The sequence below is a fragment of the Lithobates pipiens genome, unplaced genomic scaffold (assembly GCF_037356315.1).
Source record: "Lithobates pipiens isolate NorthernLeopardFrog02 unplaced genomic scaffold, aLitPip1_a1.2 Scaffold_19, whole genome shotgun sequence".
Taxonomy (NCBI): domain Eukaryota; kingdom Metazoa; phylum Chordata; class Amphibia; order Anura; family Ranidae; genus Lithobates; species Lithobates pipiens.
Window position 1 is genome coordinate 310926107 of NW_027507764.1, and position 72089 is coordinate 310998195.

A 72089-nucleotide genomic window follows, 5' to 3' on the forward strand; every position below is an offset into this window, starting at 1 on the left:
CGCGGCCTGGTACGGCTCAGGAGGGAGGGGCACTTGCTCGCCCCTCCTTTCCTGGCCGGCCGGGTAGCGTGCTCGGACAAGGGTCTGTCGTGGACTTTGGTGGGACCCCCATGCCGATTTTTTTCGGCGTTGAGGTTCCCCTTTAAGTCCATACCAGGCAGCGGGGCCAGCGACGTCTCCTTCGCGGGCCCCGCCTACCTGGAGACCCGCTCGAAATGAGCGGACTTTTCTCCGGGCGGGAAAAGTCCATTCATTTCAAAAGTACAGCGGACTGGCATACACACGGCCGGATTGTCTGCCGAAATGCGAGTCCGGCGGGAAGATTGGAGTGTAAAACTACATTCTAAGTCCGCCGTACTTTCGGGTCAAAAAAGTATGCCGGAGGCTACACACGGGGGGATTGTTTGGCGGACTTGAGTTTGCCGGACTTTTCCACCCGCTTGTTTGATCGTGTGTACGCGGCATTATAGGTATTCCACAATGTAAATCTGTTGATTTCAGGAGTGTCATTATACCCAAAAAAGTCATGATGTTCTTGCATGATCTTTTGGTACAATTCCTTGTCCTCCAAAAGTGAGGTGTTTAGCCTCCATAGTGGAGGGGGAAAATCACAAAATTTGTCATTAAACTCTAGTGTGATTCAAGCATGATCTGACCAAGGGATTGTACCAATGTTCATACGCAAAACATTTTGTAGAGACCCTTTATCTGTAAAGAAAAAATAAATGTGGGATTAGGAAGAGTGAGCTGCAGACAAAAAAGTGAAATCCTTCTTGGATCCATGGAAGCAGCCCCAGATATCATATAGCTCATATTTATGTAGCAAAGGGGGCAATTGAGTGATCAGGTCTTCTAGCAGGGGTGGTGGAATCCATGGTGGGGTTCAGGATTGTATTAAAGTCTCCGCCAATAATAAGGATGGCTTGCATCACTTCCATAACCTTGCTAAACAATGGAGTGAGGAATTGCCTCTGTAACATTTGGAGCATAGAGGTTAACTAGGGTAAAGACTGCTTGATTGAGCTCGCAATGAAGATGATGTACCAACCTTGGGGATCTTGAATAGTGCGTATATATGATGAAATACCATATAGTCCTCAATAGAAATAAAAACTCCACAGGCCTTCTTGGGGCTGTTGGCCATGTATAAGTGCGGAAAATGTTGAAAGTTCACTCAAGGGCATTTGTTGGCAGCGAGATGGGATTCCTGGGTGAAGATTATGTTATCCTTGAGTGAGTGTGCTTCTTTCAGCAGTGCTGCATGTTTAAAGAGGCTGTTGACTTGAGACCCTTAGGCCGCGTACACACGGGCGGACTGTTCGCCCAACTAAGTTCGTCAGACAATCCGACAAACAGTCCGCTCAAAATTTGCATGAACGGACTTGACCACACACGATGAACGAACAGTCCGCTGAAAGCGTGCGCGATGACGTGAACGGCACGTACGACGGGACGAGAAATTCGACGTCCAATACACTGCAATGCAACCTTCGCCGTGTAAATCCTTTCTGAGCATGCGCGAAACTTAGTCTGTCGAACAAGCCTACACACGAGCGGACTGTCCGCTGAAACCAAGTTTGGACGGACTGTCTTACGGAAAGACTTTGTTCGTCAGACTGTCCGCTGAAACTGTCCGCTGAAGCCCACACACGAGCGGATTGTCCGCTGAAACACTGTTCAGCGGACTAAGTTGGGCGAACAGTCCGCCCGTGTGTACGCGGCCTTAGAGTTCGGTGACATAAATTTTAGAGGCATAGTGAAGAATGGGTATTTACTATGGTACCGTTGCAGAGACAAACATTGTAGTGAGGAAATCCAGGAAAAAGTACCTGTCATGTGGAGATTTCGGCAACCGAGGATTAGTAGTTTGTACAGATTCAGCTGTTTTGATTTCAGATTCTGGATGTAAGAAGCAGCAGGTGGAACGTGTGACAATCAAGGTCCATTTCTGGTAGACATAGTGGGTTATTTGCTAAAGGAAAATCCACTTTGCACTGCAAGTGCACTTGAAAGAGCACTGAAAGTGCGCTTGGAAGTAAAGTCACAGTAGATCCGAGTGGGACATACAAGGAAAATAAAAAACAGAATTTTAGCTTGCACTTGATGCTTGCCCTTGAAAGTGCACTTGCAGTCCAAAGTAGTCTTTCGTAAATAGCCCCCATAGTGTCATAGGTGGTGACTGGGTGGATGGTAGAAACGAAAGAAAAAATGGTCAAAGGAGAAACAAAGACAACATGCGTAAGAAACACTTGTCAAAACGCAGGCACAATGGGCAGCCAAAGTTGCTGTGGTGTCATGATGGGGCTATGCACTGAGCCAATGAACCACAAAAAACAAGAGTAAGCCTAGTGGTTGAGCTTCCAGCCTCACGTTGGTACAGAGGTTATGTTGGTGGGGGGAGGTCTAGTTGCAAATAGGAGATCTATGTCTGGACCAGTCCATTTGCAGGCATTCCAGGGAGGACAGAGCAGGAGGCTGCACATCTTCAGGGAGTAGTTGCCATTGTTTAAAGTGTTGGATGCCTTTCTCCGCACTGTATATGGGATAGGTTTTGTTATTCCAGGTGACAAGCAGCTTTGTAGGGAAGTCCCATCGGTAAATTATGCTATTGTTGCAAAGGACTTTTGTGAGCAGGGCGAGTTTCTTTCTGTTCATTGCTGTCTGTTGTGATATGTCTGTATATAAGAAGATTTCATTAAATTCTTCTGGTACCAGAGGGCTCTGTTTGGTTGCCACCATGACATGTTCTTTAACATAGTAGTAGTGAATACGTGCCAGAGTGTCTCTGGGTGCAGTGTCAAGTAGAAATTTAGGTTTGGGTATGTGGTGGGTGACCCTATCTGTGCATAGCTCTATACCGCTCAGAGATGGTATGAGGGCCTTCATGAGGCATTTCAGATAATTTGGTAATTTTCTTGGAGATATGGATTCAGGTATTCCTCTAAATTTGATATTGTTGCACTTCGAGTGATCTTCTAGGTCCGCCATTTTATATTGGAGGTGTTTCATCTCAAATTCTTGACCAGCATAGGCATCAACAAGGTCATTATGAGCAGAGTACAGATCCGCCATCTTAGTATCTAAGTGTCAGATTTGATCAGCATATGTTAGGACAGTCTCATTTAAGGGTGCAACCATGTCTGCCAAATCATTAAACAGAGTGCTTCTGAGGGAGATAAGTATGTTTTTCATGGTATTCTCAGAAATGGGTTGTTCTGTGGCTGGGAACACATCAATTGATAATCCTGGCTGCATGAGCTGCAGAGAGGCCTGAGGGGGAATGTGCTGAATTCCAAGAGAGAACTCAACCTCCTCCCTGCGCTGCTTAGATTACACTGGGCTGCGAGTAGTGAGAGTAGATAGGGGAGAGAGTTCTTCCAGATCCTCGTGCTGGGTGGTGGTGAGTCTCCCTGCAGCTTGATGGTTGGGCTGGGATCATGCAGCTGTCACCAGCGCCATTTTGCCTATCTCTCTGAGGTGCCACTGGATAGAAGTCTGTGAGGCGTCGCGGCTGCTTTTTCAATTTTCGCCGCTTGGTCATCTCTTCCACAGGTGTTAGATACTATGGTGAGTGAGTATAGAGCTTGAGGAGACCTTTCCCCACTGTTGCTTTGTGCTGCTCAGAGCGTGAGTGTGCCCGAGCTCTGAGTTATGTGGCCATCTTCTCTGCTGGCTGAACACGCCACCCTTACTTTTTTTTATCACGCTCCTTCTTTCCGTTTCCATCACAACATTTGTTCAGTAGTATATGATGGGTTGTGCATTTTCCCCATACACTCTATGAGCTGGTAGCATATATTCTATATTCACTATCATCCTGTCCATCAGCAATGGTTATCTTAAAATATTTTGTTCAGCAGGTGTCCTTTATGTTGACCATACTTTACAAATGCCCAAATTTTTCCAATTCACAGTCACAGTGTCATTCTTTAGGTGTTCAGATTAAAGATATTGCTTTACACCCTATGTACAAAGCCTTCCATGCCAACTATTACATGTACAGCTTGCTACTGGATGCTGCAAAGGTCCTCACTATGCTTTGGAGCACTGTCTTTGAACAATGGGGGTTATTTACTAAAGGCAATTTCACTTTTCACTACAAATGCACTGCAAGTGCACCTAAAAATGCACGTGTAAGTACAGTCACTGTAGATCGCTGTAGATCTGAGGGGAAGCTCTGAAATGAGGGGAAGCTCTACTGATTTTATCATTCAATCATGTACAAGCAAAAATGCTGTTTTTTATTTTCCTTGCATGTCCCCCTCAGATCTACAGGGACTGCACTTCCAAGTGCACTTGTAATGCAAAGTGGAATTGCCTTTAGTAAATAACCCCCACTGTGTTGAACTTTTCTCTGATTATCTTGTTAATAATAATATTGAACAAGTAAAAGTGCACAATTTTTTACATTTGTAAGACCATCTAAATGAATTGGTGTTTAAGAAAATCCACTTATGTTTCATTAACACTAAAGTTACCGTCCTGCTTTTAGCAGCTAGACATGTGATTTATAATTTTAATAATATGTACACGTGGAATACACAGCAGACCAAGGCTTGCAATGTTATAACATGGGGAAAAAGCAATTGAAACAAGCTCTGTGTCAGGGCTGGCTCAGCCCTTCCTTCTCTGAGCTTGCGGCTCAGCTGTCAGCTAATTGCCAGCTCTCATCTCTCTCCACAGTTACCCAGCTGTTGTGGATCTGCTTGTCAGTCCCGCCTACTAAAAGATCTCCAGCTCACTTCCTTCCTGCCTTCGCCTTGGTCACATCACAAGAAACCATCTCCTGCGTTCCTGTTTAAAGACTGGCTTTGCTGACATCCCTTCTGGCTCTTTATCCTGCTTGCTGTTCCTCTACCCGGACCCCTGACTTCTGGCCTAGCTGATTACCCAATCTGGTTACTGAACTCTGGCTTGGCTGATTACCCAATCTGGCTACTGAACTCTGGCTTGGCTGACTACCCAAGCCAGTTACTGGACGCTGGCTATGCTTTGACTATGCTTACGCTATTTACCTTTTTATTTTATTAACAAACACGTGTGATTTTACTGTACTTATGCATCGGTCTTATTCATGGTTTCTGACACTCTGTATGAAATTTGTATTGCTTTACAATGATTACAATGGTATACCTTTTCTGGAGTTCTAGATGATGCCTTAACCCGTTCCCAGTGATGTCACACATATATTCAATATTGCAGAAGAGGGCCTTCTTCCAAGGAGCTGTGGAGGGATGCTCTATAGTGTTCCCACTGTATCAAGACTGAACTGTCACTGTCAACTTCAGGTCTCATAATAACAATCAGGATCTGGGAGAACAGACTCTCAATTATGTGATCACTATAATAGTCATTTCTATGATAGCAAAACACAGGCTAAGTAAAATCTGCCAATGTACTCTTTCTCCTTCAGAAGAGAAGAACAAAAACAAAAAACAAAAAACAAATGTAAAAATAAAGGAATGAATGAAAAAAAAAAAAAAAATGAAATAGCTAGATCAGAGCTTTATTTAGATTAGTGTCAGGATCATAAGTCAGAGTCAACTATTTTTATTTGGCCCTATTATGGGTACAAACAAAGAATATAGACATATATACATGATATTTCCACCAAGATCAGAGTAGGATCATTTATTTTTAATAATTTTTGGTGGTGGGTGCATATATTTCAGACTGTAAGGCAATATTTATTTCCATGTACCCTGAAATATTATAATTTACTTGGATACACAAAATATTTGTGATTATATGTACAATTTTACTAACACATGTCAATGCTGTTTTACCTTCAGGCAATGGGGTTAATTAATCCAGTTTTGAGATTGGCTACTTTAAAAGTTAACCATAAGATAATACTATGTGTTGGATGTACTGGACCTTCAAGCTGCCCTAATTTTTAAAAGGACACATAGATCATCCAGTACAGTTGCACAACTGTAGAAGTTTGAAGACTAACTTTTCAAATTGTATTACATTTTTTTAAGTAAATCTTACTTAATTTGCTATCAAATATAAACAAATATTTAAAATCAAGCATGCCTTAACACATCTGAAACAATATGGGCACCTTAATTAGCAATGGATTGGTCCAGTTACATATGCTACCTAATGTGATGTGTAAATGTAGAGCTGAGGAAAGGAGAAGGGTTCCAAACATCTGTATATATGTGTTGTAGCTTCTAGCAAGTATATTGATAAATATCAGATTTACTAAAGAAGTTGTGAACCTTCACTGTTTGCGAACATTTACTTTTGCAATCAGCAAATTCCCGATCACTGAAAGTAAATGCACAATCATATGTAGGTGTTCATTGAAATTAATATTTACACTTTCTTTTGGTGAAAATGTCTTCTTTGTAAATTGGCAAATAAGTTGCTCACTTTGCAATGTACTCTCCAATTTTAGTAAATCGACTCCCGTGTGCACTACAAAGTCCTAAAGCTATTCCAACTGTAAGGATAGGAAGATTCACCCTTTAAGTTTATACACTTCTTATTACATTTAGAATCTGCTTGCAAAAACAGATATATACTGAAGGTTGGTGAAACTGCTTCACACACCATGCTTTGCAAGTTTCTTCTAAAGACTGCAAGAAGCAGGATGCACATATGGTCACAGCTGACATTTAGGTTTTGCATACATAGAACATATAGGCGTGTTAGGAACATTGTGCTGTGGTCAATGTTCAAGATAAAGGCTTAAAGGTTAAAAATATATATTTAGACATGTTCCACAGAAATTATTTCTGGGCAGAAATCACCTAAAAATGTTGCTTATTGTATGACTAACATAGATGTGGATGCATATGATTGGTTGCCCAAGGGGGCCTACCTCCTTGTGTTTTGTGTAATTTTATTGGTCGGCCAAAGGGACTACCCCCTTGTGCCTTGTGTAATGTTGAAGTGCATAAATTCTGTATACAGGAAATAAAAAGTTGTATTCTTGATAATCCATTCATTGTGCATGGTTGTCTTGACTATCCAACTGGTTGAAAGGGCTTTCCAGTGACCACTAAAGTCCAGCTCGAGCAGAACCAGAGGGGCGCACCTTACACCAACCAATGTCAGTAATCTATAAAATTCTTCATGTAGCTAACTCACTTTCTGAAACTAGGTTTTCCTATTTGCATAAGTGGGCCCATATCTTTCAATGCTCCTTCCTCTTCCCAATGGGAAAAACAATATGGGACTATCTCTAAAGCTTTGAGATGCATGGTGCAAAGAGAGACTGCTTATTAATTTGTTATTTTTTCTCTAAAACTCTGTAGTTTCTTACAATCACAAACTCATCAGTCTCACAGCTGTTTTGGAGATGCCATTGTGATATAGGCACTCATTACCATATACTTTTGGACTACACAGTATCTGGCCCTCCTGGGCTTCTGTCCAGTCCTTTCTTCAAATTATTCTTGGGATAGTTTTACCCTTAGATCCTGTTCATTACTTACTGGTTCTCCCTTCCCCTGGCATCTCCAAGCACGCTAAGAAACCGGCTGCATTTGTTTTATAAGCTGCCAAGTGAGTTATACCTTTAGGCAGGCTATCATCTGCCCCTCGAATACACTCACAATTGCTACATGTTATATCTGATATACATAGAACGGAGCATCTTACTACTGTAGTGCATGATCCCTTTCCTCAATTTACTAAACATTAGGATTTGTAGGACAGTTTAGAGTTTCGACTTGAGTCGTTATCCCAGACTCCTAGCTAACTATCTCTCTTGCCCTTTTATATACGTTGTCCTTTCATTTTTGGCCCTTGGTCTGTCCCTTTTTCTTCCCCTTTTCCTTTGTAGGTTTTACTGACACAGTATTGAGATTTGTGCATATGTTCATATTTATGTGCTGTATTATCTTTTATATGGAATATGTAAGGTTTGTACAATGTCTTTCTGTTCTATATGTTCTCAGATTTACCTGATGTTATTTTCATAATTTTCTGTCAGTACACACTGATGTTTTTTTTTTTTTTTTAATAAATAAAGATAAATATACAAACATGAAAAAAGCTATTCCAATCATTATCAAAGATCTGCTTTTTTTTAATATAATTAGCTGTAAAATAATGTTGCAGTGTGTAGACAAAATGTGCCCAAATGTATACATTATTAGTAAATCAATGTTAACTTCCAAATGTGAACTACATATATATTAAATGGCCCTTTGGTTGCTCTATTGAAGGGAAGAAGCCACAAAAAGATTCATGGTGACAAAGGGTAGCATGGAAAAAAAAAGTTTTATATAGAAAGAATGTAGCAACAATATGTTTTTTATCTTTAGTTTGTTCCCAGGCAAATTGCTCAACCTATAAAATCTGGTTTGTAAGCTTTCTTCTTTTAACAACATATTGCTTTTTTATTCTACATGTGCTTATCTTTTATTAATTAGCTATGTATTTCCAACATTTTGAACATTGTATTGCATCTGTGGGAGGAAACAACCCTCACAAAGTACTACACCATACGTATAAATTATAGTTTCCAGATGTGAACAAGTGAAAATGGTATGCCTCGAATTGTGTTTCTAATGAATGCTTAATTGCCTAGAATAACTGCTCTTCATCACCAATTGTGGCTGAATGGAGGGTTACAGGGTTAATGCCTAATATAGAATTCAACATTTCTGTTCTTTTGTTATTTTGGTACTGTACAAAAAGGAACTTATACATGCAAACTCCCCAGGCTATATAACAGCATAAAATGTTACATTTTGCTTTTTTCTAATTATTCCAATTTTATGTGTGTCCATTATAATTTTCTCCATGGTAAGAAATATAGCCAAGAAGAATATGTTAATCAACATTTTTAATTAAGCTTAAAATTCTTACTAAAATGGCAATGTAGAACTGGCGTGAAATTATAAACCTCTTTGCAATAATTATAACACTGTATTTGTTTTCAAAAATAAAATGCAAAACATGTTAATGTGTTTCTTTGTTATTCTGGATGGGTGAAATAAATATTTATCTTTCAGTTGAATCAAAACAATAACTTTTTTTTGTTCTGAAACAATGAATACACATATTAAATGAATTAATGACATCCAAATATCTAGCTTCAGGTTTTGCAGGAAGTAGAAGTAACTAAAAATACAAACAAAAGCACACAAGAGCTAAAATCCACAAGAATATATACAGACACACACACTATATTACCAAAAGTATTGGGGCACCTGTCTTTACACAAATGAACTTTAATGGCATCCCAGTCTTAGTCCATAGGGTTCAATATTGTGTTGGCCCACCCATTGCAGCTATAACAGCTCAACTCTTCTGGGAAGACTGTTCACAAAGTTTAAGTGTGTCTATTGGAATGTTTAACCATTCTTCCAGAAGCACATTTGTGAGGTCAGGCACTGATATGGACAAGAAGGCCTTGCTTGCAGTCTCCACTCTAATTCATCCCAAAAGTGTTCTTTAACAAAGTTTGTATTATAAATTTACAAATTTATGTTCCAATACAATAGGCTTACATTCAGATTTCAATACAGGTGTTTCACAGTATAGTACTAATTCGAGCATGCTGTTGCCTAGCAATGTGCACAGTTCCTGGATCCAGGCGGACCTGGGTTTTCACATAACTGCAACACAAGTGTGTCGTTCAACATACAGAAAGCCCATAGTAATAATTTTCAGAAAATTGGTTAGACAAAAAGAGGAGAAGGGAAGAAGGAGATGTACGAAGGGTCAAGAATAGATCAGAAGAGTTTTTAGAATGGAAAGCAGGGGAGGAGTAGTGAGGGTCAAGAGAGAAGAAAGGGAAGTCAGAGAAGGGAGGGGGGGAGGGAGAAGGGAATAGGTTCATGGGGTGTGCCCAGTCGAGCTCCTACACTGATAGTAAAGTGAAATCGAATCTAGGAGAATAATGATATACAATCCAGGGTTGCCAGACCCTAAAAAATTTGGTATGAGTGTCAGAAAGAACAGAAGACATTTTTTCATTGACCATAACATCGTTCAGTCGGTTCTTGACTGCCTCAAAACTCAGGGCTGGGGTTCTCCATGCTCTCGCTATTGTCAACTTAGTCGCAGTGAAGAGATGTTGTGCTAATTGCCATTCTGGGCGTAGTAATTCATTGATTGGTTTGCCAAGGATTGCCTCAAACAGATCACATTTAAGATTTACTCGAAGTAGACTACGGAGTAACGTGTAAACCCTGACCCATAGTCTACACACCCGCGGACACGTCCACCAAATATGGGCCATGGTGCCCTCCTGGGTGCATCCCCTGAAGCAGAGAGGGGAACAGGTTGGGATAAAGTGGGCCAGGCATATCGGGGTGTAATACCACCGGTACAGGACTTTATAGGCATTTTCCAAAATTATTACGTTGTGCGAGCATTTGGATAAGGCTAGGGTCATTGTCTGCCAGTCCTCCGGGTCCAACCTCTTCCCCAACTCCCTCTCCCACTGCAGATGATAGGACCGCACTGGAGATCTCTTCATGGAGATCAGAGCTGAGTATATCAGAGATATCAGACCAGGAGAGTGGGGCCTAGATCTACAGATGCTCTCAAACGGTGTCAACCTGTATGGGGCATCTTGAGATTTAATGTGACTTTGGAGGAAATGACGGATTTGTAAATACCTGAAGTGCTCTCGTAAAGGTATGTCGTTCGTCGAGCGCAAAGCTTCAAATGATAAGAACCTAGTGGTAGTAGTAAGCAATGAATGTACGTCAACATATCCATTCATAGTCCACCATTTGAATTGTGCAGAGTTATCAAGGCCCGGGGGGAAGAGTGGGCAATGAAGGAGCCGCATTAGCGGGAGATGGGGAGAAACCAGCCCTGCAGGGTACTTCACTGAGTCCCAAACTCGCAACGTGTGAATCATACAAGGCCCCGTAATCGTAGGGCGGTGTGCAGGTGGGAGCCAGGGTAAAGAAGAAATTGGGATGGGGTCAACTTCAAGCAGGTCGATAGTAGCCCATAGTGGGAGCTGGTACGTCTCATGAAGGTGGGAGAGCGGAGCTATGGTGGCTGCTACATAGTAGTAGTTTGGGACCGAGAGGCCCCCATTAATTCTTTTGGCGAACATGATTTGTCTATTAATGCGGGGGCGAGATGATCCCCAGATAAATTGTAAGATCTTACGCTGATGGGTACTGAGGATATGTGAAGGAACCGGGATAGGAAGAACCCGAAAATAATATAGTAGCTTCGGGAAATACGCCATTCTGATGGCTGATATTCTCCCGAACCACGAAAGAGGTAAAGAGGACCACGATGACAACATATCTGTTAATTTTTTGAGCAGTGGTGAATAATTCGCCTGATATGGAGCCTGTTACGTGGAAGTGTGACGGATTCCCAAATAGGGCAATGAGGAAACCCATTGATAAGGAAAGGCCGACTGCAAGTCCCGCAGTAACTCCAGAGAGAGGTTAGTCGACAGTGCCTTTGACTTTGATGGGTTAATCTGGAGTCCTGAGAGAGATGCAAAGGTCTGTAACAGTGTGTGTAGGTTTGGTAAGGAAGTTCTAGGAGAGGTGACAGAAAGAAGAATGTCATTGGCAAATAAGGAAATCATATGGGGGCAACTTGCTATTTCAATGCCCCTAATATCTGGATGAGTTCTGATTGCTTCCGCCAGGGGTTCCAATGCCAATACAAAAAGAAGGGGCGACAGTGGACACCCCTGGTGGGTCGCCTTTCGGATTTCATAGATGGGGGATTCAAATCCGTAATATTTAATTTTTACCCGGGGGGAATCGTATAGGGCTGACATCCAAGCCATGAATGAGGTCCCGAAGCCATAATGCCGCAGAACAGACATGAGGTAAGGCCAAGATACGGAGTCAAAGGCCTTATTTATATCGAGGGATAGAAGCATGGATTCAAGAGAGCGAGAGTGGGCTATATGCTGGAGTTGCATCGCCAGCCTGGGGCACAAAGCCAACCTGGTCTTTTTTTATCAAGCGAGGGAGAAAACAATTCAGGTGTTTCGCCAACATTTTTGTCAGGAGTTTCATATCGACATTAATGAGCGAGATAGGCCTGAAATTGGCCCAAGATGAGTGGTCACGGTCCGGCTTAGGAATCATCACTATGTTTACTGTTAGAAGATCGGGGGTGAAGGGATAACCGTTTTTTACCAAATTGTACATAGCTACCAGGTGGGGCACTACCACTGGTGCCAACTTCCTATAATAAAGTGAGGTGTACCCGTCAGGTCCGGGTCGCTTTCCCACCTTAAGTTCCTTTATTGCTTGGAAAACTTCTGAAAGTTCCATGTCCCTATCCATGAGAGTAACGTGAGCCCCCGTCAAGGATGGGAGTGAAAGGCTCCCAAGGAAGTCTGCCGTACTCTGAGCAGCAGTCCCCTTCGGCGTCATGTACAGCTTCGCAAGGCGAAACCTAAACTCCTCTAGGACATGTTTTGGATTCCCTGATAGGATGTTGTTTCGATCTCGCAGGGTGATTGGGCTTAATTTAGGAGCAAAGATTCGGAGACTGTTGGCCAACATTCGAGTCGGCATATTTGCTCTCATGTACCATCTCTGACGGGACCAGCGCAAAACACGCTCAGCCCCCTCAGTGAGGCACAGATCGAGCTCCGAACTGACTTGTTCCAATAATTTACGGTTACCCGGGGTGGGAAATTGCTTAAACAGCTCAGATAGCGATGCCAATCGGGACTCAAGCTCTTTCTGTTTTGTCTCCCTAGCTCTCTTACGGACCGACGCCAGGCCAATTATCTGACTGCATAGCACCGCTTTATAAGCCTCCCAGAGGACCACCGGTGATGCCACCGAGCCCAGATTGTCGCGAAAGTAGTCCTCCGAAGCCTTAATGATTTCCTCTGTCACCCCTGCATGAGAAAGGAGCGAATCATTCATCACCATGGGAGAAAACTGGGGTCTATCCAGGATGGAGTGGCAGACAACCAGCACCGGATCGTGATCCGACCACGGGACAGCCAAGATTGAGGCCGAAACCACTAACGGAAGGTGGCGTCTAAGCATAAACATGTGGTCTATCCTTGAATTAACCTGATGGGGGTGAGAATAATGGGTATAGTCCTTGCCCTGTGGATGACACTCCCTCCACAAGTCAACTAGGTAATGTGTTTGCAAGGAGCGAATAAACTTTTTAGTGCTTGCCAACGGGCCGTTTCTCTACGACGGGTGCTTGTCTAGTTTAGGGTTTGTTGGAATTGAACAAGATACATCTAAAGTTTCTACATGTCTGTTGGTACAACCAAGTCACCAAACACAATCTGCATAGCAGAATGAGTTCTATTCAGTCCACCTGGTGTGCACGAAGCTTCAAAGAGATTTAGGGCAATGACGGCGCCGGTCTGTCTGTAAGGACAAAAGGGAGTTAATGAGCGGGAAGGGCGTCCGAGATCGAATCACAAGATGTGAACCCAGTCGGAGCAGTTGCAATTCATGGGCAAACACTGCCCCCCAGAGGCCAGTTATGGCAGGACTGTCAGAGATATTTAGCCTGGGGGAGGAGACGCCCCAGAGACGCTGATTGGTCCACAGGCAAAGGAGGGTGGGCAATGGGGTGTGGTGTGGCTGAGGTGTGTTTATCAAAAAGGGTTTCATAAAAGAGAGTTGCCTCTCATTCCATCAGGAGGTCCAGTCACGAGGGTCTGATAAGTATACTGCTTATATTGTATTCTGATTGATTGCTATGTATTCTTGTAACTTCTATTGATACCTTATGCAAGCTTTCTTATTTCCTTGGGAAATAAATGAGATTTGATTGATCCTAGACTGTGTATTTGGTTTCATAGATAATTGTTATAGTATTGTGATATTAACAATAGCATGCGCTCAGAGTATAGATAGACTAACTAATCTATAGGGACTAGCCAAAGTAATACATAACTGATGATAATAGATTGTATTGATCAGTTACTTCAGGGTTTAAAATTAGATTAGAGTCACCCACAAGAAGGAGGGTGCCTTTGCAGTGGGATGTCAGCAGGGTGCAGACATGGGTCAAGAAGGGCCCCGGGTTCACATTAGGGGCATAGTACGTCATTATGGTAACCTCCGTATCATAAATGGTGCCTTGGAGCAGTAAATACCTGCCATCAGGATCTGCAATCTGTTTAGCGCAACTAAATGGAACAGATTTGCGAAATGCCACGAGAACCCCCTTTTGCATAGTTGGAGCATTTGCCAAAAAGACCTGAGGAAACTGAGCATCACAATACTTGGGATGGGAGACCTCAGAAAAATGCGTCTCCTGTAAACAAGCAATGTCAATTTGTTGTTTGCGCAGATACTTAAAAACCTTCACTCTCTTATGGGGGGAGTTCATACCCTGCACATTCAGGGATGACCAATTAGTTGTCATTGGGATATCAACAGATGGCCACTTACCTGGAACCAGAGTGCACACCCCGCGAACCCAGAGGAGATAGGAGAGGACAGAAGTAGCAAAGAGGGGAATAGAAAAGAAATGGAAAGTGTCATGTCAGAAAAGGTAGTAGAATCATGCAGTGCTGTGAAAAAATAACTTTTATACAGCGAGATTGCTATTGGTCGTGGGTTGAAATTCCCACTACTTGGTCGGGTGTTGAACTTCAGTCCGGGTCAAGTACCAACACATGGGGGAGCAGTGGTCCATCGGAAACCACTCGGCATAACATTAACAGTAATCATGAATATTAGAAAAAAAAAAAGGTTTGCCCATTACCGCAATAAGCGGAGTCCTGGACAATTGGGAGCGAGGGGGGAAGAGGAAAAATTCAAAAACGAGAAGTTGAAAATTAAAATATAGATTAGAACACAATATATAAAAATATACAATATTGAGAAAATCTGAAAAGAAAAAAAAAATTAAAAAAGATTATGTAACGTGGGGGGGGCAGCCATTACCTGAGTGCAACAATTGTCCAAGGAGAGATCAGGGTGGTACTCCAGTCCACCATCACCAGCACGTAAGATGGGCTACTATAGTCCGGGGTTGTGGATCTGCATAGTCCATCTGAAATTCAAAGGAAGACTGGTTTGCTTCTTACCAGAGTCACAGGTTGGGTTCAGGGGTGATTCGCTCCGCCCGCCTGGTGGCATAAATTGCAGCAGGCTCAAGAGCTATAAGCCGGCCAGCTGTACGGAGGCAGGAAAAAACAAACAAGAAGGGGGGAATTTGCAGTTTTCTAGCAAAGTCCGCCTGTAGAAACCTCATGAAATCTCTGGACCTTGAGAGAACGGAGGGCTTGGGATCCATGCTGAGAGGATTGCGAGGATCTTGTTGGAGCCCGGGAGGGACTCGGACGGGCCGTGGAAGCCTCAGGTTGAGAAGGAGGGAGGTCAAACTGCAGCTCCTGGAATTGCCGCCGCTGATCCGGCAAGGATGAAGCGTGAAACTGACGTTTCAGGTGGTAAAAGGAGAGTTTAAAGGGGAACCCCCACCTATAACGGATGTTTCTGGCTTGCAAGATTTGCAGATAGGGCTTCATATCCCGCCTTTTAGCGATAGTGACCGGGGAAAGATCTGCAAACAGTTGGACAGAATTGCCCTGAAATGAAATGTCTGGCAATTTCCTGGCTGCTTGGAGAAGACACTTCTTGGTTCTGTTGAAGTGAAATTTTATGATTACATCCCTGGGAGGACCCTCAGTTGGCTTGGGGCCAAGGACCTATGTATACGGTCGAATTCTAGGCGTTCTGTAGGGATATCAGGTTCAAGCTTCTGGAAAAACGCTGTAGCTGTTCCCTGGAGGTCTGTAATGGTCTCCGGGAGGCGGTGTATACGCAAGTTACCTCTGCAGGCCCTATTTTCTGAGTCCTGAAGTTTGTTCTGGAGATTAACAAGTTCAGCATTCAATTTTTCCACCTCTTCCTCATGCCCCTCCAGTACTGTGGTTGTCAGGTCCATCCTCTCTTCCAACTGATTAGTACTGTGTCCTAGCTCTTTAAGACCCTTCACCAGCTCAGCACATAGCTTGCAAGAGGCTATGTTGATCTCATCCCTCACTATAGTGCGGAATTTCTGAAGCAGAACTTCGGAGCTAGGGTCCACAGGGCTTGCTATGTTAGAGGGGAACTGAGACAGACTATCGTCTGAGTGCTGTGTGACATCATCAGGTTCAGGCGCCATCTTGCCTTTCCCCTTCCCCCCGAACCGGAGAGGATTTCTGTTGTGATCTGTTGCAGGGATGGTTCCAGGGCATATTATACATACCTGCCGGTTGCCTGATAGCGACCGCAGCAGTTGGGGTAGATGTGGCAGTGACATTTAGTGGGATATGCCTTATCCACCAAGTGAAATGTTCAGACGGCGCGGTGCTAGGAAACTATGCTGCCATCTTCCCAGCGTCCGCACCTGCGCCCCTCCCAAAAGTGTTCTATCGGGTTGAGGTCAGGACTCTGCGCAGGTTAGTCAAGTTCCTCCACCTCGAGGAGAGAGGCGTGGCGACCAAGCTCGAATATGCCTGGAGCTCCACTCGGCCTCCGGGGAGCATCCACACACATTAGAGCCTCAGACCTGTCTCTCCCACAGCACTCATCCTCCCCAGCCCTCCTTGGGCATGCTGAGGCACAGGAAGGAGCCACTGATGCCTCGTAAGCTTTGGGGCTTTTTCTCTCCAAGCCCACGCAGGCTACAACAAAATGGCAGCGGTGCCCGATAAGCATGGCCAGACAACAAGGCCACGTCCTCTTCCAGCGGCAAGGGTGCTGGGCATTCAGCACCCTCAATTATTACCCCACTGATCTCCATATCATCATTAGAAGAAGGCATAGCAATCTTGCACCAATGTGTCATAATTCCAGAGTCAAACTCAGATGATACCCAAATATCCCAACCGATAATACTGCAAAATGACTGACAAGTGGTATCCCACAAAAGATCTGCCAAAAAACACACCAACAGAGGCTCCTAATACAGATTCAACAAGTTGCTAATTTCTTTCCCCGATCCTGGAAGACCAATGTGCATCTTTTTAATCTCACTCACTCCTTTAAGCAGCTTTGGCTGGAAGCAGATCCCCCACAAGATCCTTTTTACAGTTCAACTAATAGTCCTCCTTGTGTCTTTGTTTATGTTTTGTTCCTTTTACAGTTTACATTTTACACAGGGTTAACCTACACACCGTGGACATTCCCAATACTGCAGGTACAGCTAGCATGAAACGTACACTGAATATGAAAATATCGCACTCTGCTTTGAATACTGTCAAGCCCCATACACTCATATTCCGGTCCTCCTTGCCACGCAACCTCCTCACTGCTCCTTGCAAAACTGTAAGTACTCCTACACCACCACCAGCCATATCTCTCACCATGTCTATTAAGGGCCTTTCCCTAAATGTTAGGGATCGCAACCTTCCAGTGAAAAGATTCTCTTTATGGAAATAAGCCAAACACAGGGCGAACATCCTATATGCACAAGAAACCAATTTTCGATCTTCCAAGATACCACGCTGTTCACATAAAGACTATCCACACGTCTTCTTGGCATGCACTTCCAAACAAAAAAAAAGGTGTCCTACTACCATTGAAGCACGCGCTCACCTTCCAGCCCAAGGAGATTATCCTTGATGATGAAAGCAGATATATCATTATTACTTGTGATCTTAAGTTATGGCCCTACATTTTGGTTGCAGTATATGCACCAAACTCCCACAAACTTTGCTTTATAAGGAAACTGTTTAAATGCATAGCCTCTGTAAGATATGGCTACCTTCTAGTATACGGTGACTTTACTTTCATGGTATACCCAGGGATGGACACCACAGCTCACACCAAACATCACACCTTGTCCTTGCATAATGTTCTCAATACAAAAGAAATTTTATGATGAATGTGCTCCTAGCTGTGAAGGCCAGTTATAGGTGGGGGGCAGGGGCTATTTGTTTGTTACTGGTGTAAATATGGTCTGAGGACATACTGGGCACCTTTGCTGCCATTGCTGCGTGTCCAGTGTGATCCTGTTCCTTTAAGGGGGATAGGGTTACTTCCAGGCCCACCTGCCCCTCATCTATCCATTGAATGCATGTGCTCCCACTGTGGAGACGCTCATAAATTCAGTAGCGTTTAGGACTGCAAGCATGCACAGGGTGCCATGAAGAGGCCTTGCAGGTTAAGCATGCTTTTGCAAATGCATGCTAACTAAACCCCTGTTTTTTTTTTTTTTTTTTTTTTTTTTTTAATGGTCGGTTTATTTTAACAGTGAGAGACAGAATAACAACAACATTTATCTAGAAAAACGCCCCTACAGAGTTGAAATGCATTTAAAAAAAAGTTATAAATTGATGTGCATTTTAATGAGCGAAATAAGTATTTGATCCCCTATCAATCAGCAGGATTTCTGGCTCCCAGGTGTCTTCTATACAGGTGACAAGCCGAGATTAGGAGCACTCACTTGTTACCTGTATAAAAGACACCAGTCCACAGAAGCAATCAATCACTCAGATTCCAATCTCTCCACCACGGCCAAGACGAAAGAGCTGTCCCAGTATGTCAGGGACAAGATTGTAGACATGGCTGGAATGCTCTACAAGACCATCGCCAATCGGCTTGGTGAGAGGGTGACAACAGTTGGTGCTATTATTTTCGAATAGAAGAAACACAAAATAACTGTCAATCTCCCTCGGTCTGGGGCTCCATGCAAGAATTCACCTCATGGAGTTTTAATGATCACTAGAACAGTGAGGGATCACCCCAGAACTACACAGGAGAATCTTGTCAATGATCTTAAGGCAGCTGGGACCACAGTCACCAAGAAAACAATTGGTAACACACGACGCCGTGAAAGACTGAAATCCTGCAGCACCCGCAAGGTCCTCCTGCTCAAGAAAGCACATGTACAGGTCCATCTGAAGTTTGCTAATGAACATCTGAAGGATTTAGAGAAGAACTGGGTGAGAGTGTTTTGGTCAGACGAGACCAAAATTTAGCTCTTGGCATTAACTCAACTTGCCTTTTTTGGAGGAGGAGGAATGCTGCCTATGACCCCAAGAACACCATCCCCACCGTCAAACATGGAGGTGGAAACATTATGCTTTGGGGATGTTTTTCTGCTAAGGTAAAAGGACAACTTCATTGCATCAAATGGACGATGGACGGGGCCATTTACCATCAAATCTTGGGTGAGGACTTCCTTCCCTCAGCCAAGGTATTGAAAATGGGTTACGGATGGGTTTTCCAGCATGACAATGAACCAAAACACACGGCCAAGGCAAAAAAGGAGTGGATCAAGAAGAAGCACATTAAGGTCCTGGAGTGGCCTAGCTGTCTCTAGACCTTAATCCCATGGAAAATATGTGGAGGGAGCCGAAGGTTTGAGTTACCAAATGTTCGCCTTAAAACCTTAATGACTTGGAGAGGATCTGCAAAGAGGAGTGGGACAAAATCCCTTCTGAGATGTGTGCAAACCTGGAGGACAATAACAAGAAACGTCTGATCTCTGATTGCCAAGAAGGGTTTTGCTCACAAATACTAATTCATGTTTTGGGAAGGGGTCAAATACCTATTCCACTGAACAAAATGCAAAACAATTTATAACTTTTTTGAAATTTGTTTTTCTGGATATTTTCTTTTCAATAATTTTTTATTTAACAGAAGTGCGTGAGATTACACAAAAAGAAGGTTACATTCGCAAAATATCGGAGCCATTACAGTGCATGTTAACAATGTGGCGGAATGTCAGATAGAATAGGTGAGACATAGTACAATGTTTCTAAAATATATATTCCATCCAATAAAATAGAAAAAGAAGAAGGAGGACATCACCTTACTCCTTGTACCCCAATTGGGAACACGCTGTACACAGGAGCAAGGGAGTACTCCCATGATAAGGGTATTAAAGTCAAACTCTGTTGCATCATCAATATATTCAAAATAAACTAAGAGTAATGCAAAGTACCGTAATGTTATCTAACATGAAACAGTAACCGTAAAACCTATAGGAAAATGATGAAGAAGAGAAGTCCATAAGATATGGACTAATAGCGATCCGCTAACTATCATATAGATGAAATATTTAGGAAGGGGGGAAGGGGTGAGGGCTGGTGAGAAGAATGAGAAGGAAAAAAAAAAAAAGGAGGGGGGGGGGGAATGAAAAGCGGAACAGGTACATGTAGGCGTGTGTGAAATTCTTCTCATATTAGACGAGATGAATGTTCAAGGAGGCCCGGACATGAAAGATTTGTACCAGTCTAACCAGGGAGTCCAACGGATGATGGATTGAGACAATAGACCTTCCGAGGAGGCATACATACGTTCGTATACGCCATGTAAATGTGTTGTTCGTATAACTTCAGAACGTGAGGGAGGGTCAGGGGATTTCCAATTATGTGTAATGGTCAATCGTGCTGCTAGGCACAAATGTGTAACAATATATTGGAGATGGTGAGGATAGTTGTCAATACCAATATTTAGGAGCACCAATGCTGGGTTAGGCGGGGAGACAATGTGAGTGAGAGATGATATGGTTGCAAATATGTCTGTCCAAAACTGGGTTAGTTTTGGGCAAGACCAAAAAGTGTGATATAGGTTGCCAGGGAGGCCACATAGTCTCCAACAGGTAGGGGCAGTTGTTGGACTATATCTATGAATCTGTAATGGAGAGATATACCATCTAAGGTTTATCTTGTATGTGAGGTCCCAGAGATTCGCCGATTTCGTAGCCAGAAATATGGCCCGTAAGGCAGTTTGCCATTGTTGTGAGGAAAATCAGGAACCCAGTTCGGTTTCCCATTTTAGTAGAGGGGGTAATTTCTCAAAAGTATCTTTGCCATCTAGTAATGCATAAAAAAGGGATATCGCCTTGATGGGCGATGAGGAATTAGAGAAATATGTCCATGCCACTTTCGGAATATTGCGACGGAGGGAAGGGGTTTGAACTAGACAATGTGATATTCTGATATAAGTATAATATTCTTTGGGTGGGAGCGAGTATTTATTTTGTAGGGAAGTAAAGGAGTATAGGAAGTCACTATCATAGAGATCAGCGATATAGGAAATACCTTTGTGTTTCCAAGGGGAGAGTTGAATATCTTGGGTCAGAAGATTAAGAGTTTCAATGGGGAGTGGAATTGTACATGTGGGAGTTGTAGCAGGAAAATGCGTAGTGAAGTATGAAAATGCTGCTAGTGACGCTTTTATGGTTGGAGATAAGGAATTGTTGGATGATTTAGTATCAGGGCTAGAGATAAGCCAGTTACGTAGATTATTTCCTGGCACCTGAGAGGCTTCCATGGCACACCAATGGATGCTAGGATCTGGAGTGAACCAGGCTTTGAGTTGGGCCAGGATAGCTGCAAAATAATAGTCTTTAACTACGGTATATCCCAAACCACCCAACTTTCTGTGTTTCATAAGTGTGCGAAGTGATATTCTAGATTTTTTTCCTAGCCATATAAAGTTATGAATTATCGACTGAGTCTGCCTGAAGAAGGAAGTAGGTATAGGGATGGGTAACGCCCTGAACAAGTATAGTAACTGAGGGAGCTTGAGCATTTTGAATGCCGCAAGTCTGCCAGAAGTGGACAGTGTGAGTTTGGAGATATTCGGTAGGTCAGCTGAAAGTGTGGTAAGGAATGGAGGGAAGTTTGCCTTGTACAAATCTTTGGTGGAGCTCATCAGGTTAATGCCCAGATACGTGATAGAGTTTGTGGACCATGTATAAGGGTACTGGACGCTCAAGTGTTGTCGTTGTTCAGGAGATATTGCTAAAGGTAGTATGTATGACTTGGACGCATTAACCTTATAGTAAGACACGTAACTAAATTCATCCAATAAAGTTTGTACCGAAGCCAGGGAAGAAGTAGGGTTGGTTAATGAAAAGATCACATCGTCGGCAAAGAGACTAATCTTGTGCTCACAATCGCCAAAGGGAATACCTGAGATGTTAGGATGGGATCTAACTTTAGTAGCAAGAGGTTCTATTATCAGGTCAAAAATTAAGGGGGAAAGGGGGCAACCTTGGCGAGTACCATTTGATATTTTAAAATCAGTAGATATCATGGAGGAGCAATACACTTGCGCTGATGGAGAGGAGTATAGGGCCAAGATTGCCTTTAGGATATGACCCTGGAATCCAAATTTTTCCAATGCTTGCTGGAGATACTGCCAGTGAACCCTATCGAATGTCTTCTCCGCATCCAAGGAGAGAAGCAGAGAAGGCATCCGATGGGTCGCTGTATGATGGATGATATTTATCATACGACGGGTCGCATCAGACGTTTGGCGCCCTTTGATAAAACCAGATTGGTCAGGGTGTATCAATAATGGCATTAAGTCATTAATCCGATTTGCTATCACCTTGGCGTACAATTTCACATCGTATTTGAGCAAGGAGATAGGTCTATAATTTTGGGTCAAAGTGGGTTCTTTTCCTGGCTTCGGTATTGTGACAATTAATGCTTTTAACATTTCCTGGGGGAAAGAGGCAGAGGAGGCAGCTGAATTAAACAGTGGGGTGATGTATTCGGTGAGAATATAGTCATATTTTTTATAGTATTCTCCCACAAAGCCATCAGGACCTGGGGCCTTGTTGGCAGGTAACGATTGGATAGCCTTTTTGATTTCTGTCTCTGTGAAAGGAGTATTAAGGTCATCTAGTTGTAGGGGGGTTAGACTAGGCAGATTAATGGAGTCTAAAAATGTCTTAATTTGCGCTGTCGAAGGTTTGAATTGAGTCGGATCGTCTTTTAAGTTGTAGAGTGAGCTGTAATATGCACTGAAGGCATTGGCAATATCCTGTGGATTAGTCAATTTAGAATTAGTGTGGGGATGATAGACGTAGGGCGGTCGGGTTTTAATGGAATAGCCTTTGATCCTATGAGATAGAAATTTACCGGGTTTATTATTCTCAGCGTAAAATTTCATTTTTAGTCGCTTTTGGAATTTGTCGTGAGTTTCTAAGAGTAGGGCCCTAAGATCTAGTCTGAGAGCAATGAGTCGTGATTTCAATGCTGGTGTAGGATTTCGTTTATTAAGTATATCAGTGGATTGTATTTCTGCTAATAAATTGTTCATTCGCTGCCTCCTCCGTCTCTTATCCTGAGCACCAATTGTATAAAGATTCCGCGCATAAAAGCCTTATGCACAGACCATAAAACAGTCGGATCATCAACTGAGTTCTTGTTACATTCAAAAAAAGAGTTTAGATTGTCTGTTAGAGTTTGGTTGTACAATGGAGATTGCAGGATCGAGGTATTTAACCTCCAAAGGTAAGTCGGAGCATTTCTTGTAGTGTCCTCTATAGTGATGCTTACAGGGGAATGATCGGACCAAGAAGTCATATGAATAGTAGAAGTAGATACTTTTTGCAGAGTCCATTGGTCTGTAAGAAAAAGGTCAATTCGAGAATAAGTATTGTGGCAGGGGGAAAAGAAAGTAAAATCCTTTTCGTCTGCATGTGTGCACCTCCACACATCATAGAGGCCCAGTTCATGGAGTAGAGAATTCAATTCTGGTCGTCCTCTTTTGGAGAGAGATGTAGAGTCCATTACTGGATCGGGGGTACAATTAAAGTCGCCACACCATATAGTTGCACCTTGTTGCATTGAATGAACTTTTCTGTTCAGTTTCCGAAGAAATCGAATTTGGTGAGTGTTTGGGACATAGACGTTGACGATGGTGTAGGGTGCGTCATTAATATGACAGTTCAAGATTAGGAAGCGGCCTCCAGGATCAGAAAGGCATTGATCTTGTTGAAAGGTTAGCGAGTTGCTTAAAGCTATTAGGACACCCTTCTTTTTTTGAGGTGCATTAGCGGTGTATATGTTACTAAAGTTTCTATTGGTGCAAGAAGGAGGATTACTGGATAAAAAGTGTGTCTCTTGAGCGCAGATGATATCGCATTTAGATTGTTTAGCCAAGGCCCAAAGAGAGGACCTTTTCGCAGGATGATTTAATCCTTTGGTATTAATCGTGACAATTTTGATAGTCATAATGCGTAGTGAGGTGTAGCAAAGAAGAATGGGGGTACCTTATAATTACGTAGCAGGTCGGATGCCAACAGGTTTTCGTACGGTTGGATGAGATGCGAGGAAGGTGATGTAGTGTGAAGAAAGGTCTTCAAAAGGTTGCGTGCTGGGACAATAAGAGGTGATGACAGCAGGGTCTGGTAGAGAAGTTTAGCGCAGCTTCGGAGTACCTGAAAAAAGAGAAGGGAAAAAAAAAAAAAAAAAAAGAGGGAGGAGGGGGGGGGGGGGAGGGGGATAGATCACTGGTCACAATAGGAAGCTGTGCTGATGGGGGGTTTTGGACCCAAGGGTTGATTGGTGAGGTAAGGATGCTTCCAGGCAGGGAGTATATGTCTAGTAGATGAACGGTAGAACAACAATAAGAAAAAAAAAAAGAGAAAAAAAAATATACAACAAAAAATAGAAACCAGCACTAACAGTGCTCAGGGCAGAGACACAACGCAACAGTGTCTAGGAGCCCTGGATGGGGGTAAAAGTCTAGTGAAACCGAGCGTGAGCAGGGATCACAACCACAAAACATATCCATATATACGGACCTCAGCCATTCAGGTAGATGGAGTGTGACCATAGTCCCTCTGAGGTAAGGGGTGTGGCGACATGGCTCCCGTGTTGCTTTGATCCATAGGCACCATATCATTGTTGGAAGGGATAACATTCCAGATCTTCAGCATCCGTAAACCTTGCTGTACTGAGGTTACGACATGTTTGGCGCCTGCGTGAGTGACGGAGAGTTTGGCAGGTGCAATCCATTGATACTGGATTTGGTTGTTGCGCAGGGTTTTAGTGATGTTATTAAGTTGCCTACGTTTACTCAGGGTATGTTGGGATAAATCAGCAAAGATCTGTAGTTGAGCATATGGATCAGGGAGTGCTGGTAGCGCTCTTACTTTTTGCATAAACTGTTCTTTAATGTGAAAAAAGTGTACTCTGAGAATAACATCTCTGGATACAGAGTCCGGCAGAAACGCAGGTTTTGGCAGTCTATGTATCCGATCAATAAGCAATTCCATATTTTTTGCTTCAGGCAGTAATGCTTTAAGCAGGCCTTTAGCAAAGGCAGGCAGATCAGTATTTTGAATGGACTCGGGCACCCCTCTGATCTTGAAATTATTGCGCCTGGCTCTGTCCTCTAAATTCACTAATTTGTCGGTCAGCCATTTAGTTTCCTGTGCCTGTGCCTCATGCGAATCAATTAAATCATTGATGGTGGCGGTCATGGTATCCATGTTAGTTTCCAAGTGAGTGACCCTGGTATCTATTAGGCCCAATTTGTTATCAAATCCTTGCATGAATGAGAGCATATCGGATTGCAGAGAACTACGGAGTGAAATAAGCATCTCTTTCAGGGTGGTATCAATAACAGTTTGTCCCATGGTGGGGAAAGAGGCAATGGCATCTGGCTGTGGGCCTAGTGCAGGTGTAGGAGAGGGGAGCTCTCTTAAATTACTGCCATCTTCACCTATCCCTGAGGCATCCAGCCTCATTTTGCTTTGGGTAGTAGGAGTCCCAGGGGGGGAGCGGAGTGGATCGCCACCCTGTGAAGCGCTTACCATAGTAGTAGGTGAGTCTCTGGATGCAGTGCTTCCATGCGGGAAGGATACGGCCGCTGCGTATGTGAGGCTTCCTGACGGAGCGGCGCCATCTTGGCCTCGCCGCGCCAACGGCTGGTACATAAAAGCCGTCAGCTTACGGGGCGGTCTGGAGTCTTTTCGTTTCAGCGACATTCTCCCGTGATAGAGCAGGAGATTAGGACGGTCACCGTGCGTTCGGTATGGGCTGAGGTAAGCTGGAAGTTGCTCAATGCCGCTATGTATGTGGAGAGCTCAGTTCTCAGGCGGCCATTCCAGTCACGCGCCGGCCACGCCCCCTAAACCCCTGTTTTTAATGCAGACTGTTGGACAGGTTAATCTGGTTGGTCAGCAGACTGGTTAGTGAGTTGAGCTATGGAATGCTCAGTTTGTCTTTTAATGCGCTTGCCCTTCCATGTGCTCCTTGCTGTAAAGGCCAGTTATAGGTGGGGCCAGGGACCATTTGTTTGTTACTGGTGTAAATATATTCCAGGGACACACTGGGCATCTTTGCTGCCACTGTGCTATTGCTGGGTGTCCAGTGTGCTCCTATTCCTTTAAGGGGGATTGGACTGCCTCCAGGCCCACCTGCCCCTCATCTATCCATTGAATGCATGTGCTCCCACTGTGGAGATGCTCATAAATTCAGTAGTGTTTAGGACTGCAAGCAAACACAGGGTGCTGTGAAGAGTCCTTGCAGCTTATGCATGCGTTTGCAAATGTGTGCTAACTAAACCCCTGTTTTTAACGCAGACTGTTGGACAGGTTTATCAGGTTGGTCAGCAGACTGGTTGGTAAGTAGAGATATGGAATGTTCTGTTTTTGTCTTTTATGCATAGAATTGCCAGCACACCAAGGGACTACACCTTTTTTTCCAATAGACACTCTACTTACTCACGCATTGACATGTTCTTCATCGACAAGTGGTTACTACAGAAAGTATCTTCCACCCAGATTTACAATATCACATGGTCTGACCATGCTGCAATAACAATGACTATTGCGGAACAGGATGTCCCCCCCTTCTTCCCCATCTGGCGCTGTAATGTTATGCACCTACAGTAACACCTCCTCTATGGTCTCTCAGCATCTCCACGATTTTTTTCCCCAATAACGTAGAGTCAGTAACAGAACCCTACACTCTATGGAATGCTCATAAAGCATACATGAGAGGTATCATTATACAGCTAGGTTCTAAAGTGAAAAAAATGGTACGCCCTAAAACTGGATTCTTTAACCACTTCCCGACCAGCGCACGACGATGTACGTCGACAGAATGGCAGGGGCAGGCATATTGGCGTACAGGTACGTCCAATATTCAATGCCGCCCTGCCATCGGGAGTCGGCGGCGCGCTCCCGCGCTGGTCGGGACCCCCGTGAGTCCAGTCGCGGGACCCGCGGACTCGATCGCCGCGGGCATCCTCGCGATCGTCTCACGGAGTGGCCGAATGGAGGAAATGCCGAGTAAACAGCATTTCTCCATTCTGCCTAGCAACTAGTGACGCTGATCTCTGCTCCATGTGATTGGAGCAGAGATCAGTGTTCACTAAATGAAAGCCCAACCCCCCCACAGTTAGTAACACACCCCTAGGAACCCTTAACCCCTACACTGCCACCCACTGGTTAACCCCTTCACTGCCAGTGTCATTTACACATGAATCACTGCATTTATATAGCAGTGATTACTGTATAAATGACAATGGTCCCAAAAATGTGTCAAAAATGTCCGATGGGTCCCCCACAATGTCGCAGTCACAATAAAAATCGCTGATCGCTGCCATTACTAGTAAAAAAAAATAATAAAAAATTATTAATAAAAATGCTATAAAACTATCCCTATTTTGTAAACGCTATAACTTTTGCGCAAACCAATCAATAATCGCTTATTGCGATTTTTTTTACCAAAAATATGTAGAAGAATACGTATCGGCCTAAACTGAGGGAAAAAAATGTTTTTTTATATATTTTTGGGGGATATTTATTATAACAAAAAGTAAAAAATAATGCGTTTTTTTTCAAAATTGTTGCTCTATTTTTGTTTATAGCGCAAAAAATAAAAACCGCAGGGGTGATCAAATACCACCAAAAGAAAGCTCTATTTGTGGGGAAAAAAGGACGTCAATTTTGTTTGGGAGCCATGTTGCACGACCGCGCAATTGTCAGTTAAAGCGACGCAGTGCCGAATCGCAAAAAGTGGTCTGGTCTTTGACCAGCAAATTGGTCCAGTCTGAAAGTGGTTAATCTCTGAGATTTACCAAATATAAATATAAATTTAAAAATAAAACTTTGCCCACTGCAACTTCAACTAACCAATCTTAGGGAAAACTTGAGGGAGCTTTTAACCCAACAATATGACAAATTCCTCAGGAGTCAACCTCCAATCCTACGTCAACGCCAACAGGGCAGGTAAATATTTGGCCAACAGAATTAAGGTGGCATGCGCTAAGAAGCGAATAGCCAATTTGGTACACCCCACACTACATCACAAGATAACTAACCCCCAGACCATATGTGACCAGTTCGCAGACTATTATGATGCACTCTATAACTTGTGCAATGACCCATAAACTCACCGACCAACTATTGAGAGTATGCAATCATTTTTAAGAAATATAAATCTCTCTTCTCTCTCTGAGGACCAACTCCGGAAACTTAATGCACCTTTCGCAATGTACGAAATACAGTCTGTAGTAAATACCTTGCCCAACAGCAAATCTCCAGGCCCCAACGGCTTCTCTAATGAATATTTAAAAAAAAATTATATCATTCTCTCATCCTATTTACAAAATGTTTTCACTAAAGCCTCTACCACATCTTCACCCCCCCAGGAGTTGCTGAAAGCCTATATAGTTACACTTCCCAAACCTGCAAAAGACCCAACTACACTGGCCAATTTAAGGCCAATATCGCTCTTAAACTCTGGTGTCAAAGTCTATGCCAAAGTATTAGCAAAACGCCTAACAGACATCACTCCTCTTCTAATACAAAAGGTTCATATGGGTTTTGTGAAAGGGAGTCAAACTTCGGATGTCACCAGAAGGCTATTGAACATCATTCATCAAGCAGAAAGTAACCGAGTGCCTTCTATGCTGCTCTCCATAGATGAAGAAGGCATTCAAAAGTGTTCACTGGCAATATATGTCACAAGTACTTTTCAAATTTTGGCTTCAAGGCCCTATCTTGTTTGCAATGTTAGCGCTCTACTCATGCCCTATGGCCCTAATGTACACATACGATCCCATCCGCTCATCAAAGGCTTTCAATTTGGTGCTAAATCACATGTAATCAACTCAAAATATTCGCCAATTACATCATCCTTCTCCTGACAGACTCACTCAAGTCCTTACCACAAGCCCACCAGATTCTATTAGATTTTGACAGTGTTTCTTATTATAAACCTCTACCTAGGTGTCACACTGACAGCTACAGCCTCAACACTAGCCAGCACCAACTTCAACCCCTGAAATCGAAAATTAAGGCCCAACTAAAAGATATTGTGAAAAGAGAATTATCCTGGTTAGATAGACTTGCTGCCTTTAAAACATCAATCTTACCTCAAATACTCTATATGTTTTGCACACTGCCTTTCCCCATACCTTCTCAAATTCTCCATACCCTGTCAAGTCTCATGTGGAAATTTCTGTGGAATAGTAAAAAAGCAAGATGCTCGCACTACCAATCTGATAACGCATAAACCAGTGGGAAGTGGAGGCTTGGTCGATATCTATGACTATCTCAGAGCAGTCTAGACCAACTCAGATATTGGTTTAATGATCACAATGAACTTCTCTGGCTAGTTATAGAGAAGGATATAGCCCCTACAAGGGATTTGACAACCTTTCTCACGGTTGATCTGTGCACGAAAAAGGTATCCCCTTCTTTTATAACCTCATCCAAAACATGAAAACCTGTTGCAAATCAGCTCCAGTCATGAAATAGAAATCAGACTTACACACTACCTTTACAGAGGCACAGTGGCAGTCTGCATTTTGTGAAATTCACAGAGCGACACGTTGCACCAATCATTGGGAAATGATGCTAAAAATATTTAATAGACGGCAATATTCACTTTGCAGGCTGGCCAATTACTTACCATTGGCATCTCTTCTAGGTTGTCGTGGATGCGTTCAGAAAGATCACTTCCTACACCTTTTTCAGGAGTGCCAAAAAGTCTAAAAAGTTTCTGGAAAGAGTATTCCAAATTATCTCATCCATTACAGGTATAATTTCGCCCCCCAACCCTACTTTAGCAATATTTCAAATAGGTATAGAGAAGTACCTGCATCCTTATAGACTGGTCATCACTCACGTATTACTGGCTGATCACACTGTGGTGCTTCGCAACAGGAAAGCCATCACATCTGTCAATTCATTGGACGTGAAATTGATAGTCCAATAAAATCACACGATTGAATGCCTATTGGCCATCAATACCCTCTCTTGTACATTGTTTGATAAATCTGGATAGACAAATTTACTGCAGTGCCTTCATTTGATAACTACAGCTATTTCTGATGTGTTTCTAGCATTGTTACTGAGAAGTCGCATCACTATCAACATTTAAGTGTCTTTGCATATCTGAATTATTTACATGAAATGTAATTGGTCACCAACTCCCACTTGTGTGTAAACTCTTTGTACAATTTTTAGTGTTTCTTTGTTGCTGACTTGTAAATCTAAACTTTTTTTCTCAATAAAAACTATTGATATAAAAAAAAAGTCCCTCCACCTCAAACCCACTCATTCATGTTTTTATGGACCTTGCTTGTTAACTGGTGCACAGTCATGTTGAAACAGGAAACTGTTCCCACAAAGTTGGGAGCATGAAATTGTCCAAGATGTCTTGGTATGCTGATGTCTTAAGAATTCCCTTCACTGGAACTAAGGAGCCAAGCCCAATCCCTGAAAACCAACCCCACACCATAATCCCCCCTCCACCAAATTATTTGAGCCAGTGCACAAATCAAGGTCCATAATGGCATGGATGAGAGGGTTTTGGGTGGAGGAACTTGACTGGCCTGCACAGAGCCCTGACCCGATAGAATACCTTTGGGATGATTTTTTTTTTATTCGGAGCCCTCCAACTGAGACAGACATGGAACCACATAAACATGCCACAACATAACACAGACCTGAGATGTGCCCTGGTCAGCTGGTCAGTATGCTAAAAAGGGTGCATACCCAAGATAAGAAATGGATGATTATGGAAGAGGGATGTGCATGCAAGTGCCCTAAAATGTGGAATGGGTCGGAGGGGAACCGATAAGGAATACAGGTAAGTGGGAAGCTTAAATACCCCCTGGCTCTTCCCATAAATTCAGGCCACCCTAATGGCCTTCTTATTTATAGTTGGACCCTTCCAACTGAGAGACATGGAACCATGTAAAGATGCCGCAAGACTCACAACATAACACAGACCTGAGGTGTGCCCTGCTCAGCTGGTCGGTTTGCCAAAATGGGGGGCAAAAATACCAGGATAGGGAAATAATGTTTTATTGGACATGTGACAGTTATTGCGCAAGCCTGGTAAAGGCTTGTAACATTTCAACCTAACCTAACCCTTCTCTGGGCTGGCCGCTCAGCTGTCGGCTAATTGCCAGCTCTCTTCTCTCTCCACAGTTACCAGCTGTTCCCGATGATGCTCGTCTGACCTGCCTACTTAAAGCCTTCCAGCTCACTTCACCTCTGCCTTTGCGTTGGTCACATCACAAGGAACCATCTCCTGAGGTTTGTTTCAAGACTGGCTTGCTGACATCCCTCCTGGCTCCTTATCCTGCTTGCAGTTACTCTACTTGGATCCCTGACTTCAGGCCTGGCTGATTATCCGATCTGGTTATTGAACTTTGGACTGGCTGACTACCCGATCTGGTTACTGGACTCTGGCTATGCTTGACTACGCTTTTTCTATTTAACTTTTTATTTTTATTAATAAACAAGTGTGATTTAATTGTACTTCTGTCTGAGTCTGATTCATGGTTTCTGCCAAACACGTAGGATGGCTTTGACAGCATGGGCCATGCACAAGGAAGGCTTTTCGAGGTCCTGTGAGGACAGAAAATGTTGGATGCCAGCCAAGGACAGCCTGATGGTGTTGTGGGACAAAGTCAGCTGCATGTGACAATACGACATGAAGGCCAGAACGTGCTTAATGCTGCCTGTCCCTGACTCGGGGCACGAGGCTCGAAACCTGCGGTAGGTGTTCCAGTGAGGCGAGACCATGATCTGTTTATTGTTGGGTTATGGTCCTTCAGCCCATCGTTAGCAAAATGGGATAGGAGATGTGGTCAGGTTGGCTCCAGGTTTCTGCAGGAAACAATGGGAATTTAAGGCGGGACAGTACGTCCACAGTGTGTTTGCATTGCCAGGAATGTAGGTACAGTGCACATTGAATTTGTACTGAAGGAATATCTGAACCAGCCTGCGTAGGAAAGACATAAAAACCAAGGACTTGGACCTGCCTTTGCTGCCAATTTCAGGCGTGGCTAGGATGTCTGTGGAGAAGACCACATCTGCCCTATAGAGATGCGGCCTCAGACCTGAGCTGCGGCAATGATGGGGTAGAGCTCAAATAAGAAGGATGACTGGTTAAACCCGGGGACCAGGAGGACCTCTTGTAGCAATGGACTTGCAAACCAAAGAGGGCCAAAAATTGCAGCAAAGCCTGTGGAGGCTGCTGAGTCTGTAACTTCCATTAGGCAATGGAGCTGATGCTATTGGGATAAACATGGGCACGCCATTCCAGTTTCCGAGGAACTCATCCTACATTGCTAAATCAGAGATTGTCGCTTGGTCCATCCTGAGAGAGGAAAACCAGGAGGCGTGAAATGAAGGAACGCCCCTCAGGGACAATCCTCATAGCAAAATTAAGCATCCCTAACAGGGATTGTAGTGGTTTCTTTGTATAGCAACGTGAAAGGAATGAAGGCATGAATGACCAACCTGATCCGGGCAAATTTGTTGGGAGGTAGGCTGGTCTGCATGGAGCAGGTGTCAAGAGTGAGATGCCATTTCACTGTCACGAGGACGGCTCGATGGATAATGGTTCAAAGGCGTCCAAAATGTCCATCTTGGACCACCACGTGCCTGGGCCTGCTAATGGACTGTATGGCTAGGTCAACGGATCCTTACTTAAGGGATAAATCTTCCGATGGAAATTAATTTCACCTAAAAATATGGGAAGAGGTGCGGACAAAACGTTAACCAAGCAAAGTTCATTGGAGAACTTGGCATTAACAAGCCCAATAGAGCTGACAGGTGCTGAATGTTGACACAGAAAAGGGGCCAGTCTGGTTCAGTCTGTAGCAGAGTGTCTATGGTTTGTTCATTGGTGGAAGCTGAGAGAAGATTCCTGCACTTATGGGTTGTTTGAGGCAGAGTGATGAGCCCTGTGTGAAAACTGAAGGTGAATCCACGCACTAGAAAGAGTGCGAGTGGGGGATATGGATGAGAGGAGAGGTAGAACCCGAACAACTGTACGTCCACTCAGTTTAGTCATGAAGCATTGGGGTGTTTGGGGGTGCATGCGGTTTTGGAATTTGCTCTGTGCCACATGATGCAGATGTGGAACAGACCACGTTGGCTGTACATACATGTAGCATAGTTTTAATTGTTGCAGACCTGTTATCCCCTGTGACTGGACAGGCCGCCCCAACTTATCCACCTGAAAACACTAAGTGGGGTCAGGCATGCCCTGGACGGCAGTAGGAGTTGGAGGGGAGGGCCAGGGAATGTCTGGAATCTGCATCGGAATACCAGTTTGCTGGCACTCAACTGACCTAGGAGAGGAGAGACAGAAATGCAAAGTGAGTGGCAATGAACATGTGCAATAACGTGTTGCAAAAAGGAATCTCATGAGGGAGGCAGAAATCAATAAAGCAGAGAAATCGGAATGTGTGTAGGGAGGAACCCTAGGCCATGCTAGTCAATTGTCATGATCGTATGTTTGTAAAATTAGAACAGAACGTGCTGAGTTGTGTCAGAACTGTGGATCAAAGCATTGTATGAGTTATGAGTGAACGGGAATGAGTGGTATGAGTAGCGACTGGGTGCTTTTGGCAGGTGCCTTAAAGGGGGAGGCCGAGCTGCAGAAGCTTGTGGTGTATGTGTAAGACAGGATGTGTTGAATCGTGCAGAGGATTTGAATCACTGTGTCGCAAAACACGCTTGGGATTCTAATCAGGCTATGGTAGGTGAGTGGAATTAATCCGCTGTGTGTGGCGAGGCCTTCTACACTGCAGTTCCGCAACAAGTTTGGGGATGGTTCACACTCTCAGGGTGTGAGCGCAGCCATGCTCTGAACCCACGGGTGACAGAGGGACGGAAGTATGTGTTAAGAAGAGTCATAAAGATAAGAACAGAAAGAGAAGAGTTGCGTACACAAGCATATGTAAGAAGAAATGACAGGCGCAGTGAAGAAGCTGTTTTGCATTCTGAAGCATCGAACGCTGTCGAGTGGAAATCTAGAAAACTCAAAAGAATGCATGGCAACCGAGGTGAGCCAGGAGGTGACTGGCCTGGTAACCGATCCTAGGTTGCCCATCTGTGCTAAGCATAAACCTGTGGACCAGAGCCCAGGGCGTACTGGAGCGAGAAGCTGAAGTATGGTATGGCCTAAGTAGAAATATTGTGTTCTGTAGTTCAGAATGTGTTCATATGTTCGGCCTTCCAGCGCTTGCACTGTCTACAAGCCCAACGTTTATCAGCCTTGCCTGTGTAAGCGAAGGGTCGCCCTTTGAAAACAGAATGTTGTGCAAAGAAATATGTGACAGTAGCTAATGCCTAATGAGCAGCCCAAATTATTTATGTGAAGTGAACGTGGTGAAAAGGGTGCTGCAGAGTGATTTGAGGGTGGAATCCGTGTACTACACATCTGACTCAATGCCCTAGTTTCAAAGTCCTGGTTGAGGCCAAGAAACCTAGTCGCCCGAGAAACTGTGGAAAAGGTGACATAAGAGTCCAGGTTTTAACCTGGCATGGAACAAATCCTAACCCACCCCCTCACAAATGACTGACCCTCCTGACTGAAGATGCAGACCCCACACTTATTGTTTGTGTTTTTGTGTTGGTTTTGTTTTTTTAAGAAAACAACATCCAATCTGGTTCAGGATAGAATGACCTGAACTCGAGAAACGACAGAAAAGAAAAGTGTGAGTTTCCAGGTTGTATGCCACTGGAGGTGATGAGTAGCTGAACTGTGTGCCACTGGAGATAATGAGTGGCTGTATGGTGTGCCACTGGAGAATTGACTTGTATCGTGCCGAGGATTCTAATCGTATCGCTGATGCAACCGGGATTAGAATTCGGGTTGTTGTAGAATGTATAAATCAACCTGTTGGATACTGTGAGGCTTATGACTAAAATTAATGTGATGTTTATAGTGTGATGGCCTTTGTGGGGGGCCTGTAGTGCAGGTGTGGGAGTAACAAATGTAACAAAATAGAAGCGACAATTTAAAATCAGTGATGCCCGAGCCGAGCGATGTCAGATAACAAATGGCAATGACTCAGAGATTTTTAACAAAACTTTGATGCTTCCGTATGTGGTACCGGTACACTGAAGCGACCAAGATTCACATTGTGCTGTCGTAGAGTGTTAGGGTGCCACCCCCTCCAAAACCAAACACATACCAACCACACAGTCCCCGAGGCTAATCAAAATGCAGGCAAGGCATCAAGCGAGTCTAAATACCACCTTAATCAGCCACAGAACCCTTGCAATCAATACATGCTCAGCTACAAAGGGATGAGGCGGTAACCCCATAGACTGTGAATCCTACAACCAGCGAAGCCTGTGTCAATGATATATATATCTGGTAAAATAAAGCATACAAAATGGATCAAATAAATCATAACATCTTTAGGACACAGGTAGCTCTGGCAATGGACAACAGAGCAGTGGCTGTAAAAGGTAGTCCCATGCAGCACAGAAGGGACGAGCAGAGAACTTGAACAACTGTGAAAAAAACAAACAAAAAGCAAGGTGCAAAGTGAGCCTCTAAATGCAGTATACTGTACAAGACAAAATAATTGTATTATGAAGGCTAAAATCAATGCACTCACGAGCAGGAAAAAAAGTCCAAGCACGTAGCAGCATAGCACAGGTTATCTCATTCCATAGTCCTAGGAAACCTCTCAGTGTCAAGCCAAAATGAGCAGAGCGGGTAACCCCAGTGAAGGATGACACATGTAACTCCAGGGAGTGAAGAAGCCGGCCACTGCAAGTTTGAGTCCCACCTTGAAGCCACAGCTGGGTGCCCACATTTGCAATGGCAGTGCCGCTGAGCGGAGGGGGGATGAGCGGGGCTTCGTTCCTCCGCATCGCTGGACCCTGGGACAGGTAAGTGTCCAATTATTAAAAGTCAGCAGCTGCAGTATTTGTAGCTGCTGAGTTTTATTTTTTATTTTAATTTTTTTACGGGAACTCCTCTTAAGTACATTTTTTCAACCCGTGAGATTCCTTAAGGTATCAAAAGGCAAAGACACTTGCGCACCTGATGCTGGCATGCCCCATCCATTCCTGGAAGTGCATTGCTTAAACATGCATCAGCCAGCTTCATTGGATAAAGCTTAGAGACCTTTACTGTAAATTGGTCTTCTTATCACATCTCTCCGATTCTTCATCATGAGAAAAGAGGTTCTTCCTTTTTCACATTTGGACAGATCTGTGTGCGTTTGCAATGATTGGACCGGCATCTTGTCTGTTCCTTATCCATTGGCATTTGAGGCAATCCATGCCGATTAATGACCAATGTTTGCTACAGGGCTGGGCAAGGCATTTTCTATTGCACTAATGTAGACGCATGTGAGCCATTGCCATCTGAGATGCTTGAGGAGCATGAAAGCCACCCTGTGTGGGAATGTGAGGAATGAATATTGTCCTGATCAGGGAATGACCAGTGGCAGGTCTTAGATTTTCTGGAGTGTTTATGTTTATGCCTTTGCTAATCTTCTGTGCCACTGACAGATGTGGTGAGCTCATATGTGCAAAAAAATCTGGAAAAAAAACATAATTGTGTCACCAAAAATAAAAAAAATAAAAAAAAAGATACATTGTCTCTTTAAGACCTATCTGCTTTTATTTTACTTACCAGTACTTAAGCAGCAGCAGGTGAGGTCAGACACTATGGATGAGCTTCGAGTTCGAGTCGAACTCATGTTTGACTCGAACATTGCCTGTTCGCCTATTCGGAGAACAGTGAACAATTTGGGGTGTTCGCAGCAAATTCGAAAAGCTGCGGAACACCCTATACAAGTCAATGGGAGAAATCTAAAGTGCTAATTTTAAAGGCTAATATGCAAGTTACTGTCCTAAAAAGTGTTTGGGGACCTGGGTCCTGCCCCAGGGGACATGTATCAATGCAAAAAAAAGTTTTAAAAACTGGCGTTTTTTGGGGAGCAGTGATTTTAATAATGATTAAAGTGAAACAATAAAAGTGTAATATTCCTTTAAATTTCGTACCTGCAGAGAGTGCATAATATGCCAGTGAAGGATCACATGTTTCCCATGTTTAGAACTGTCCCTGCACAGTGTTATTTCTCCAGGAAAAAAAAGTCATATAAAATCACTCGCGGCTATAATGAATTGTCGGCTCCCGTAATACAGAGAACACTCATTGAAAGTCATTGATAAAAAAAAATAAGCGTGGGGTTCCTTCAAATTTAATTACCAGGCCCTTCAGGTCTGGTCTGGATATTAATGCCCGCGTCAAATTAAAAAATAAATAATTGACGCGGGTTCCCCCTAAATATCCATACCAGACCCTTCAGATCTGGTATGGATATTAGGGGGAACCCGCGTCAATTATTTTTTTTTTAAATGACGTGGGGTTCCCCCTAAAAATCCATACCAGACCCTTTATCTGAGCACGCAACCTGGCAGGAAACCTGCGTTACAGGGGGATGGGGCCACCCATACGTCATTGGGGAAGCCAGGCTTCCCCACTAGCGTCAGAGGGGGTGGGGTCAGGTAACAGGCGGCCCCGCCCTCCTCATATATGAAATGTCAGGCTGCCAGGATCCCGCAGTGTCTCCATCAGTGGAGACAGAGGAATGATGGATGGACTGCGCTGCACTGGACTGAAGGGAGAGATCACCCATCGGTGGATCAGATCAGCCATCGCTGGCCCCGGAGAGATGATCATCTGTCGCAGGATAGCAAGAGTGGATTAGCACCGCTGGAATATTTTTTTATTTTTTTTATTTTTAATAAAGGACTTTTTCAAAAGTGTGTTTGTCTTATTTAACTATTTTTTTTTACATTTTCTTTGTGAAATGGTAGGGGTACTTTTGTACCCCTTTACCATTTCAAACAGGAGGGCTGGAATCTGGGGGTCCCCTTGTTAAAGGGGGCTTCCAGATTCTGATAAGTCCCCGCTCGCAGACCCCACAACTACCAGCCATGGTTGTGGGGATGAGGCCCTTGTCCTCATCAACATGGGGACATGGTGCTTTGGGGGATCCCAAAGCATCCTCCCAATGTTGAGGGCATGTGGCCTGGTACGGTTGAGGAGGGGGGCGCTCTCTCGTCCCCCCTCTTTTCCTGCGGCCTGCCAGGTTGCATGCTCGGATAAAGGGTCTGGTATGGATATTTAGGGGGAACCCTGCGTCATTTTTTTTAAAATTTGACGCAGGGTTCCCCTTAATATCCATACCAAACCTGAAGGGCCTGGTAATTGAATTTGGGGGAACCCCACGCTTTTTTTTTTAATCAATGACTTTCAATGAGTGTTCTCTGTATTACGGGAGCTGACAATTCATTATAGCCGTGAGTGATTTTAAATGACTTTTTTTCCTGCAGAAATGACACTTTGTGCAGGGACAGTTCTAAGCACGGGAAACATGCGCCCCTTCACAGGCATATTATACACACCCCCCAGGTACGAAATTTAAAGGAATATTACACTTTTATTGTTTCACTTTAATCATTATTAAAATCACTGCTCCCAGAAACAACCGCAAATCTTACCCAGGACAGTCCCTACTATCTTTCAGTCTACTCTCATATGACCCGACGACACAGAAAGGGTGGACTAACACACCCTACCTCCAGTATCTAGAATACGATTGTATCCTTATATCCACCTGTAACAACTCCTCTGTACTTACATGTTCTTATGTAACTTTGTAATTGATGTTGCTCATTATTTATATGTTCTTCTGATAAAAATATCAATAATAAAAAAGAATTAAAACAAAATCACTGCTCCCGAAAAAATGTCCGGTTTTAAAACTTTTTTTTTGCATTGACACATGTCACCTGGGGCAGGACCCAAGTCCCCAAACACTTTTTAGGACAGTAACTTGCATATTAGCCTCTAACCACTTGCTTACTGGGCACTTAAACCCCCCTCAGTCCCAGAGCAATTTTCAGCTTTCAGCGCTGATGCACTTTGAATGACAATTGCGCGGTCATACAACACTGTACCCAAATTAAATTTTTATCATTTTTTTCCCACAAATAGAGCTTTCTTTTGGTGGTATTTAATTACAGCTCGGAGTTTTATTTTTTGCTAAACAAACAAAAAAAGATGCAAAAAAAAAAAAAAATCATGTTTAAAAGTTTGTTATAAAATTTTGCAAACGGGTCATTTTTAATAAAGGACTTTTTCAAAAGTGTGTTTGTCTTATTTAACTATTTTTTTTTACATTTTCTTTGTGAAATGGTAGGGGTACTTTTGTACCCCCTTACCATTTCAAACAGGAGGGCTGGAATCTGGGGGTCCCCTTGTTAAAGGGGGCTTCCAGATTCTGATAAGTCCCCGCTCGCAGACCCCACAACTACCAGCCATGGTTGTGGGGATGAGGCCCTTGTCCTCATCAACATGGGGACATGGTGCTTTGGGGGATCCCAAAGCATCCTCCCAATGTTGAGGGCATGTGGCCTGGTACGGTTGAGGAGGGGGGCGCTCTCTCGTCCCCCCTCTTTTCCTGCGGCCTGCCAGGTTGCATGCTCGGATAAAGGGTCTGGTATGGATATTTAGGGGGAACCCCGCGTCATTTTTTTTTAAATTTGACGCAGGGTTCCCCTTAATATCCATACCAAACCTGAAGGGCCTGGTAATTGAATTTGGGGGAACCCCACGCTTTTTTTTTTAATCAATGACTTTCAATGAGTGTTCTCTGTATTACGGGAGCTGACAATTCATTATAGCCGTGAGTGATTTTAAATGACTTTTTTTCCTGCAGAAATGACACTTTGTGCAGGGACAGTTCTAAGCACGGGAAACATGCGCCCCGTCACAGGCATATTATACACACCCCCCAGGTACGAAATTTAAAGGAATATTACACTTTTATTGTTTCACTTTAATCATTATTAAAATCACTGCTCCCAGAAACAACCGCAAATCTTACCCAGGACAGTCCCTACTATCTTTCAGTCTACTCTCATATGACCCGACGACACAGAAAGGGTGGACTAACACACCCTACCTCCAGTACTAGAATACGATTGTATCCTTATATCCACCTGTAACAACTCCTCTGTACTTACATGTTCTTATGTAACTTTGTAATTGATGTTGCTCATTATTTATATGTTCTTCTGATAAAAATATCAATAATAAAAAAGAATTAAAACAAAATCACTGCTCCCGAAAAAATGTCCGGTTTTAAAACTTTTTTTTTGAATTGATACATGTCACCTGGGGCAGGACCCAAGTCCCCAAACACTTTTTAGGACAGTAACTTGCATATTAGCCTATAACCACTTGCTTACTGGGCACTAAAACCCCCCACAGTCCCAGAGCAATTTTCAGCTTTCAGCGCTGATGCACTTTGAATGACAATTGCGCGGTCATACAACACTGTACCCAAATTAAATTTTTATCATTTTTTTCCCACAAATAGAGCTTTCTTTTGGTGGTATTTAATTACAGCTCGGAGTTTTATTTTTTGCTAAACAAACAAAAAAAGATGCAAAAAAAATAAAAAATCATGTTTAAAAGTTTGTTATAAAATTTTGCAAACGGGTCATTTTTCTCCTTCATTGAAGTGTGCTGATGAGGCGGCACTGATAGGCTGCATTGGTGGGCACTGATAGGCTGCATTGGTGGGCACTGATAGGCTGCACTGGTGGGCACTAATAGGCATAGTTAAGGCGGCACAAATAGGCACAGATAAGGCAGCACCGATGGGCACAGATAAGGCGGCACTGATGGGCAAAGATGGGCACATAAGATGGCACGGATGGGTGGCACAGATGGGTGGCACGGATGGGTGGCACGGATGGGCACTGATAGGTACCACTGATAGATGGGACTGATGGGCACTGATAGGTGGCACTGATAGGTGGCTCTGATAGGTGGCACTGCTGGGCACTGATGGGCGACACTGCTGGGCACTGGTAGATGACACTGATGGGCACGGATATGTGGCACGGGTGCAGCACCTTTGTTAAGGCAGATTGTGGGCACTGCTGGGTGGCACTGTGGGCACTGCTGGGTGGCACTATGGGCACTGCTGGGTGGCACTGATGGGGGCACTTACTTTTTTTATTGTTGCACTGGCAGGGGGCAGGTGGGCACTGACAGGGTTGCAGGTGGGCACTAGCAGTGCTGGCCATGATCGGGACTGATGTCCCGATCACGGCCGCCGATGATCGGCTTTTTTTTTTCTCCTCGCGCTGACAGCGCGAGGAGGAATAATAGCCGATTACCGGCTCCGTTATATCACATGATCAGCTGTCATTGGCTGACAGCTGATCACGTGATAAGGGGTCGGGATCGACCCCTTGCACGGATCGGTGATCAGGCGAGTCTCGTAGACTCGCCGATCACAGAGCGCTCAATAGACGTGCTCAATAGATGTAGTCCCGGAAAAGGAGATCCGCGCTGTAGCCATCAATTGACTATAGCGCGGATCTCAAGTGGTTAAAATTAGCACTTTAGATTTTGAAAGTTTGAGTCCCATAGACTTTAATAGGGTTCTAAAGCTCACATGAAGTTTAGTTCTGTTCGCAGATTCTGGTGCGAACCGAACCGGGGGGGGGGGGGGCGGTGTTCGGCTCATCCTTATCAGACTACCTTCCAGAGGCAGACAAGAGACACAGACTCTGAGACAAAACCAGCCAGACTGTCTAACCCCCGGGAACACACAGCACAGCAAGGGAGCAAACAGCAACAAGTCATTACCACACAAGAGAAAATGGGCAGGACCACAGGGAGAGGAGAGAAACCAATTCCTCTGCCAGCTCTAAGACAGTTTTTATTTGAGAACAAAAAAAAGCAACATTGTGTGAAATACATTTGACATTACAGGGTCCAGAACATATGCATTCCATTTGGATAACACATTGCATCAAACTAACATACAACTAAATAACAAATTAGAACTGTCTTCGCTCAGAGGCCAGTTATAGATACATACAATTATTAAGTCAGAACTTTACACCTCTATTGCCCATCTCCCTGCCCTCTGTGGCTTCACCCACCGCCACTCTCAGACGGAAGACAAAGCCAGGAGAGCAGCACGCTGCCTATATAAGACAGGAAAACACCAATTGTGACATTGCAGAGCTTACTAATACCACACCTGTAAAATATTTGTGCTAAGCAACTTCCAGGAGGCTTTACCGTCCAACATTCTGGGTCTTCCAGCTCTATGAGAGGCTGAACATGGAGGGGCGGTGTGGTAGGGGGGTATATCCTTGAAGCAAACAAATTACTTACCAATGCAATCCACAGGTGACCTGGAGAAGACCAAAAAAAGAACAGGGGGGAGGGGGCTGTCTTTTATTCAGCGAGCAAAAGATGGTCATGTGGGCACCAAATGAAGCGTTAGCCCATTGTGTGCTGAAGTGAGGTATGGCTAGGAAAAAAAGATAATAACAAGTAGCCACTGGCAGCAACAGAAATGAACAAGGACTAGTGTAGAGGATAAACAGGGGTACGCTTGGGGGAGCAAATTAATGCAATGGGAGAAAAACATTTCTCCCTGCCAGGTGCACAATCATAAGGATTAAACATAACAAATAAAACATACAAGAGTGGTAAATCAAATAGGTGAACCATGACATTTTGTTACAATCATTCTAGGCAAAAACAAAATGTAAGCCCATTAAAAGCACAACATATGGTATATCAATTCTTTATATCAATTATATATATGGTGACTGTGGGTTTGATTTACTAAATCTGGAGAGTGTAAAATCTTGCGCAGCTTTGCATAAAAACAGCTTCCATGTTTTTTTGTCAAAGGTTAAAGTGGATGCAAACACGATTTATGAAATTTGACCTAGGCACATACTGTATATCTGTAGTGTTTTCTTATCTCTCTCCAAAGCCCTAAGGCCGCGTACACACGGGCGGACTGTTCGCCCAACCTTGTCCGCTGAACAGTGTTTGGGCGGACAGTCCGCTCGTGTGTGGGCTTTCAGCGGACAGTTTCAGCGGACAGTTGGACGGACAAAGTCTTTCGGAAATTCCGAAAAACTGTCCGCTGAAACTGTGTTTGAGCGAACAGTCCGCCCGTGTGTGGGCTTGTCCGCTGTACTTTCGAAATGAGCGGACTGTTCCCGCTCGGAAAGTCCGCCCATTTCGAGCGCGTGTACAGGTAGGCGGGGCCCGCGAAGGAGACGTCGCGGGCTCCGCCGCCTGGAATGGGCTTAAAGGGGAACCCCAACGCCGAAAAAAATCGGCGTGGGGGTTCCCCCCAAGTCCACACCAGACCCTTGTCCGAGCACGCTACCCGGCCGGCCAGGAAAGGGGGGCGAGCGAGCGCGCCCCCCCTCCTGAGCCGTACCAGGCCGCGTGCCCTCAACATGGGGGGTGCCTTGGGGAAGGGGGGGCCGCGCGGCCCCCCCACCCCAAAGCACCTTGTCCCCATGTTGATGAGGACAAGGGCCTCTTCCCGACAACCCTGGCCGTTGGTTGTCGGGGTCTGCGGGCGGGGGGCTTATCGGAATCCGGGAGCCCCCTTTAAGAAGGGGGCCCCGGATACCGGCCTCCCACCCTATGTGAATGAGTATGGGGTACAATGTACCCCTACCCATTCACCTGTGAACTAAAGTACAATAAAAAACACAACACAGAGAAAAAATATTTTATTGCACAGCTCCGGGGGTCTTCCGTCTTCGGGGGTCTTCTCGCCGGACTCCTCCGCTATGTGTGTGTAGCTCTTTTGCTAGCGGAGGAGTCCGGCTTTCTTCCTCCCCGCCGCCGGCCTCTTCTCCCGACTTCGGGGGTCTTGTCCCCCTCTTCGGTTCTTCTGCCGGGCCACCGCGCCTGGTCCGGTGGCCCGGTCTTCTGTCGCCGTCTTCCGTTCTTCTGTCGCCGCCTTCGGTTATTCTGCCGGGCCACCGCGCCTTCTTGTAGCTCTTTTACAGGCGGTGGCCCGGTCTTCTGTCGCCGCTGTCGTCGCCGCCGCCGCCGCCTTCCGTTCTTGTTCTTCTTCTTGTTCTTCTTCTTCTCCTGGAGATGTTGACTCGACGAGCTCTCCGGCCGGAATGCCAGAGCCGCGCTGTGCGGTCACTTATATAGTGACAATGGGGCGGTGTCACATGGTATATGTCACATGGGTTGGTCACATGGGTTGATGTCACATGGGGACTATGACATCGTAAGGGGGCGGGGTCACCATGTGACCAACCCATGTGACATATACCATGTGACACCGCCCCATTGTCACTATATAAGTGACCGCACAGCGCGGCTCTGGCATTCCGGCCGGAGAGCTCGTCGAGTCAACATCTCCAGGAGAAGAAGAAGAACAAGAAGAAGAACAAGAACGGAAGGCGGCGGCGGCGGCGACGACAGCGGCGACAGAAGACCGGGCCACCGCCTGTAAAAGAGCTACAAGAAGGCGCGGTGGCCCGGCAGAATAACCGAAGGCGGCGACAGAAGAACGGAAGACGGCGACAGAAGACCGGGCCACCGGACCAGGCGCGGTGGCCCGGCAGAAGAACCGAAGAGGGGGACAAGACCCCCGAAGTCGGGAGAAGAGGCCGGCGGCGGGGAGGAAGAAAGCCGGACTCCTCCGCTAGCAAAAGAGCTACACACACATAGCGGAGGAGTCCGGCGAGAAGACCCCCGAAGACGGAAGACCCCCGGAGCTGTGCAATAAAATATTTTTTCTCTGTGTTGTGTTTTTTATTGTACTTTAGTTCACAGGTGAATGGGTAGGGGTACATTGTACCCCATACTCATTCACATAGGGTGGGAGGCCGGTATCCGGGGCCCCCTTCTTAAAGGGGGCTCCCGGATTCCGATAAGCCCCCCGCCCGCAGACCCCGACAACCAACGGCCAGGGTTGTCGGGAAGAGGCCCTTGTCCTCATCAACATGGGGACAAGGTGCTTTGGGGTGGGGGGGCCGCGCGGCCCCCCCTTCCCCAAGGCACCCCCCATGTTGAGGGCACGCGGCCTGGTACGGCTCAGGAGGGGGGGCGCGCTCGCTCGCCCCCCTTTCCTGGCCGGCCGGGTAGCGTGCTCGGACAAGGGTCTGGTGTGGACTTGGGGGGAACCCCCACGCCGATTTTTTTCGGCGTTGGGGTTCCCCTTTAAGCCCATTCCAGGCGGCGGAGCCCGCGACGTCTCCTTCGCGGGCCCCGCCTACCTGTACACGCGCTCGAAATGGGCGGACTTGCCTCCGCCTTACGTGGGCGAGTCCGTTCATTTCAAAAGTTGAGCGAACTGTTTGCCCAACCTTGTTCGTCAAACAGTCCGCTCGTGTGTGGGCAAGTCCGCTCATGCAAATTTTGAGCGGACTGTTTGATGAAACTGTTTGCCGAACAAGGTTGGGCGAACAGTCCGCCCGTGTGTACGCGGCCTAAGTCCCGTGTCTTCATGCTTCTCCGTTCTTCTGCATGATAACATCTGACAATTTCTCCTAGATGGGTGATAAAAGCAGCTGAAAATTTATGTTGAGGGAGGTTGCTATAAATAAATTAGAAGCTAGAGCTGGTCTTATCACAGCAAAGCTCTAAAGGTATCTCTGTTCATCTGCCAGTGTTGAGGGGGTGTGTGTGCCTTTCCTCCAATAAAACATCTTCCAATCTAAGCCAAGACTACACTGGTACTGCCGAATGAAGAAGAAAAATTCTAACTTGATGTAAGAATTCTAAAGACTATAGCAAGCTGAAGACAGCAGATATACATGTAGGGAGATTTTTCACATCTACCCTGTTTCCCCTAAAATAAGACCTAGCGTGAGTGTCGGTGATGGCTGCAATATAAGCCCAACCCCCCAAATAAGCCCCACCCTCTTTCCCTGAAAATAAGCCCTACCCTGAGAATAAGACATAGAAGGACTTTAACTAGGGCTTATTTGGGGGGTAGGGCTTATATTGCAGCCATCGTCGACAATCACGCTAGGTCTTATTTTAGGGGAAACAGGATATGTGTATCATCTGAGGCTGTTCACTTCATTGGGTATATGTGGGGGTTTACATCCACTTTAATTGATCAAGCTGAAGTTAGATTGAAGTTAGTTGGCTTTCATGCACAGCTGCATACGATTTTGTTTGCATGGGCATGCTTTTATTGGCTCAAAAGTTGTTCTTACAAAAGTGCTTAGTACTCTTGGAAACTTTACCTTTTAAGTTGCATACTCAGCTTGATCCTGCAGCTTTTTTTGACCCTGCACCCAGGTTCTGATCTTTGGATTTTCATTTATTTTCTGGATTTTGATATCCCAGTGTACATAATTCTGATGGCTCTCCACACCCTGGGTGGCCCTATGTTACTGCAGCCTGCCTTGGGATATACTCCTTCTTCTCTGTTGATTTTAGGATTACTGAACTCTAAGCCCCTGTACACACGGTCGGAGATTCTGCCAACCAAATCCGTCGGATTTTGTCCGTCAGATTTAGTCTGACGGATTGTGTCCGAAACTTTTGCATACACACGGTTGGACTAAGTTGTCGAAAAATCCGATCTTTCAGAACGTGATGATGTAATTTCGTTACGATGGAACTAGATTCAGGCTAGTAGCCAATAGCTTTGATGTAGGAATTTGATCTGAGCATGCGTGGCACTTGGTCCGATCAAAATTCTCTACACATGATCGGATTACGTCCGACCGGCCCAGTTGGTCGGGAAATATTTCCAACATGTTGGAAAATTGGGTCCGACGGAGATTCGGACGGAATCAGTCCAATGCATACCACACAGTCGGATTATCTGACGACACGATGCGATAAGACGCATTCCGACGGATTCTCCGACCGTGTTTACGCGGCATAAGGCCTCATGCACATTAGATGTTATAAAATGGCAGTAGTGTAGCTGCATTAACCACTTGCCGACCGCCGCACGACGATATACGTCGACAGAATGGCACGGGCAGGCATATGGGCGTACCTGTACGTCCCTGCCTTCCCGCGGGTGGGGGGCCCGATCGGGCCCCCCCCCCGGTGCCTGCGGCGGTCGGTATTCGTTTGGGAGCGATCCGGGATGAGGGGGCGGCCATTCATTCATGGCCACCCCCTCGCGATCGCTCCCGACGAATGGAAATGCTCCGTGACATCACTTCCTCTCCTGTAATGTAAACATAGGAGAGGAAGTGATGTAATCTCTCCTCCGTGTCGGTATTTTTCGTTCCGGCACCGAGGAGAGAGGATTGGTGAGTTGCACCAACACGACACTACACAGTAGAACATGCCAGGCACACTCACACCCCTCCTTCACCCCCCGATCACCCCCCCAATTACCCCTGCCCCCCCCAGTCACAGTCACACCAATTGCATTTTTTTTATTTTTTTGCATTGGTGTCATTTGTGACTGTAATAACTGTTAGGGCACTTAGGGTTAGCCCCCTTTAGTTCTAATGTACCCCCCTAACCCCCCCAATAAAGGTTTAACCCCGTGATCACCCCCCGTCGCCAGTGTCACTAAGGCTGGGTTCACATTGCAGCGGTTTATGAGAACGGATGTGATTCGCACCGCACTGCAGTGCAAATCACATCCGATCTCTGTGCGATTCGAGTTCAGCCATACAGATAGTATGGCTGAATTCGCGCCGCACCCGCCGCACCCGCCGCACCCGCCGCACCCGCCGCAAATTCGAACGGGACCCTTTTTTTGGTCCGCAGCAGAATCGGATCGCATGGGTGTTCACACCATGCGATCCGAGTTTTCAGATCGCACTGCGATATGCGAACTGATCTAGGGGTGTCATTAACATTTCACTGACACTCCCAGCAGTTCGCATAGGGCAGTGTGAACTGCCGCCGGGAGGCATGCGATGCGGGAACCCGCCGCGGATTTGTGGCGTTCCTGCATCGCTCCAGTGTGAACCCAGCCTAATAAGCGATCATTTTTCTGATCGCTGTATTAGTGTCACAGGTGACGCTAGTTAGGCAGGTAGGTATTTAGGTTCGCCGCAGCTTTTTATAGCGCCAGGGACCCCCATATACTACCGCATAAAGCCCCCTGATTGCGCCCTAGTTAACCCTTTCACCAGTGATCACCATATAACTGTTACAGGTGACGCTGGTTGGTTAGTTATTTTTTTATAGTTTCAGGGCACCCGCCATTTATTACCTAATAAAGGTTTAACCCCCTGATCACCCGGCGGGTGTCATTTGTGACTGTAATAACTGTTAGGGCAGTTAGGGTTAGCCCCCTTTAGTTCTAAGGTACCCCCTAACCCCCCAATAAAGGTTTAACCCCGAGATCACCCCCCCCGTCGCCAGTGTCACTAAGGCTGGGTTCACATTGCAGCGGTTTATGAGAACGGATGTGATTCGCACCGCACTGCAGTGCAAATCACATCCGATCTCTGTGCGATTCGAGTTCAGCCATACAGATAGTATGGCTGAATTCGTGTCGCACCCGCCGCACCCGCCGCAAACTCGCACGGGACCCTTTTTTTGGTCCGCAGCAGAATCGGATCGCATGGGTGTTCACACCATGCGATCCGAGTTTGCAGATCGCACTGCGATATGCGAACTGATCTGGGGGTGTCATTAACATTTCACTGACACTCCCAGCAGTTTGCATAGGGCAGTGTGAACTGCCGCCGGGAGGCATGCGATGCGGGAACCCGCCGCAGATTCGTGGCGTTCCTGCATCGCTCCAGTGTGAACCCAGCCTAATAAGCGATCGTTTTTCTGATCGCTGTATTAGTGTCACAGGTCACGCTAGTTAGGCAGGTAGGTATTTAGGTTCGCTGCAGCTTTTTATAGCGCCAGGGACCCCCATATACTACCGCATAAAGCCCCCTGATTGCCCCCTAGTTAACCCTTTCACCAGTGATCACCATATAACTGTTACAGGTGACGCTGGTTGGTTAGTTATTTTTTTATAGTTTCAGGGCACCCGCCATTTATTACCTAGTCTCACTAGTGTACCCGTAAATTTAGGGGTGTCTACTTTCCAAAATGGGGTCATTTGGGGGGCTTTGTGCCATCTTGGCATTTTATGGCCTTCAAAACTGTAACGCCCTTAGAAAGCCTGAAGGCGATGCTTGGTTTTCGGGGCCCCGTACGCGGCTAGGCTCCCAAAAAGTCCCACATATGTGGTATCCCTGTACTCAGGAGAAGCAGCAGAATTTATTTTGGGGTATCATTTCACATATGCCCATGGCATGTGTGAGCAATATATCATTTAGTGACAACTTTGTGAAAAAAAAAATAAAAAAAAATTAAAGTTTGTAATTTTCCCGCAACTTGTGTCAAAATATAAAATATTTCATGGACTCAACATGCCTCTCAGCAAATAGCTTGAGGTGTCTACTTTCTAAAATTCGGTCATTTGTGGGGGTTTTGTGCCATCTTGGCATTGTATGGCCTTCAAAACTGTAATAGGTAGTGAGGAGTGAAGTCAAATATTTACGCCCTTAGAAAACCTGAAGGCGGTTCTTGGCTTTCGGGGCCCCGTACGCGGCTAGGCTCCCAAAAAGTCCCACATATGTGGTATCCCCGTACTCAGGAGAAGCAGCAGAATTTATTTTGGGGTGTCATTTCACATATGCCCATAGCATGTGTGAGCAATATATCATTTAGTGACAACTTTGTGTAAAAAAAAAAATATATATTTTTTTTGTCATTATTTAATCACTTGAGGCAAAAACATAAAATATTCAATGGGCTCAACATGCCACTTATCAATTTCCTTAGGGGGTCTACTTTCCAAAATGGGGTCATTTGGGGGGGTTTTGTACTGCCCTGCCATTTTAGCACATCAAGAAATGAGATAGGCAGTCGTAAACCAAAAGCTGCGTAAATTCCAGAAAACGTACCTTAGTTTGTAGATGTGACAACTTTTGCGCAAACCAATAAATATACAGTTATTGACTTTTTTTTTACCAAAGACATGTGGCTGAATACATTTTGGCATAAATGTATGACTAAAATTGAGTTTATTAGATTTTTCTAATAACAAAAAGTAGAAAATATCATTTTTTTTCAAAATTTGTGGTCTTTTTACGTTTATATCGCAAAAAATGAAAATCGCAGAGGCAATCAAATACCATCAAAAGAAAGCTCTATTTGTGGGAAGAAAAGGACGCAAATTTTGTTTGGGTACAACATTGCATGACCGCGCAATTACCAGTTAAAGCAGCGCAGTGCCAAATTGTAAAAAGACCTCTGGTCATTGACCAGCAAAATGGTCCGGTCTGAAAGTGGTTAAAAAATTTGAAGTTTTATTTTTTCTTTAGCTTTTTTTAGCATTTTGTCACCTTGGAATTTTTTTCAAAAAAAAAGCTCTCTGCTATTTTAAACTGCCAGTTTCCTACAATGCTTGAGTCTCAAAGACACTCATAAATAGCCACAATTTGCAGTGTTTTACAGTGGTTTTTTTTTTAGCATTGGAGCATTTTTTCAGCTACAAAATTCCTCTTCAATTGCAATAGTTATATTTTTTATTTTTTTTCAGCCTAAAAACACCCCTGCCAAAAAATACTGATAAAAGCCTATGTGTGCATGAACACATAAGATAGCATGCTGGGGAATTTACTGGCTGCATACAAAAAAGTCTGATGCCAAAACCAGCAGCTGTAAAAACATTCAGTGTGCATGACGCCTATTTTGCTAACCTTATCTCTCCAAATACCTATGTATCTAAAGTAGGAATTCTCAAAATAAGTACATGGTTGATAGATATTATCTGATCCTTTGGCTTTCTGGAGTTCTGAGTCTTTGTTTCATAATCTACTTTTAAATCCACAATAGTTCTCCTAGCTTCCCCATCATAAAGCGCTTCATAAATTCTTTACTTACATTTTATAAGGTTGCTAAATGCAAGTAAATGAGAACAAATTACAAAAGGCACATTTACACTTTTGAGTTATAGTTACAAATGCTGCTGCAACACTTAATATTATGGGTTAGGGGGGGTATATATACATAACAGAGTGCTGTAATTTATTTTGAATTGCACTGCAATGCACATATACAGTACAGTAACAAAAATGAATACATTGGAGTTGATTTACTAAAACTGAAGAGTGCGCAATCTGGTGAAACTGTACATGGTAGCCAGTCAGCTTCTAATTTCAGCGTGTTCAATTAAACTTTGACCAAACTCCTGGAAGCTGTTTTTTGTACCCATCTGCTCCAGATTTTGCACTCTCCAGCTTTTGTAAATCAACCCCATTGTGTGTTGTGTTACATTGTTCACTGAGAATATTTGAGAACCCCTGCACATCAATAGAAAGATCTATCAGTACATTCACCTGCAAAGCAGAAATGTACTTGGATCCGAAGTTGTGGCAAAGTGTGAGCACAACCAAATAGTAAGAGGTGTAGTATATTCCTGATTTTTCATCTATTTGAAACCACTCTTTTTTACCTTAGGTATGCCAGCCCTCCTCTTAGTAATACACTTTAGTCCTCTGTGCTGTTTTGCCACCTGAAGCTAATATAACCTTCAGGAGTTATTTAACCACTTTCAGACCGGACCAATTTGCTGGTCACAGACCAGACCACTTTTTGCGATTCGGCACTGCATCGCTTTAACTGACAATTGCGCGGTCGTGCGACGTGGCTCCCAAACAAAATTGACGTCCTTTTTTTCCCACAAATAGAGCTTTCTTTTGGTGGTATTTGATCACCCCTGCGGTTTTTATTTTTTGCGCTATAAACAAAAATAGAGCGACAATTTTGAAAAAAACGCATTATTTTTTACTTTTTGTTATAATAAATATCCCCCAAAAATATCTAAAAAAACATTTTTTTCCCTCAGTTTAGGCCGATACGTATTCTTCTACATATTTTTGGTAAAAAAAAATCGCAATAAGCGATTATTGATTGGTTTGCGCAAAAGTTATAGTGTTTACAAAATAGGGATAGTTTTATAGCATTTTTATTAATAATTTTTTATTATTTTTTTTTTACTAGTAATGGCGGCGATCAGCGATTTTTATTGTGACTGTGACATTGTGGGGGACCCATCGGACATTTTTGACACATTTTTGGGACCATTGTCATTTATACAGTAATCACTGCTATATAAATGCAGTGATTCCTGTGTAAATGACACTTGCAGTGAAAGGGTTAACCAGTGGGTGGCAGTGCAGGGGTTAAGTGTTCCTAGGGGTGTGTTACTAACTGTGGGGGGGTTGGGCTTTCATTTAGTGAACACTGATCTCTGCTCCTATCACATGGAGCAGAGATCAGCGTCACTAGTTGCTAGGCAGAATGGAGAAATGTTGTTTACACAGCATTTCCTCCATTCGGCCGCTCCGTGAGACGATCGCGGGGATGCCCGCGGCGATCGAGTCCGCGAGTCCCGCAACCGGACTCACGGGGGTCCCGACCAGCACGGGAGCACGCCGCCGGCGGCGCGCTCCCGATGGCAGGGCGGCATTGAATATTGGACGTACCTGTACGCCAATATGCCTGCTCGTGCCATTCTGTCGACGTACATCGTCGTGCGCTGGTCTGGAAGTGGTTAACCTTCTAAGTTTTTTTTTTGTTTTTTTTCAACAAAATGTTCATCCCTACAAAATAGCATTTGTGTTTGCAAAAATCTTTGCACTAGCTTGTTATCTGCTGTAGAGCAAAGTTTTCTGAATAGAGGTGTCAGGAGCATAGGTCACTCAATGCCCATCATTTGTAAATGATGGCATCCAATGTGTGTGTGTACAATAATTTCCAAGAATTACAAACACATTTTTTCTTCATCTTTGTCTCTCCAGTGACATCTCTTGTCCTCTTCTTCTGCAGAGATCATATGACAAAATGAGCAGACTAGTTATGCTTTTGTGAGCAATGCAGGATGGAGACTAGAGAAGCAGTTGTATCAAAACATGTAAGTACTGTATATCAGCACCGTTTGTGTGTATTTAGGCTGTTTGAAATAAACGCAATCATGTTTTTCACACTTAGGGGGAGATTTACTAAAACTGGAGCTCTCAGAATCTGTTTCAGCCATGCATGATAGCCAATCAGCTTCTAAGTTGATCTTTTTGAATTAAGCTTTGACAAAACAAAAACCTGGAAGCTGATTAGTTTCTATACAGAGCTGCACCAGATTTTGCACACTCTAGTTTTGGTAAATCTTCCTCTTAGCTCTCACTCTCAATCCAAGTGACAAAGACAATCAATACAGAGATCAATATTATACTTTTTTGTTAAACTAACAAAGCTATTCTGTCCCATCATGATGTAATATGCCCCTCCTCTCTTCCTTGTCCAATCAGAAAATGTTGTATATACAATAAAAAAAATCTGTCATTTGTTGAATGGCAATAGAATGGGACTGTGTGACTGGGGTGTACTAGACTGGAGTGTATGACTACTACAGTGAATTTCATCATCCATAGCTGTCCTCGGGATGTGACACCTGAATACCTACATGTAACCAAGCTGGACCAATGAGTGGCTGTATGTGGCCCTATTTGGCTAAATTGCAATTCCCTCTGCATTGCCATTTACTCCCACATGCATGTCCATGTCTCTTCCCAGATGCACCATTTTCACATTTGAGGAGAAGTGCCGTACTTGCATGCATCCACCCAAAATAGATACCAGAACCTTAACTTTAACCACTTCAGCCCAGAGGATTTGGGAGCTCAATGACCGGAGGACTTTTTACAATTTGGCACTGTTCTGCTTTAACTGGTAAATTTACGCGGTCATGCAATGTTGTACCCAAACAAAATTTGCATCCTTTTTTCCCACAAATAAAGCTTTCTTTTGATGTCTTTTGATAGTATTTGATTGCCTCTGCAATTTTTATTTTTTGCGATATAAATGGAAAAAGACCGAAAATTTTTAAAAAAAATTATATTTTTTACTTTTTTGTTATAAATTTTTTTTAATAAACTCAATTTTAGTCATACATTTAGGCCAAAATGTATTCAGCCACATGTCTTTGGTAAAAAAAAATGTCAATAAGCGTATATTTATTGGTTTGCACAAAAGTTATAGCGTCTACAAACTAGGGTACATTATCTGGAATTTACGCAGCTTTTAGTATATGACATCTAATTTCTTGAGGTGCTAAAATGGCAGGGCAGTACAACCCCCCCAAATGACCACATTTTGGAAAGTAGACAACCCAAGGAAATTGCTGAGAGGCATGTCGCCCATTGAATATTTTTTTTTTTTCACAAGTGACTGAAAAATGACAAAAAAAAGAAAATTATACAAAGTGGTCACTTAATGATATATTGCTCACACATGGAATGGTTGTGGAATTACACCCTAAAATACATTCTGCTGCTTCTCCTGAGTATGGGGAGACATTTTGGGAGCCTAGCCGCATACAGGCCCATGAAAACCAATCACCGCCTTCAGGATTTCTAAGGCTGTAAATCCTCACTACCCATCACAGTTTTGAAGGCCATAAAATGCCAAGATAGCACAAACCCCCCCAAATTACCCCATTTTGAAAAGTAGACACCCCAAGCTATTTGATGAGAGGCATGTTGAGCCCATAGAAAATTTTTATATTTTGCCACAAGTTGCGGGAATATGATTTTTTTCTTTTTTGCACAAAGTTGTCACTAAATGATCTATTGCTCAAACATGGCATGGTTATATGTGGAATTACACCCCAAAACACATTCTGCTGCTTCTCCTGAGTATGGGGATACCATATGTGTGGAACTTTTTGGCAGTCTAACCGTGTACAGGACCCCGAAAACCGGTCACCGCCTTCAGGCTTTCTAAGGGCGTACATTTTTGATTTCACTCCTCACTGCCCATCACAGTTTCGGAGGCCATGAAATGCCCAGTTAACACAATCACCCCCCCCCCCCCAAATGACCCAATTTTGGAAAGTAGACACCCCAAGCTATCTGCTGAGAGGCATGTTGAGTATTTTGCAGATCTCACCATGCCTCTTAGCAAATACCTTGGGGTGTCTACTTTCCGAAATGGGGTCATTTGGGGGGTTTTGTGCTATATGGATATTTCGTGGCCTCCGTAACTGTGATAGGTGATCACAAGTTTATGCCTTTAGAAAGCCTGAAGGCGGTGCTTGGATTTTGGTGTCCTGTACGTGGCTAGCCTCCCAAAAAGTCTCACATATGAGGTATCCCTGTACACAGAAGAAGCATCAGAATGTATTTGTGTGGTGGTTTTTACATGGTTTTTCATTTTACATATAACCATGCCGTGTTTGAACAATATATAATTTAGTGACAACTTTTTGTAAAAAAAAAAAAAAAAAAAATTCCCGAAACTTGCGGCAAAATATCAAATATTCCATGAACACAACATGCCTCTCTGTAAAAAGCTTGAAGTGTATTCTTTCCAAAATGGGGTCATTTGGGGGGGGGGGGGGTTGTGCTATCTTGACATTTCAGGGCCTTCGAAACTGTGATAGGTAGTGAGAAAGTGAAATCACCAAATTACACCCTTATGTTATATATTTTTCAAACTGTCCCTATTGTACCATCAAGAAAGATCATGAAGGACCTGAGAGAAGCTGTAGAAAGTTTTATATAGTCACACAAGATCCCTAGAATAGGAAGAGAAGTATTAATAAGAACAAAAAAAAATGGAGGATTGGCAATGCCTGATTTTTTAAAATATCTTCAAGCAGCATCATTAATAAGAATCATAGATTGGCAACACAATGCAAAAAATAAACAATGGGTAAAGTTAGAAGAAGATATAATAGGGGTTAAAATAAAGATGGATAAAACCTAACTTAAGACAGGAGGAAAAGGAACTACCTATTTTTGTAAAAACAGCATTAAAAATCTGGGATGATATATATATATAAAAAAAAGGAAAAGTATCCTCTTTAATTGGCCCTATGACTCCATTATTTGCCAATCCTGAGTTCAGGCCAGCTCTAAAAAGCAAAATATTTTTAAAATGGAATATGGATGCATGAAAGGATAATACAAATTCTGATTGATGGAAAAATGCCAACGCTTTAGGAAATGGGACATGAATATAAAAATAAATGGCTACAATATAGTCAGTTGAAAACATATATAGATCCAATAGTGAAAATGATTAATAGACAATTAACCACATTTGAACAAATAGCAATAAATAAGGACAAAGTGAGCAAAAAAAACTTTCTAAGATATATAATGTATTATTTCCTTCTGGGGATATTAAAAAATAACAGGAGTAAAAAAAATGGGAGGAAGAAACAGGGAACGTGATGACTGAGAAAGAATAGGAGAAGACATAAATTATCTCTAGCAACCAAATATCAAGAAATAAATTATAAAATAGCAATGAGATGGTATAGAAGCCCAGTAGTAATGAATAGAATAAACAAAAGGAACTCTGAAACCTGTTGGAGATGTAAAAAAGAAAGGGGCACTCTAGAACATATCTCATACATCCAAATTACTAACACAGAAGGAGAAAGAGTTTTTGCATTGTATGACCACGGTAGCAAAAGTAGTAATAGCACGAAAATGGAAAAGGGAAAATTCTCCAACAATAACAGAGTGGAAATGTGAATTGAGCGAAGTACATTATATGGAGAAACAAATAAGAGAAGAAGCATATGTGGAGAATCAGATCTCAAAGTATTGGAAAAAATGGGAGGAGTTTTGTACCTCAGGGAATCTGAAAGAATTTTTGTAAGAAAAGGGAGTTGGGGTGGTTGGGCGGGATAACAGTTGATGTTTTTTTTATTTTTTTCTGTTGTTGTGAGGATGTTTGTGATAATTTGATGGAGTATTATAATGTAGTTGATTGTGGTTAGGAATGTTTTCAAAATATAAAAAAATAAATAAAGAGAAAATCCGATGGAAAATGTCCGATCGGACCATGTTGTCGGATAATCCGACAGTGTGTGGGCTGTTTCTGTTGGAATATCAGACGGACAAAGTTTGAGAGCTTGGCTATAAAATTTTCTGACAACATGATCCGATGCATGTCAGTTTCCGATCACGTGTAGCCTAGTCCGACGGACAAGGTGCCACGCATGCTCAGAATAAATTCTGAGACGGAAGCGATCGGTCAGGTAAAACTACTGCTCGTAATCGATATAGCACATTCGTCACGCTGCAATGTTAAATATTCTTTAATGCAGCACATTCTCTTTTTCTTTACAATGCTACAAAAATGAAGTTGTTTTGCTGCTCATATTCACACACACTTCTCCAAAACTTATTTCTTTATACTTTTTCCTCATTTCATGAATACGATATTTTAATTTGTCACATCTCTCCAATCATTTTTATTTATTTTTTTTTTTTTAATTTTGTTGTTGTTTTTTTTAATCAAGATCTCCTTTTTTGACAGTTTGCTCATGTTTGCAATTTTTTTGGTGTGTTTTGTGTGTCAACTTACCATAACACCATTATTATCTTTTTATTTTATTGTTTTCTTTTTAATCTAGAGGAAGTTGTTTGGTGTTGGTGCCCCTTGTTATTAATTTGACTTTGTATTTTTGAAATGTACCTGCCTACTCACAAATAAGCTGTCCTTTTTTAAGTAAAACACATAGGCAAGTATTTCTGCAACCAAAAAAAAAACCTTTATTTAGGTGTCAGTAACAAATAAAGAGGGAGGCAGCGCTGGAGAAACTGGGGAGATTAGCAAAGCCTTTGGCCCCCAGGGCACACATCAACTATTTAAACGCAAAAATTGGTGGCCTGAGGAGTGCATATTTGAGGGAGAGCAGTCTGGTCCTGAAGTCTAAGAAACCCAGAACAGCAGCAGATGACATCTATGTTCCCAGGCTGTGGTCCTACAAGAGGCTGCATCTTCTGTCAGACCAGACTGAACCCAGGCCATCACTCTCTGGTCTTCCATCCATGCTTCCTTCCAGGCTGTGGCTATGGTGCTGGAGGTGTGGCAGAAGGAGGAGGAGCATGGTCCAAATCACACAAGTGTGTTGTTTGTGTGATTTGGCTCAACAACCCCTTTAGGGTTTGGATAATGAGCTCCTCACACAAGTGTTGCCCCTCCTCCATTTGCTGGAGTTTGCCGGCAGCCAATGGCGGCAAAGGCCTCTTGATATGTGGGGGTGGCTTTGAGGGCCGCTGAAGCCTCCCCAATGTGCTTCAGAGCTGACTCCTCCACACCCCCCCTTTCTGGCCCTTTTGAGTGGACGGCAGAGGGGAGGGACCTGTGACTGAGTCAGGCTCCTACGCCTGCCCACCTCTTGGATGCCGCTTACACCTGCCTCCTCCTGGCTGCCACTTTCCACAGCCACCTCCTGGCTGCTGCATTCCACACCCTCCTCCTGCCTGAGGTCTTCCTGTGTATGAAAAAGGGACATAGTTTTAGTTTTTGGTTCATCAAACACACACACAAAAGACTATCATTCTGAGCCCAGCATTTTCATTCTTGGCCCAAATAATTTGGCCACTACTGTCTATGGATAAGTGAAACACTTTAAAAAATCAGCAATTAGTGAGCAACAATCAAGTTAGCATCATTAATTTTTACTCCCAAAATAAATACTATACCTGGCTCAAGCTGGGCTCCTCCAGTACTTCCTGTCTGGAAGGCCCAGGTTGGGCGTCGGAAGACTCAGCAGGGGTGGAATGAAGCTTAGAAGGATGCATGAAAGGAAGGGTAGAGAGGGATTCCCTGACATCAGCCTGGTCTGACAGAAAATGCATCCTCTCATAGTACCACAGCTTGGGGACATATGTTGCTGCTACAGTTTGCATGGACTTTAGCACCTTCTTGCGCTCCCTTAGATATGTACTCCTCAGGCCACCAATTTTATTTCTTAAATAGGTGATGTCTGCCCTGGAGACCACCGGCTTCACAAACTCCAGCAGTTTCTCCATCGCTGCCTGCCTCTTTAATTTGTTACTGTAGTGTGGATGTGTAGCTTGCCACAGACAGGGCAGCTCCCTGTACTTGTCGATGAACAGGGGTAGAAAGCTGTGGTCGTTAAACCGTATTCTCTGCAAGACACAACACAAGACAAACCCTAAAGTCAGGCTAAACTCTCCTAAATATTGTCCCAATACAGACCTCAATCTAAAAGCAGTATAGGCTAATGATGTACCAAGTTAAAAATTGTACCTTCGTTTGCACGATCGGCACGTCAGCTTCTCCCTCTGCTCACAGATCGTACGTACGACACACGCGCATTGCGTTTAATATACAGTGCGCATGCGTGAAACTCCTCCCGCCCCTGACATTCTTTCTAGACTATTCCCCGCCCCTTCTCTTTTGGCGCAGTGGGGAGAGCATATGGCGGAGACACAGCAGGGGCATGTTAATTCCACTAATGAGGAGGAGGACGAGGAAAGCCCAGAGCCTGAAACTTCCCGATCCCGGAGGAGAAGATTTAAGGCCTCAAATATGCCTTTTGTTGAGATGTTGGAGATGGTGGACATATTGAAGAGGAACGAATATGATGGGAAGTATGGACCTTACCCAAACCCAATTATCAGAATGGCCAAGATCATGACTAAAGTTGTGGATTTTGGGGTACGACGATCCAAGGATCAACTAAGAAAACGCTAGTCAGACCTGAAACTGAGGGAGCATGATCAGTACAGAAGAATCAAGCGAGTTCTTCAAAAAAATAAGTAGTTGTCATTTGTTCATATTATTATTATTGCTTGCATACTGTTCCATGTGCTTTGATTTAATGTTGTACAGTTGAAAATGGCCACTTTCATTTTTATGGGTTCAATCATTCATAATAAACATTGTTCATTAGCCCACTCCAAAAACAATGTTTTGCCAACTTGCACTTGACTACATTTGTTCACACAACAGGTAAGTATTCCAGCTTTAGAAAGTGTCAAAAATAATGTTTTCATCGTTGAACTCTGCCAAAAAACCCAATTGTACGACATTTCCAAGCAATGTTTCATATTCCTATTTCTGCCCTCAGATATCTGTGTCCTGTCCTTTTTTACATTCTCATAGGGGAGAGAAGACTCGGGACGTCTGAGGAGTGAGGACACCAGGGACCCCACACCTCCCAAAGAAAGGGAAATACCAAAAGCACAAGCAGAGGAGGAGGAAGGAGAGATTGTCGAAATTGGCGAAATTGGCACCACAACAGGTGAGTGTCGGAGACAACAGCTTCAGGTAAGCTAATCAATGTATGCCTGCATATTTATAATACATGGTGTGTTTGGTTTTTTGGTTTATTTTTAGGTGATGTGGATGTTGTGGAAGAAGAATCGCATTTTACCAGTGAAAGTGCCCAGATCCTCATTGGAGAGATAATGGAGTGGAATCGCAATTTAGAGAATATACATAAAAACATCAATGATGTTCAACAAAAAATGAAGAACATCATTGATGTTTTAGGGAGAGTCTGAAACACCCCAAACTAGCTAGCATCCATTTTAAATTTAAAAAAACACTTTTTATATTTTTAGAAAAGCCAAATTTGGAAGATACACACAGTGTGTCAACATGTGCTATCTCCCATCATGGGGGATCAATGTACGTGTTTTGTGGGTGCAACCCCTTCCTTGCTACTAAAGTGGCTGAGATGAAGTGGTTGCACCCCCAAAACACGTACATTGATACCCCATGATGGGAGATAGCACATGTTGACATTAGACATGGGATCAGGAGCAAACTGGCCACTTTATGATTCTCAATTTGTGTGCATCTTCCAAATTTGGCTTTTCCAGGGGTGACACCTCTCATCTGATGAAGGCAATATCAGCACAGTTTGTACATACTCATGTCTGATATTGTCTTCACTTTTCAAAGTTGAACTTTGTAAGTTCCTGTGTTCTGTATGTTATGCTTTGATACATGCCTGTTTACACAAAAACGGCTTGAAAAATGTTACCCAAAATAATGTTTTCTATACACCAAATATGTTGGTTTGTTGTAAAACCCGTTTCTAAATGCACATGTGAATGTGCTTTGAGTAAAAAGTTCAATCATCAACAATATGTGGCTTCCTTTTTCAATGTGCAAAAGCAGTATTTGTAGTAAAGTTCTTGTGGCAATGGGTGGTATTTACTAAAGGCCAATCCACTTTGCACTGAAAGTGCAGTTTCAGGTGTACTTTTGCAGTGCACTTGCACTACATACATTATCAACAAAAACAAGATGTGTGTGTAGCAGACCCACAACATAATAAGATTATCTGAAGAAGAGGCTGTCACCTCATCTCACTCAAACTTGGGTTTGCACTGTTGTAGAAAAAGACCCCAAAAAAATGCAAAATAAAACTAGGAGACACCTAAAACAAAGCCACACAGTAAATGAAAACAAAGATTATTGGAGTTTCAAAGAAAAATGTATTAACAAAATGCCTCTCAGACATTGTCTGGCATATCAATGGCCCCCCCTACCCACAAAGTACTCCACATATCTGGATCTGACCTCACGGGCACTTTGGGGGGCAAGCCAGGACGAGCAGCTTCCAGGGCCGTGAGGTTCACATTTTCCATCAAGTGTGCATCAGGGCCAACTGAGGCCACATAGTTTACGGAATGTTTTTTCAAAAAAATGTGCAGAACGCAGCAGGCAAACACAATATGATTTAGTTTATATTCCGCCATGTGTATTGGAGTCAAAAATAGGCGTAATCGGCTGGCCATTATCCCGAAAGTGTTGCTCTCCACTACTCTTCTGGCTCTGGCCAGCCACACAGTAAAGATCCTCTGATCCGGGGTGAGGGTCCTCATCGGGAAAGGCCACATCAGATGATTTGCCAGAGCAAACGCCTCATCCGCAATGAAAACAAAGGGGAGTCCTTCTACATTCTCCTCTGGAGGTGGCAAGCCCAGACTGCCACTGTGGAGACGCCAGTAGAACTCCGTCCATGTGAACACTCCACCATCCGACATATGGCCATTTTTCCCCACGTCCACATACAGGAAGTCATACGTCACTGACACCACCACACACATCACGATACTATTATATGCCTTGTAATTATAATATTAGGACACCGAGTTGGGGGGTGGGATGATGCGGACATGTTTCCCATCAATTGCACCTCCACAATTAGGAAAGTCCCAATGGCTGGCAAAGCGGGAGACCACAGTCTGCCATTCCTGTGGCGTTGAAGGAAACTGTGTAGTTAAACAAGAAAAAAATTAATCATTTTGCACATCAACATTGCAGGCAGATTAGGCACAAACATTTTTGGCCAAGATCAGTATAACATTTTAGGAAATGAGTATTTAAAGCCAAAAGTATAAGGTCCCTTTATCAGATTCCTCACCCCCCCCCCCCCCCCATCTGATAGCCCATTGCAAAAAGATGAGGGGGGGATGTTTTGGACAGGTAACCCTCTCCACTTCATTGAGAGCTGAATGCATAAATAATGTGTGATACTTTGGCCAGCCCCTCCTTACTTACACTATTGGCAGCCCACCGGACAGGTAAGAAGTGTCATAATACAAAAAAAAAAGGAACAAATGGAAGCACATTTTGACATTCTGCTATTACCTATCAAGATAATAATAGGACAAAAAAAATTAAACTGTAGCATTTGAAAGTATTGAGGCAGGCCCTTGCACTACATGCTTTGGTGAAGTCATCCATGCATCTGACCAGAAAAAGGGTAGGTATAGTGTGTATTGGGTTTGGCAAGGTCAGCAGAGGATTGCTATCAGCTGACCTAGCAGTTGGGGAGGGGGGTTTCTAATGAGTTTGGCCCCAAAAAAAAAAACTGTCACTCTGCATGAATTTAAGCACACATTTATACTCATTTTAGGTGGTGTTTAGGGGAAAGCAATATTATAGAGCTGACAAAATACATTGCTAAGTGACTAGGCTATAGGTTTATGGCCCCAGAAGAGCATGCTGGGGAAGTTAGTGAAGGCAAATATGCATGAAGGACAAAAAAGGAACTTGAAAAGCTTCCAGCATGCATGAGGACAAAGGGCCACAGCATATCAATTAGAGCATATTGCAATCATGGTAATTAGGGAATGAGGAAAGAAATCCAATACATTAGCAAACATTAAATACATAGAATGTGATGTTAAAAGAGAAAACTTACCTTAATATAGTCCTTCTGCAGGACCTGTATGATGGCAGAACAGGTCTCTGGAATAATGATTCCCAGAGCTTGGGGGGAGATGCCTGTCAAGAACTTGAGGTCCTGAAGACTTCTCCTTGTCACCAAATAGCGCAACGTGGCGATGAGCCTCTGCTCCGGAGTGATGGCTTGCCGCATGCAGGTATCCTGCCTGCTGATATAAGGGGACAGCAAAGCCAGCAGACAGTGAAAAACGGGGGGGGGGGTTCGTCATCTGGAGATAATTCCTGAAATCATTAGGATTATTCTCCCAGATCTCACGCTGGAGCAACCAATTCTTGGTCCATGAACTCCTCCTCGCCCTGTTCATGGACCGGGCTTGTGTCAAAGCTAAAAGCCCAACACCAAGCCCCTGCCCAGCACGAACTCTACGACAAGTATGTACACGAAACTTGGCTTGAAAACGATCGGCTGGTCAGAACGGACAACAGAAGGCACCGATAAACAGCAAGGCCTGAAAGAACAAACTGAAAACCAGAAACGAGCGGACAATAAGCACCGAAAATTAAAGCGTACTATATACCAAGATATAGTCCACAATGAGCAACAAATGCTAACTGACTACACTCACTGATAAGCAGATACGCACCAACAAGCACAAACTGAAGAGCAGTAACAATCTGAAGCACAAATCTGAAAATCCCAAATCGTCTCTAACCAAACTTCTACTAACACGCGATAAACATGAGATCAGCAGAAGGAGCCCAAAGGTTGCCGGACTTGGTGCTGAACTTCCCTTTTCTAGTCCCGTCGTACGCGGCTTACATCACTGCATTCTTGGTGGTCAGAAATTCCAACAACTTATATGCAACACCACTTCCGGACCACTTCCGGACTAAATCCGTCGGAATTTATCTGACGGATTTTGTTGTCGGAATGTCCGACCGCGTGTACATGGGCTTAGAAAGCCTGAAGGCAGTGCTTGGTTTTTGGGGCCCCTCAGGAGAAGCAGCAGAATGTATTTTGGGGTATAATTTCACATATGCCCAAAAAATAAAATTAATTTTCCCACAACTTGTAGCAAAATATAAAATATTCCATGAACTCAACATGCCTATCAGCAAATAGCTTGGGGTGTTTACTTTCCAAAAAAGGGGTCATTTTGGAGGGTTTTGAACTGTCCTGGCATTTTATGCACAACATTTAGAAGCTTATGTCACATATCACCCACTCTTCTAACCACTTGAAGACAAAGCCCTTTCTGACACTTTTTGTTTACATGAAAACATTTTTTTTTTTTGCAAGAAAATTACTTTGAACCCCACATTATATATTTTTTGAAAGCAAAGGCCCTACAGATTAAAATGGTGGGTGTTGCAATTTCTTTTTTCACACTGTATTTGTGCAGCAATTTTTCAAACGCAATTGTCTTGGGAAAAAACACACTTTTTTTAATTTTCATGCACTAAAACACACTATATTGCCCAGATGTTTGATGAAATAAAAAAAGATGATTGTATGCTGAGTACATGGATAACAATCATGACATGCTTTAAAATTGCACACAAACGTGCAGCGGCGACAAGCTACATACATTTTTAAAAGCCTTTACAGGTTACCATTTTAGATATATAGAGGAGGTCTACTGCTAAAATCGATCTGACCTTCGTGGTGATACCTCACATGCCTGGTGCAATTGCTGCTTACATATGGCACCAGGCCGACACTTGCATTCACCTTTTTTATTATATTTTTAAACTGTTACTTTCATTTTATTTATTTTTTATCATTTTTATTGTTATCTCAGGGAATGTAAATATCTCTTATGATAGCAATAGATAGTGACAGGTACTCTTTTTAAAAAAAAATTGGGGTCGATTAGACCCTAGATCTTTCCTCTGTCCTCAAAACATCTGACCACACCAAGATTGGTGTAATAAAATGCCTTTCCAATTTCCTAATGGCGCTGTTTATATCCGGCGAAACCTAAATCATGAAATGCTCGTAGCTTACGGTTTCTTAGGCCATAGAGATGATTGGAGCCATTCTGGTCTCTGATCAGCTCTATGGTCAGCTCTATGGTCAGCTGGGACAGGAGAGCCCAAGAAAACGATAGAAGACGGTGGGAAGGGGGGGGACATTCCCCCACACTGCTTATAAAAGCAGTCTAGAGGCTAATTAGCTGCTAGGATTGCTTTTACATGACAGCTGACCGCTGGCTGAAAAGAATGATACCAAGATGATGATTCTGGTATAACCACTCAAAGTCCAGCAACATACCAGCACGTTGCTGGTCCTTGTTGGGCATACATTGTAATGTTCATTTTTCATGCAGCCTGTGGGCTGAATGAAAAAAAGAGATCGATCAGTAGGTATGCCCACCATTAGAATACAGCCCTTCATCCACCCACTTCTAATGATGGGCATACATGCACCATTTTGTTTTTAACTGTGGTAGTGAAATCACCTCCTACAGCACTGGAGTCACTGATTTACGCATCGTGGGAGCAACCGCAGAGCAATCTGCAGTGCTGCAGATGAATGGCTTAAAAAATATATGCCGAAGCATGGGGGCATCCGCCCCAAAAGTTAGGAGCAAATCGCTCTTCCACCCCTGCTGCCCCCATGCTTCGGCATATGCGCTCTTTTTTTTAACTGTGGTGGTGAAATTACCTCCGACAGCGCTGGATTCACAGGTTTACATATTGTGGGAGCAAACTCTGTTGCTGTCAAGATAAATAAACCAGTGCTGCAGCTAAATGGCGTACCTGCTTAGCAAATGATGGTTAACAATAAAACAAACATTACAGTATAACATACCATACCTGCAAAGCAAATACAATAAAACATAGTAAAAACAGAGAGAACAATAGATATAGAACAGTAGAGCGGACAAAAAGCGGACATAAAAACTAGGGCTGTTACTGATTAAAATTTTCATGTTCAATTAATTGTTTTGTTTTTTAAATCGATTAATTGACTTATTTCAATTAATTATAATGCACATACAGATCCAACTACTTTTAGCTGATCTCCTTGCATTGCAACTCTGCATTAGTCAGTGGTAAATGTGGTATACACTATATACACTCACCCGACACTAGTTTCTACAATCCATGACTTAACTTCACAGTTCACATAAATACGTTTTAAATTCAAACTGTAGCACAAACGCAAGTCATTTTTTTTTCCACAGTAGCTCAGTAGTTCCTCCACCTCCGGTCTAACTAATCACTCTCACCTTATGGCATGGACCCCTGTGCAAACAGGTGGTCATGCAAGCGGGTATCAAAAGGGTTAACACGGACCATAAACTTCTCTCACGTCTCCTTAGATCTCAGCAAGGATGCCAAGTCATGGGTAGAAATAAAAAATCCAAGTGCATTTTTTGATCGATCAAAAAAATTAACGATTAATCGAGGAATTAATCTTTAATTTCCACAGCCATAATAAAAACTGTAAAAAAACTGTAAACGTTGCAGATTGTGAACATTGCAGATTGGGGTCTCTCGAAATGTGATGGCCATCACATCTTTCGAGACCCTGTGCTAGTGTGCCTATGACTGTCTGGTGTTGTACACTATGCTAAAACTCCACTAGTGTGTGGTAGCGTTTGAAACATTCACCAATGCAGAGACCAGTTTGGTCAGGACAGGAGGGAAAATAAAAGTGGATGTCATGCCTAAATACGCTTTTGCTGCAGACATGACATCTTTTTTGGGGGTTTCTTTGGGTAGGGGTACCAGTGAGGACAAAAGCAAAATGCCTTTCATGCAGCCGGCTCACTGCATTTGGATTGGGACATTGGGCAAGAGCAATGTCTGGAAACAGAAGGGCTCTGATGATCTCTTCCTGGAATTTAAGGAAGGATCCAGTCTGTCCTGAAGCTCTGTATAGCACATGAGCATTCAGCAAAGCCAATTGAAATAAACATACATACACTTTCTTGTACCAGCGTCTAGCCTTCCAGGCAATTAGGTATGGTGCCAACGACTGGTCGTTGAGGTCCACCCCTCCCATATCAATGTTGTATTCGTGGACACAGAGGGGTTTCTCCACAACACCAGTCACCATAGGAATTTGGACTGCCGTGTCTGCGTGAAGCGAGGACAGAACAAAAACAATCTGTGAATCCCTCCACTTCACTGCTAACAAATTATTACACCTCAAGCAGGCTCCCCCCCTGACTACGACAGGATTCTACAAACCATTGGGGAAGCCCCGGCAATTAGATCGCACGGTGCCACATGCGCCAATTCCATAGTCAAAAAGGTGACTAAAAAGTGACAGGCTCATGTAATAATTGTCGTACAAGTTGAACCCCTTTCCGAATAAGGGTGACACCAAGTCCCACACATCTTACCAGCGCTTCCTATGTAGTCAGGGCAGTTCTCTGGCTCTACGTGACTATCTCTTCCCTCGTAAACCATAAAGCTATATGTATAGCATGTGGCCCTGTCACAGAGCTTATACATCTTGACCCCATATCTGGCATGCTTGTTGTGAAGATACTGTTTGATAGACAAGCAGGCAGAAAACTTAACCAGGGACTCATCAATAGACATGTGCAAAAGGAAAAAATTTGTTTAGTTTCGTTTTAATTCGTTAATTCATTAATTTAATTTAGTTATATTCGTTAACTTCCTTAAATTCCTTTTCGGATTTCGTTTAGTTTTCTACCGAATTCGAAAAAAATCGGACACATTCAAAAATATTTCAACCAAATTCGAAAATATTTCTACCGGATTCGAAATGATTTCAACATGATTCGACATTATTTCAACCACATTCGAAAATATTTTGTGACCCGACTTTAGGGCCATGTATCTCGGGGTCACTTGGTGCTAGACACTTCAGATACTTCACCCCGAGATATGTGGCCCCAAAATCGGGTCGCAAAATGTTATTAGTTATTAGAGCAGAGAATGACATTTTGCGACCCGATTTTGGGGCCACATATCTCGGGGTCAATTATAGTTAGAAACCCCAAATTTGGTATGCAAACACAATAATACTAGCACTACAACATATCCAAATGTGAAGTGTCTAGCACCAAGTGACCCCGAGATACATGGCCCTAAATTCGGGTCACAAAATATTTTCGAATGCGGTTGAAATAATGTCGAATCATGTTGAAATAATTTCGAATGCAGTTGAAATAATGTCGAATCATGTTGAAATAATTTCGAATGCGGTTGAAATAATTTCGAATCATGTCGAATTAATTCATTATATTTCTTTCGTATTCATTGTAATTTGTTATTTTTTTATTCAGATGCATCCGAATGTCCAAAAGATGCAAATTTCGTCCGAATTTCGATTCGTTACGAAACGAATTGCACAAGCCTACTCATCAATGCAGACAACTTGATTGGGATTAAACAAGGCTGCAAAATGTTGGTTGAAGTGGTTTATGAGGGGCCGAATTTTGTAGAGCCAATCAAATCCAGGGTCACCCCAAGGACGACAGAGTTCATTGTCATTGAAATGCATGAACCGCAAGATCTGCTTGTATTGTGCCCTGGTCATGGAGGATGGGAACACGGGCATATGGTGAATTGGGTCAGTGGACCAATATGACCGTAACTCACTCTTTTTCGTTATGCCCATGAGGAGGGATAGGCCCAGAAAGGTCTTAAATTTGTAAACCGTAATTTCTCTCCAATCTCTGGCAAGAGACAACTGGATTTGCTTTGGTCCACAATAGATCTATAGAGATATTTGGTGAAAAACAGCGAATAAAAATCAAGTGACGTAAAATCAACTGTTTCCACCTGAATGCTGGGTTGGCCAGTGAATGGGGGAAGAATGGGTGCTGCAGAAGTGGTGGGTTCCCAAATAGGATTGGCAAATTCTGCAGGGAGGGCACTATAGGCTCGACAGGCATGTGTTTGTATTCTTCTTGGTGGCAGCAGGACACTATTTGTGCTTGCCACATCGCCAGGTTGAACTGCACTTATGGGACTTGCCACCATGTGATACTGCAGTGCTGGATGTATGACCAGGATGTACTAGGCCACTGGTGCTTGCCAGTTCACCAGAAGGAATAGTGGCACTAGTACTGGCTCTCTGCTCCATAAGAGGGACCTGTGGTTCTTGCACCTCAACAACAGCAGAAGAAGATCATGGTCTGGTACGCCTAACCTTGGCAGGGACCACAACTCCATCGTCAGAGCTATCTGTAAGGGTGTCACTGCTGTCTACCGGTTCGTATTCTGAGACTGAACCTGACAGATGAGTGACTTCCTCTTCACTATCTGTCATGCTCACAAACGTGTAGACCTCTTCACTAGTGTACCTTTGATTTGCCATTTTGGGCTCTAAATTTATTGGTACACTAGTGAGACTCACAGGTAAAAAATCTCCTAGGCTGTCAGTGACTGTATCAAAACCTTACCAAAAAAACTGTTGGCGTTCTCAGAGATCAGGCCTGACTCGGGGAATGCTGCAGTTATGTGTGTTTAGTGTTTTGTAAGTGACAGTGAGCGATCGATACTGCATTTGGGTGGGCTGGGCTGAGTGGAGGGGCTAAACGCAGGTACTAGCAGGTATCTGGGCTGATCCCGCTAACACTGCATTTTTGGGAACCCTAAACTGCTGGGGATGCTAGTACAGATCTGATCAGATCAGATATCGATCAATTCAGATAGTATACCACTAAGGGAGGTGTATGCTGCATGCGTGAGTGTTAGCCGTACTGGCACTAACCTGACACTACCTGGGGCGATGTAGACCCTATATGGAACAAAAACCTAACTTTGATTGATGCTATAAAAAATAAACTAGCTAAACTGCGTCAATGTGACACTTATACTGTGATCACAGGTGACACGGGGTAATCAAGGGGTTAAACCTTTATTGGGGGGTTAGAGAGGGTCCCTAGTCCTATCTGAGCCTAATACTAATTACCCTAACACTGATTAGTGTCACTAATGATACTAGTACAGCAATCAAAAAAAATAATCTGATTGCTATACTGGGTGACACAGTAAGCCCCTGTACACACGGTCGGACATTCTGCCAACCAAATCCGTCGGATTTTGTCCGTCGGATTGTGTCCGACGGATTGTGTCCGAAACTGTTGCATACACACGGTCGGGCCAAGTTGTCTGATTTAGCGGTTGCCAAGAACGTGGTGACGTAAGCCGTGTACGGCGGGACTAGAAAAGGGAAGTTCAGCTCCACATCTGGCACCCTTTTGGCTCCTTCTGCTGATCTCGTGTCTATCGCGTGTTTTAGTAGAAGTTTGGTGAGAGACGATTCGGATTAGTGATTCAGATCGCTACCGCTTTTCAGTTTGTGCTTGTCTTTGCGTATCTGATAATCAGTGCGTGCAGTCATTAAGTATTTGCTTCTCATTGTGGACTATATCTTTGTATAGTACGCTTTGAAAGGCATTTTTTTTTTTTTTTTAACAATCTTTTTATTAAAGGTTTCATAGATTGTCATTCCACATAAACATATACAGTGGTGTGAAAAAGTGTTTGCCCCCTTCCTCATTTCCTGTTCCTTTGCATGTTTGTCACACTTAAGTGTTTCGGAACATCAAACCAATTTAAACAATAGTCAAGGACAACACAAGTAAACACAAAATGCAATTTGTAAATGAAGGTGTTTATTATTAAAGGTGAAAAAAAATCCAAACCATCATGGCCCTGTGTGAAAAAGTGATTGCCCCCCTTGTTAAAACATACTATAACTGTGGTTGTCCACACCTGAGTTCAATTTCTCTAGCCACACCCAGGCCTGATTATTGCCACACCTGTTCACAATCAAGGCATCACTTAAATAGGAGCTGCTTGACACAGTAAGGTCCACCAGAAGATCCTTTAAAGCTATACAATCATGCCGAGACCCAAAGAAATTCAGGAACAATTGAGAAAGAAAGTAATTGAGATCTATCAGTCTGGAAAGGGTTATAAAGCCATTTCCAAAGCTTTGGGAATCCAGCGAACCACAGTGAGAGCCATTATCCACAAATGGCGAAGACATGGAACAGTGGTGAACCTTCCCAGGAGTGGCCGGTTGCCCAAAATTACCCCAAGAGGGCAGCGACGACTCATCCAAGAGGTCACAAAAGACCCCACAACAACGTCCAAGGAACTGCAGGCCTCACTTGCCTCAGTTAAGGTCAGCGTTCATGCCTCCACCATCAGGAAAAGACTGGGCAAAAATGGCCTGCATGGCAGAGTTCCAAGGAGAAAACCACTGCTGAGCAAAAAGAACATCAAAGCTCGTCTCAATTTCTCCACAACACATCTTGATGATCCCCAAGACTTTTTGGACAACATTCTGTGGACCGATGAGACAAAAGTGGAACTCTTTGGAAGGTGTGTGTCCAAGTATATCTGGCGTAGAAGGAACACTGCATTTCATAAAAAGAACATTATACCAACAGTAAAATATGGTGGTGGTAGTGTGATGGTCTGGGGCTGTTTTGCTGCTTCAGGACCTGGAAGACTTGCCGTGATAAAAGGAACTATGAATTCTGCTGTCTACCAAGAGATCCTGAAGGAGAATGTCCGACCATCTGTTCGTGTACTCAAGCTGAAACGAACTTGGTTTCTGCAGCAGGACAATGATCCTAAACACACCAGCAAGTCCACCACCGAATGGCTGAAGAAAAACAAAATGAAAACTTTGGAGTGGCCTAGCCAAAGTCCTGACCTGAATCCTATTGAGATGTTGTGGTATGACCTTAATAAGGCCGTTCATGCTCGAAAACCCTCTAATGTAACTGAATTAGGACAATTCTGCAAAGATGAGTGGGCCAAAATTCCTCCAGGACACTGTAAAAGCCTCATTGCACGTTATCGCAAACGCTTGGTTGCAGTTGTTGCTGCTAAGGGTGGCCCAACCAGTTATTAGGTTTAGGGGGCAATCACTTTTTCACACAGGGCCATGATGGTTTGGATTTTTTTTCACCTTTAATAATAAACACCTTCATTTACAAATTGCATTTTGTTTTTACTTGTGTTGTCCTTGACTATTGTTTAAATTGGTTTGATGTTCCGAAACACTTAAGTGTGACAAACATGCAAAGGAACAGGAAATGAGGAAGGGGGCAAACACTTTTTCACACCACTGTACATACGTAGTGAAACCATAAAAAGGATTACATATCTCATACAGATTCGTAAAAGTGTAAATCATGAGATACCAAAATAAAAAAAATAAAAAAACAGTAATGCCTTCTCTTATAGTAATGTTATATCCCAATGGGCGGGTTGATAGACAATCATATAAATGCAACAAATGGGTGAGACAAAGGCAGAATTTCAGACAAGTCACAACAGAATTATCAGATATATTCAAGAAACAGTGTGATGACGTCTTCTAAATTTGTCCCATAATGCCCATTTTCGAAGAAAGGATTTT